General features: G+C 57.8%; 2 protein-coding genes across 2 annotated transcripts in view; one reads left to right on the top strand and one right to left on the bottom strand.

Moving 5' to 3' along the window:
- The first annotated feature begins 11,150 nt into the window (after positions 1 to 11,150).
- On the top strand, positions 11,151 to 46,318 carry CSPG4 (chondroitin sulfate proteoglycan 4). The gene is made up of 10 exons (XM_082735832.1): positions 11,151 to 11,351; positions 28,862 to 29,025; positions 30,482 to 34,021; positions 35,344 to 35,826; positions 36,193 to 36,369; positions 38,030 to 38,228; positions 38,317 to 38,451; positions 38,578 to 38,744; positions 42,778 to 42,961; positions 43,259 to 46,318. Exons 1-10 carry the CDS (start codon positions 11,264 to 11,266, stop codon positions 45,091 to 45,093), a joined length of 6,972 nt encoding a protein of 2,323 aa, XP_082591958.1. The 5' UTR covers positions 11,151 to 11,263; the 3' UTR covers positions 45,094 to 46,318.
- Positions 46,319 to 60,476: 14,158 nt separating this feature from the next.
- SNX33 (sorting nexin 33) overlaps positions 60,477 to 65,685 on the bottom strand; it is a 9,416-nt gene continuing 4,207 nt past the window's right edge. The window contains exon 2 of the mRNA XM_082735857.1: positions 60,477 to 62,103. Within this exon, the coding sequence (XP_082591983.1) occupies positions 61,850 to 62,103 (254 nt within the window). The 3' untranslated portion in view covers positions 60,477 to 61,849. The remainder of the gene's footprint in view (positions 62,104 to 65,685) is intronic.

Below are 65,685 nucleotides of genomic sequence, written 5' to 3'. Positions count from 1 at the left end.
GACTTCCAGCTTTAGAGATGGTGTCTGTCACAGGCCTGGCGTATAAATGAAAAAACCGAGGCCCCCGAAGGGGCAAGGACTTACCCAAAGTCTCCCATTATGTCAGTAGCAGAGATGGAACCAGGACACAAACCCAGGGCTATCTTGGCTCACCACCTCTGATCTAATGGAAACCAAACACCGCTCTGAGCTCATTCCAGCCGGCAGGCTCAGAGAGGATTCAGAGCAGACAGGCCAGACAGGCCGGGCACTCCAGAAGCCCATGTGGGACTGAATGGCTCAGAACAGAGAGCAGGGCCCCACCCAGTGGCTGCAGACCACCACCACCCCACCCCGCCCCAATGTGTCCCTCACCTCACCCAGGGTTCCCCAAGCCTCTCTGATTTCTGGAGTGAAAGGGCTGGGCAAGGCTGGGATTGGCCCAGCCTCCACTGGCCTCAGGCCACAGGCAGTGCCGCCTCCTCACCTCCATCCTCGTCAGCTTTTCCTGGAGGAAGCTCTGGGCCTGCTGGGCACAAGCCCTGATGGTCCCCTCCTGCTGCTAGGGGCCAGATGTGGGGCTGAAACCTCCACCTTCCTGATCTGGGGCGGCAGGCGGGGTGGAGTTTCCAAGTGTTCAGACCCAGGGAGCCTTCCTACAATACCGCCCCTCCAGCCGGCACTGCTCCCATCTGTCACCTGTGTGCCTGGCTCTCTGGGTGGGGCCAACTGACCCATGCTAGACCCCAGCCCATCGCAAGCCACAAATTCTGCTCCAAATGCTCCCTTCTTAGCAGCTTTAGCAGAAACCTAGCTCACCCCTGTAGGCAGCCCTTGTTCCTCTCCAAGCTGCTTGTCTCACACCCCTGTCCCTCAGAGTCCAAGGTGGAGAGGATTCCTGGTCTCCTTGGCATTCACCTGGGGGCAATGTCCCCTCCCTGTCAAAGGTACCACCCCTCAAGGGCTTCAGCATCCAGGGCCCACCCGCCCCCATCTGCTCAGGGCAGCCATCTGTCCTGACTGGTAAACCTGGCTGCCTTGGCTCAGGGCCTTCTTTCCCACCTGCCCCACCCCTGCCATCACCCGGGTGAATGAGGCTTCCCCAGGGACCACCCATTCCTTGGCCACCCAGTTCCCAGACCTCCTCCTCCCCAAGTGCCTCCCCCTCACTCCGCAGTCTGCTCTCCCCAGCACACACTGAGCTGCTCACCACCACCCGTAGCCCCGATCCTATGCCTCCCTTTGGAATGTCACCCTGGCCACCATCCTGTCACTCTGACACTCTGGTTGGACAAACTGCCTGCTAACGTGGAGACCCCATCATCACTCACACTCCTCTCCCTCCCTCGGTCCCCTCCGGCCTTCGCTGCCCTCCTCATCCAGCTGCTGTCCTGGAAAACCCCAGCCCTGAGTCCCCAGGTCTGCCTTGTCTGCCTGCACAAGGCAGCAGAAAGCTGTTGGGACAAGTATCACAGCCTCTGAACCCCGGACTTGTCTCCACGCCACCCACTGCCCACCTTGCTCTCGCCTGTTCCCAAGGTCAGCTTGCTCTCGCTGCTCCTGAGAGGCCATTGCCAACGTGGCTTATTCCCGTCTGCATGCCCAGCCCTCCTTTGAGCCCCCTGTACCCGCTCTTTCTCAGCAGAGGAAACAGGCCAGCAGAGTGGTTTCTGGCCCAAACCCACCCCACCACGCCATCGGGACCACGGGCTCCCACTGCTTCCAGCAGCTGAGGAGGACACCAAGACCTTCTTCCATTCCCTCTGCCTAAGCAAAGTTGGTTAACCTTCCATGGGGTCCCTCCCCACCCCACCCCACCTCCGTGGTCTCCACACCCTATGTCTTTTCCATATTTTAGAAATCATCTCCCTGACCTCCTCCCCAACACACACACACACACACACACACACACACACAGTCTCCTCAACAGCCTGTCTCCCTCTGCCCCATCCAGACAAACCTCCCCTGAGAAGCATTTTCCCTGTTGTCTCTGTTCTCTCCCTCCTTCCACACTTCAGCTCTGCAGGTCATCACGCCACCGAAAGGACCACCTCCCTGGGGAAGTTCTAGCCAATAGATGCTTTTCACCCCTGCCTGCCGGACTGGCCTCCCGTCTGCCCCAGCCCCAGTGACCAAAGGCTCCCTCCCTTCAGCACTTCCATCCGGCACCAAGCTGTTTTGGTCTCGCTCCCGTGTCCCCACTGCCCCTTCACAGGCTTTCCTCCTGGCCCTTCCTCCTCAACCTGACCTTTCAGTGTTGGCTTAAGTTTATTAATTGCGAAGGGAAAAACAGTCACTTTACAGGGAGAATCCTGGCAGGCATCACCTCAACCAAGTGAGGTAAACTGATTCGCCAGCAGTGGGGCGGAGACATGCAGTGCACCTCCGAGAAGGTCCCCAGAGGAGGCACAGCGTCACCTGGGCCGGTCCCGCCACAGACGCGGGACCCGAACTGGATCAGGAAGAAACCACATAAACTCAAATCAAGATTCACTTTACAAAAAACTCGTCTGCACTTGCCGAAAATGGCAATGTCACGAAAGCCAAAGAAACAGTGAAGGAAAGAACTTTCCCAGATTAATAGAAACTCGAAAGGAAAGCAACTCAACACAATACAGCAGCCAGGATTCCCCTTTGCTTTTAAGGGTGTTACTGGAGAAATCGGCAAAATGGGACAAAGGTCTGTAGCTGGTTAAAAACATGATACCAATGTTAATTTCCCGATTTTGATCATTGCTGTCTGGTTATGAAAGAGAAGAATCTTGTTCTGAAAAAAGAGCCACGGATGGGGCGCCAGGGTGGCTCAGTTGGTTAAGCGTCTGCCTTCTGCTCAGGTCATGATCCTGGGGTCCTGGGATCTGAGTCCTGCATCAGGGTCCCAGCTCAGCGGGGCCCCTGCTCCTCCCTCCCACTCACGCTCTATCTCACTGTCTCTCTCAAATAAAGAAATAACGTCTTTCCCACAAAAAAGAAAACAAAGAGTCACTGGAGTCACAATAAGGGGGTCACGTCTGCAGCTCACTCTGGACTAGCTCAGGAAAAAATATGCATATACACAGAAAATCTAAGACCTGGCAAAATAGTAAAATTTGGGAAATCTAGGTAAAGAGTATGTGGGAAATATTTGCAATGGCCTTGCTGCTTTTCTGTAAGTCTGAAATTATGTCAAAACAGAACGTTGAAAGAAAAACCGTTGGTGTCCCCAACTTCAGTCCTGGACCTTCCTGTTGTCCTGCCCCGCCCTCCTCGTTCCCGGGCTGCCCGCCCTCTCGACGCTTCAGTCCCACTGTCTCTACTGCAACGGTTTCCAAACAGATGTGCCTCTGGCCCAGGCTGTCCCCAGGGCGTTCAGCTCACATAGCCATCGGCCTACACAGTGTCATTGGCTTTCTCACAAACACCATACCCAAAGCTTCTCTCCTAAGATATAACCTGCCCCTCATTTATCTCAATGAACGACACCACGAGCCACCCGCCTGCCCAAACTGGAAAGCCGGGCTTGTCCTGGACCTCTCCCTTGTCTTCTGTCTCCACATCCAACAGTCACCGCGTCACTCTGGGGTGCCTGTGAGCTCCCGCAGGCAGCCCCCGGCCATTTAGTCTCATGTCCCCAGCACCCAGCATAGCACCTGACATATATGGTAAGTACTTAAGAAGTGTCTGTTGAGGGGCGCCCGGGCGGCTCAGTCAGTTCTGTGTCCAACTCGTGATTTCAGCTCAGATCATGATCTCAGGGTCCTGGGATTGAGCCCCACATCGAGCTCCACACTCAGTCAGGTGTCTGCTGGTCTCCCTCTCTCTCTGCTCCCCCCCCACTAGCTCTCTCTTTAAAATAAGTAAATCTTAAAAAAAATAAATAAAAGATGTGTTGAATGAATGAATGAGTTGATCCACTGACTGATCAAGGGAAGGTCTGTCCATGCAGGAGCAGAGTCCTACTTTCAGAGTCCCAGACCCACGCAGGCTCCCTGGACTGTCACTTACACTCCCACAGATTCACATCTGTTACCTGCCGCTGCAAAACAAATGATCCCCCAAACCAAGAGCTTAATGTAGCAATATACTCTTACTACTGAACATAGTTTCTGTGGGTCAGCTCAGGAGCGGTTCAGCGGGACGGTGCTAGCTCCGGGTTTCTCAAGAGACGGCAGTCAAGACGTCAGTGAGGGCTACGGTCATCCGAAGCTTGGAGTACACAGGCAGACCCACTTCCAAGACGAGCGAGGACCTGGGGCTGACTGTCAGCAAAAGGCCTCAGTTCCTCTCCTATAGGGCCTCCACAGGCCCCTCAGCATGGTGGCCACCTTGCCCTAGAGCACGCAGTCAGAAGCTGCCGTATCTTTTAAAGATTTTATTTATCAGAGAGAGTGGGAGAGAGAGAACACACAAGCAGGGGGAGCAACCGGCAGAGGGAGAAGCAGACTCCCCACTGAGCGGGGAGCCTGATGTAGGACTTGATCCCAGGACCCGGGGATTATGACCTGAGCCGAAGGCAGACGCTCAACCGGCAGCATCTCAACCGAGCCACCCAGGAGCCCCGGAAGCTGCCATATCTTTGATGACCTCACCTTGGAGGTCCCACTCTGTCACTGCCGCAGTTCTTAGTGGCTTTGCAGTTCTGCCCTGTTCCTTGCGAGAGGGCGCAACATGAGAGCCGAATGCCAGAAGGTGGGGACCGTGGAGGGCCATCTTGGAGGCTGGCTACCGTGGGCTTGTCACTACACCGGGACCACAAGCCCATGGGGCCCCAAGAGACTGAACTCCAAGCTGTGTGTTCTCGAGGAAGGTGGTTTATGCACTGAGCCGCACTCAGACTGGAGACTGTCCTGCCGGCTCCCCCTGGCCGTCTCTCAGTTGTCAGTCTTGCCGTTCCTTCAAGCGGCTCCTGGGAGGTGTGCAGAGGGCAGGATCCTGGCATCAACATCATAACCACCAGGCACTGCCCCTTCTCAGTTTGTAAGGCCCAGCGCCTCCGCTGGAGAACATCCCCAGACCCCACCCGGTAGTTCTACAACTTACAGGTGAGAGAAGAGGCACAGAGACAGGAAGTGGCTCGCCTGCAGCCACACAGAAGCAGCTTGGCAGACCCGGACCTCTGGCTCCTAACCCGACATTCTTTCCACTGCCCTGCCCAGCAGCCAGCCCAGACCCACGTCTCCTAACGCCCGTCGCAAACCTCATTTCCGTCCTAAGCAGGTACTTCTCATCCCTCTTTTAGGAGCCCTGCCCTAGCCCCCAAAGGCCAGACTCTGAGCAAGTATGTTCACGAATTTTCCATCCAAACCGGAACTCTTGGTTTCCCCCTCCCAGACACACTCTCTGCAGGCAGCCGATGTCTACTGATGGAGTGCAGCAGGGGTTAAAAGCATGAACCAATATTTAGAAATAGCACAGTCCCAGGGGAGTCAGCTGTGGCCAGCTGCTCATAGCCACTGAAGCCACAGGCTTTTGTGGACATGGTGTGGCCTGCCCCAGGGACCGGAGATGGAGGGGATGCTGCACCACCCCTCACCCCTGTCTCCCCCATTCGGCCTGGGTGTGGCTCCAAGCCCTCTCCCGCTCCCAATCAGGGCAAAGTCCCGCCACTAGCCTCCCATCCAAAGCTGGCTCCCGAGGACAGCAGGCACAAATTTTCAGCTCCTGAATTGTGTAATTGTTGGGAATGGCTGCCTCCGCCCCTCCTGGGCCTGGCTGCCCGGGCTTACAGGAGTCTCACAGATGCCTCCAGCCAGGAACAGAAGCAAGACCACTCCTAGCAGAGGCCCCTGGTCAGAAGCACAGGCCTGGGAGCCCCTGGCCATGAAACTACAGGGACACAGAACTGGAGCCAAAAACCTGTGTCCCCTTGCACAGCAGCGGCCTGGGGTCGGTCTTTGTCCTTCATGGCAGAAGGCCAGTTCCCTAAGGGCAGGACCTGGGCAGCTGGAGTACACCCCAACGCAGACACCAGCCCATCTGGGGCAGAAGCACCCACTGTTGGCCAGCTGCTGGCTTTGACCAAGGGTTCCCTGGGTGGAGTGCATGTGGTCGGAGTGCAAAACACAGAGGCACTTGGAAGGCCCAGTGCTGGCCAGGGGCAGGACAAGGCCGTAGCTGCTGTCAGAGCTCACACTGAGTCCAGGAAGCATGGAGGGTAAAAGTGACCAGGAGTCCCTGGCCAGCATCATAGCAGAACTCTGCTGGCAGGGAAGTGGCTTAAGCTGGGCTTGCTGCTCTCTTGTTCTTGCAGAGGCTGATCACTTAGAAAAACTGAGGCAGCCCATACTACAGGTCCCTGAAGCTTCAGAACATGCATCCTCCTTTGGCTGAGCTGTGGGCATCCTTCTTCGTTCTTCGAGTGTATTCTGAGTTTCCCTCTCCCCTGCCCCGAGTACTGTCCTGTGCTTTGCTGAGAAGGAGTTAGTCCAGGGGCAGGGGACACAGGGAGTCACACTTCCTGACCTGGCTAGGAATGCCCTGGGAGGCACTCAGAGAATTCAGAGATCATTATTCCAGGGAGTCTGTGGAAAGGCAGGAAGGACTGGGAGGGCTTCCTGGAGGAGGGTGAGAAACGGCTGGGGAGGCAGGGGCCATCCAGGATGGCCACCAAGGGCAGCTGGCCAGCCCAAGCCAGAAGACTTCATGGCAAAGGCTAGAAGGCAGAGAGAGAAGGCCTGAGCCAGGGAGATCCCAGGGAGGCCCTGGTCCTCTCTGCTCAGGACCCAGCCTTCAGGGACCCAGGGAGGCATGCTGAGGAGGCCGGGGAGGATCTCCAACAACCTTTGCTCTTGAGACAGTAGGAGGCGGTCAGGGATCAGCTCCAAAGCAACATGGGGCCTCAACTTTCTGCCAGTCTGCTGGCGTGACATCACTCCGCACCAACCCGGGGTTCTGGTCCCGGGCTATAGGCCGAACAAAGGCCAGCCTGCGTATGCTGCTACCATGTCCACTGGAGCCTCAGTGTTCCTGTCAGTGCAAAGGGAACGCTAGCTCCCAACACGCATACTTCCCAGGGTTGTCAAGAGCCGGGGTGACTGTTTTGTAAGCTGGGAAGCCCCAGCAAAGAAGCAAGCGTGGGTTATGACCGCTGCGCTGGTTGCCACTATTTTCCCGGGGCTGTGTTTCTCTCCCTAGCTAGCAACAAGGCTGGGGGAGGCTGCGCGCTAATCCTGACTTGAACCTCAGCTGTGGGCTGTGGGCTGTGGGCGGGAACTCCGTCTGGAGGCTCCACAAAGGACTCCTGGTAGTGGTGGGTAAATGTATGTGCGTGCGTGGGAGTGGGGATCGGGGAGAGAGAAGATGGAAAAGGGAAGGAGGAGAAGGGAGGGGAGGGCGACAGGGCGGGTAGAAATCTCCACCCAAGTTTTTGATTCATAAAGAAGCAGCAGCCTTCTCTTCTTTTTTCATTCTTAAAAGGAAAACTCTTTTCCTCCAACACAGTCTTCCCAGCAGCGCCCCCAACCCTAGGCCCACACTTGGCCAGTATTAGCCCCTAACAAGGACCAGGTGTTTTGCTGACTGGGGTTGGGGAGGAAAAACAGGGACAAGTTGTGGAATCAATGGCTTTATTGCCACCGGAGACCACGACCCGCAGAGCACAGCCCCGCCCCAGGCCTCCTAGGGTGAACCAGATGGGAGTTCTTCTGTTTGCCAAAATCCCCACAGAACAGCAGCACCAGCTTCTTAGTCAAACTCAGTGCACATTTATTGAGCACTTACTGTATGCAGCTGCCTCTGGCAGGGAAAATTCAGCCCTCAAGGGACTGACTTTTCATCAGAGGAGGTGATGAGTGTGGAGCTGTGTACCAACCATAAAGGGCAGGGGCATGTGAGGGCTGCAGAGAAGGAAAAGACAAGCATTTGTGGAGCTCCTACTGCACGCCAGCCCCTGGGCCGGCAACGTGAGGTACCTGAATGCATTTAATCTTCACTAACCCATTTCCACAAATGAGAAAACTGAGCCACAGTTGAGGTGAGGCAACTTGTTCAAAGTTGGACAGCTCCAGTAGGAGAGCTGGGATTTAAACTTAGGGCCTGGGTTCAAGATCAGCACTCACAACCACCACACAGACGAGCTGTATGCTAAGAGCACCAAGCTTGAGGTCAAAGACCTAGTCCTGGGACGCCTGGGTGGCTCAGTGGGTTAAGCCTCTGCCTTCGGCTCCAGGTCATGGTCTCAGGGTCCTGGGATCAAGTTTTGTATCAGGGTCTCTGCTCAGCGGGGAGCCTGCTCCCCACCCCCCACCCCCCGCCTACCTCTCTGCCTACTTGTGATCTCTGTCTATCAAATAAATAAATTAGATAAAAAAAAAAAGTCCTGGTACCACCTGATCACAGCTGCGTGGACTTGCTCAAGGCCCTTGATCTCTCTCAGCCTCAGTTTTTTCATCTGCAAAATGGGGCTCAATTTTGTGGCAAATTAGGAAGTGTGGTACACAGGGTAGGATAGTCGCTGGACAAGGAGAGGGCCTGAACTCTCTGGAACACAATACAGATGTTTCCTCAAAAAACTCAAAATAGAAGTACTATCTGATCCAGTATTTCCACTTCTAGGTATTCAGCTGTACAGAAACACTGACCCTCCAAGATGCAGTCTTTCCCCTGCCAGGAAGAAGAAAACAGAAACATGAGTTCGAAAGGATACAGGCATCCTGTGTTTACTCCCTCATTCTGGCTGCAAGATATGGAGGCAGTCCATTGACTAATGAGAGGAAAAAGAAGATGTGGCATGTACACACGATGGAATAGTACTCAGCCATCAAAAGGGATGAAATCGTGCCATTTGCAATAACATGGATGGAGCTAGATGGTATTATGCTAAATGAAATAAGTCAATAAGAGAAAGACAAATACTGTATGATTTCACTCGTGTGGAATTTAAGAAACAGAAACAAATTTAAGGAACAAACAAGCAAAGGGAAATAGAGAGAGGCCAAGAAACAGACTCTTTTTTTATTTTTAAAGATTTTATTTTATTTATTTGTCAGAGAGAGTGAGCACAAGCAGACAGAGTGGCAGGCAGAGGCAGAGGGAGAGGGAGAAGCAGGCTCACCGCCGAGCAAGGAGCCCGATATGGGACTCGATCCTAGGACGCTGGGATCATGACCCGAGCCGAAGGCAGCCGCTTAACCAACTGAGCCACCCAGATGCCCAAGAAACAGACTCTTAACTGTAGAAAACAGATGGTCCCCAGCAAGGAGGTGGGTAGGGAATAAGTTAAACAGGTGATGGAGATTAAGGAGTGCATGTGCCGTGATGAGCACTAGCTGATGTACGGAAGTGTTGAATACTAGACTCTACACCTGAAACTAACATTACACTGTAATTAATTATAAAAAATTTTAAGGTAAGCAGGGGCTGGGAAGAGAGTGCTGGTAGGTGGGGGTGGGGGTGGGCGGAAGCAAGCAGCTGTGGAAAAGGGATTTTTTTTTTATTTTTAAGACTTTATTTATTTGAGAGAGAAAGAGCATGAACTGGTTGGGGGTGGTGGGCAGAGAGAGAGGGTTCAGAAGCAGACTCCATGCTGAGCAGGGAGCCCAATGTGGAGCTCGATCCCAGGACCCCGGGATCATGACCAGAGCCAAAAGCAGATGCTTAACCGACTAAGCCACCCAAACACCCCTAAAATTTTAGTTTTATCTTTTTTTAAAAATACTCTGCAAGCCTGCTTCCCTAACCCCACCTGCCTGTGTCTCTGCTCACTTGTGATCTCTCTGTGTCAAATAAATAAATAAAATCTTTTTTAAAAAATATTTTATTGGGTGCCTGGGTGGCTCAGTGGGTTAAAGCCTCTGCCTTCGGCTCAGGTCATGATCTCAGGATCCTGGAATCGAGTCCCACATCGGGCTCTCTGCTTGGCAGGGAGCCTGCTTGCTCCTCTCTCTCTGCCTGCCTCTCTGCCTACTTGTGATTTCTGTCTGTCAAATTAATAAATAAAATCTTTTTTAAAAAATATATTATTTATTTATTTATTTATTTATTTGAGAGAGAACATGAAAGGGGAGAATCAAAGGGAGAAACAGATTCCACGCTGAGTGGGGAGCTGGATGCAGGACTCAACCCCAGACTCTGGGATCATGACCTGAGCCCAAGGCAGACGCTTAACAGACTGAAACACCCAGGTTTTCAGAAAGAGGGATTCTGATGAAAGAAGGGAGGGAAAAGCACGGTGGGGGTGCTCTTCCACCCACTTGCTGGGCAGAGAAGCTGAGGCCGGCGATGCTGGGGCTCTGCACAGAGCGGGCAGAGCCTCTACATGCTGGAAGTTCTGTGGTAGTATCGCTTTTTCTCCTCCTGTTTGGGGCAAGGCTGAAGTTGTTGCCTCAGAGGGAGTCAAGAGGAGCAGGATCCAGCCTGAAGCTGTCGGGTAGAATCTAATGCAGAATCTAATGCACGGCCAGATTTCCAGGAAGCAGCTCTAGGAATTTGGAACACCCAGATTCAGGAGTTAGGAGACTGGGAGTCTTAGTCCCAAAGGGCCAGGGACCTACACTCCACCTGGGGCCTGGTAAGAACGGCTTCTGGCTCTTGAGCCAACGTTCTCCTCCATGAAATGTAAAATGGGGTTGGGGGAGGAGGAGGGAGGGAGTGGTTCTTACCCACTTTGTGGGGTCATTTTGAGGCAAATGATACTGCCTTGTGGGAGAGTCTGGAACATCTCTCTTTCATAGACTAGGAAATGGAGGCTGTGTGGGGCAGAGAAGGCCAAGATCACAATGCCAGGGGACACAGAGCAGAACCTCAGGCTGGTGCCTCTCTGTCCAAATGGAGTCCCAAGGAGACCTTAAAGGAAAGCAGCCCAAAAGCAGTTTGTGTGTTGGTAGGCGCCTGTCCTCCTAGGCCTGGAGCACACACACACACACACACACACACACCCCAATCCTTGCAAGGGCAGGAGAAAAAGAAGTGGGGCTAACCCAGCTCAGACCCAGAGGAGGTCTCCTGGAGCCCTTGGGTCAGACCTCCAGGGGTCTTGGCTCCTCTGGGACTTTGTTCCTGATCTGCAGGGCAGGGGCTGGATCCAGCGGAGCTGTAAGGGTCTTCTCACCCTGGAACAGGGAGGAGCAGCCCAGCACTGGCCCTTTAAGAAAGTTGGGGGTGAGGGGGGCCAACGGGGGAGCCCCGTCCTGAAACCGGAGCGCGCGCTGGCGCCTGCCCCGCCCCCAGAGTTAAGTAAGGCTGTGGCAGCGGGTTGCTCCAGAGCCCCAGCCCGAGTCGGCTGAGCCAACCCTCCAAGCTTCTCTCCGCTAGCGCCTTTCTTCTAGCGTCCCAGCTCCTGGCAAATCCTGCCGCACAGACCGCCGCGATGCGCTCAGGCCAGCAGCCTGCGCCTCTGGCCCCTGCCCTGGCCCTGACTTTGACCTTGGCTGTGTTAGCCAGACTGTCATCCACAGGTGAGTAAGGGGTCTGAGACCACTGGCCTGGCTGGAGCTGTGGAGGGCTCCTGGGGCAGAAAAAAGGGACAGGAGGGCCCTGAAGTCAGCCCCGGACTGGGAGGGAAGGGGCTGTTCTTCTGCTCCTCCAGGCTGGGATCTCTGGGAGTTCCACTCTGGGGCCGAAGCAGGCTCCCCAGTGACAGCTCTCCATCTTGGGGCTTCCGTGGGCTCTGGCTATCTGTGGTTGGCCCCACTCGGACTGTCTAGGGTGTGGCTTCACACACGGTTGTCCGCTAAACCTAGCAGGGCCACGCAATGCTGTCTGGGCTCCCTGAGCCCACAGGCTTTTGGTGACTGCCCTGGTGCCCAGAGGACACTCTGTGACAGCAAGAAGCCAGTACCCCAGCCTCAGCTGCCAGGGCTAGGAACGGGGTGTGCTACAAGGCGAAAAATGGGGAGGGAGCCGCCCTGCCCCACCCTGTATGGGGCCCCACGTGTACCTACAGCCTGCAGCCTCCTCTGGCTTCCTCCAAGGGCTCTGGCCCCCTTCCTTGTCCCCAGGTAAATCTGTACGGCCTCCTCACCACCACCTTCCTCCTGCCTTCGTCTCTAGCTCCTGCTAGACCACCCATGCCTCAGCATCCCTTCAGATATCCCACACCCCCACAGGGGCCTGTCCCTCAGAGAGCCCCTGGGCAACCCCTGCCACACTTTCCTGTCCTGGCATTGGTGACTGACCCCAGCAGAGACTGAGTGACGGTTCACCTTCTGAGGGGCACCAGGATGCGTCTCCTCTCTGTCACGCGCCAGAAATCCCGCCATGATGGCATTCTTCCTTGAGTCAAGGCATGGTCTAGTTATGCCATAAGAACCGTGGCCTCAGGGCCCATCTGTCATCACTACCCATGTATGAATCAGTACTTCAGCCTACATCTTTCGGGACCATTCCCAAGAGCAACTCTCAGCAGAGGAAGAGCCTGATTCTCCCTTCCCAAGGGCCCAGGCCACACCCTCCTCCCCATCAGATGGGGAAGCCAGCTCTAACGGACAGCATCACGAGGTACCCAGAGGGAAATGAGTCAGGGGAGGACCCCCCACTGGGGTGAGTCAGAGTTGGGTCCCCAGGCTCTCCGCTCCCATTCCCAGGGACCCCCTCCTTCAGAGCCTCAGGGCCTGGGTGATGGGTTGGGCCTCCGGAGAGATGGGAAGGGGCCATCTGGGGTGACTGGAGTGGGCTGCTTACCCAGTCTGTGGCCTCCAGCCAAGAAATTCCAGCACCCCCATCCCCTTGGGCTTCAACTGAGAGCCATTCTCAAATACCTTCTCTGCATCAACAATGTACAAGCATTGTGCTGGGCAATGAGGAGGGCACGGAAATGGATGGGCTGAACTTGAACTCATGCAGGAGGCAGAAAAGCAAATTAAAACTCAAACAGCAATTCCCGTCACGTCTGCAAAATCCAGATGAAGAGTATGGTGAAGAGAAACTGCCAGGCAGGCTGCGGCAGGCCAGAGGTGATCCTGGAGCCAAGCTTTGGAGGATGGAGAGGGGTCAGTACTCTAGGCAGGAGCTCAGCCTGAGCAAAGGCACTGAGGTGGATGTGAGAAGAGCATGTTGAGACAGGAAAGGCAGCAGCCTGGTTAGAAGGCTTATTTTGAGCACCAGCCAGGAAGAGCCATTGGGCTGGGGCACAGAATCCTTAAATGGCAGAATATAGCCCACAGCCTATGCCCTGTTGGCACCGGGGAGCCAACGAAGATTTTTAAGGCAGGAAAGTAGTATGGCAGCAGTGGTGTTTTATGTTAAGCCAATCTCTGCCTTTAGGAAGAATTTGGAGATGGGAAGGGGACAGAGAGCGGGAATCTTCTCCCCCTCCCAGGCAGAGTTCCCCTCCAACAGTCCATCTCTGTCACAACGCCTGCTGGGCTCAGCACCCTCTCCCAGTTTCTGCATAGGGTCGGCCCCTACCTGAGGAAGGCGCCATTCCCATCCCTCCTAGACACCCCGAGCCGCAAAGGCCCTAGAGGTCTCAGGTACCAGAGTGAGGCACGTTAGGATGCTTTCCCTGCGTTCATCAACATTCCAGAACACCTAGATCATGAGGCCTGGGAGTCAAACACCCTTGGAGACTGCCTGGGCCAAGCTTCTAGTAGTACAGACTGGGAACCTGAGACCCCAAGGAGGAAGTGAAGTGCTCTAGGTCCCACAGAGAGTCCCAGCAACCCAGGAAGCCTTGCTTTGGGGGAGCGCCCCGCCTGTGTGGGAGCTTGGGCTAAGGGCCACTCTGCCAGGGTGGTATCCAGCTTCTTCTGAGCCCTATGGGAGGCGTTCAGCAGAGGGACGAGCAGTGGGGGAGACCGGTTTGAGCTGATGTGGACTTGGCATTCCCGCCAGGGGAACGGCATGAGTACAGCTGAGAGCTCAGAGTGGGCACAGAGCCTGCAGGAACAGTGGCTCCCACGCCTCTGACCTGGCCAGACAGAAGGTGAGGGGCTGAAGTAGGACTTCGGGTAGGGCAGGAGTACCCCACTGGGAGGGCTCCACATTTCCCAGGTGAGGACTCCGACCTGATGAGGAGTCCCACAGAACAGGACCCTGGAGCCATGGACTCAAGGAATTGAGTCGGGTAGATTCTTCTGCCTCTGGGGATCCTCTGGGGAGCAATGGTGCTGGAGATGTGTGTGTTTGTGCGCGTGCGCACTGCCCCGGGGCCTCTGGGGCAGGGCAGAGGCCAGGCCCTTGGCCTGGCCCACCCAGGCTCTGGAAAAGTTGTTCAAGAACCAAGTATAATTGAGCCAGCCCCCATCCGACGTCCGCCTGCCCTCTGTGGCAAGACAAGAGTCTCTCAGTGCTGTCCGCCCAGGGGTCTGTGGTGGGGGCTGCCAGGTGGGCCAGGCGGCTGGTGGGGACAGCCGAGGGGAGCGGGCTGTGCAGGGAGCTTTCAGAGGAAGTGTATAGGCTGCTTCTGGGAACTGGGCGTGCTGCCCGGGAGGGGGCAGGCAGGGGAGGGGGAGTTGGAAATAGGCCTGACTACACACTCACTAGAACACTCAGATGTGGGTGTGCACACAAGTATGAGAGCTCCGAACACGAACACGGTGGCCGTGCTCACAGACCTGGGCTGGGTGGGGCCCGGGGTGAGGAGGCGAGGGCCAGAGGGGGGGCAGGGGCTGCTGGGCTGGGCTGGGCTGTGGCTCCTTTTCAGCACCAGGACCAACTGAACAGGGGGGCCTTTGGACTTGAGCCTGCTACCTTCCTGGTCCCTCTGCCCCTTTATAACCTCTCCCCCAACTCCGGACCCCACCCTACTCCCCCATAGCCTCCAACTTTCCCCCTTGCCCTGACATATGCCTGGGTCCATAGAGCTTTCTAGAGTTAAGACTCTTTCTCCAGGTGCAAGCTTCAGGTGGGATTCAAAAGTACCCTGTCATCATTCTTTTTTTTTTTTTTTTTTAGATTTTATTCATTTTATTTGACAGAGATCACAAGTAGGCAGAGAGGCAGGCAGAGAGAAGGAAGCAGGATCCCCGCTGAGCAGAGAGCCTGTTGAGGGGCTCCATCCCAGGACCCTAAGATCATGACCCGAGCCGAAGGCAGCGGCTTAACCCACTGAGCCACCCAGGCGCCCCTACGCTGTTATCATTCTTACTGAAAGTAGATGAGTGCTGGGGACACATGGAGTTTTTTATGAACAGTTTTGTACTTGGTTTCTCTCTGGGGTAGAGGTGCCTGGCTCTCTCGCTTCTCAGAAGGGTGCATTATTCCAAACAGGGGGAGGGTAGAGCTATGTTTAATTGGACCCTCACCTCCAGAGAAATCCTGGGCAGGAGCAGCTACCCTGTTGTACGCAGCTTCACATCACCCCCGCAAGCCAGGGACTGTGCCCATTCTAGAGATGAGGAAACGCCAGGGCTCGATCCCAGGACCCTGGGATCATGACCTGAGCTGAAGGCAGAGGAGCCACCCAGGCACCCCAGCTGAGGCTCGAGAAATGCAGGGACTGGCCTCGGGACACACAGGCCGCAGTGTTGTCACTCCCCTCAACAGCAGCCCACGTGGGGGGCCTGTGGCAGTCACTCACCAGTGGGCCCAGGCCTCCGCAGCAGGGGAGAGGGACAGGTCTTCAGGGGTGAGACAGCTCCCCGAGGACCTTAGAACTCTGCTCCTGTGCCCCACACCTCACCTCTCCAGCCCCTCCCTCCTTTGTCAAGGAAAAAACAAATCCTCTTCAAGAAAGTCCCCCACTCCCTTCAGTAGCTGGGGTAGCAAATGAAGCCACATTCGTCCCAGACGGAGGGCAGTGGTACTCAGGGCTGCCATGGAGGTGGCCTGGGGGCAGAGCTCTGAACAGTGCCCGTCCTGTTGACCATCCCTTCCTCCCACTCAGCTCCTGCCCACACCCGGCCACACCTGGCCCTCAGAACAGCCGGCTCTGCCAGCCCCCTGGTGCCCAAGCCAGGCCTCCAGCCACGGCTTGCGCCTTCCCACGTCAGTGTGTGTCTCCTGTGGCTTCACTGTTGTGGTGGGTAGTGGAGTTGCCTCCCCTCCCAGACCTTACTGCAGAGGCTTCCCATGGTTCATAGGGAAATGGGCCCAGGGAGGGGCAGCTACTCTCAGTGTCCTACACCAAGTCCTTAGCAGGGTGCAGGCGAAGCCTCCTGGCTCTCTGTCCGTGTATCTGGCTTAGGTGTTGGCCTTGCCCACGGGACGAGCCGTTCCCTGCAGGCAGACCTCCCTTCTGCTTTCCTCGGAGGTCTCCACTGGCTTGCTCCATATAGGACTGAACCCACAGAGGGGCGCAGTGACTGTTTTGCCCACTATGCCTGGGATGCCCCAGGGCTCTTCATCCAGAGGGGACTGAGCGTGGCAGTGGGGAGGAGGGTGGAGGGGGAGGCCAGCCCGCCCCCAGCCACACAGAGCAGCTTCCGGAGCAGGTTTACATAGATCTGGGTTTTGTGTATGATATAGTTTTCATAACGTGTTCTGTGGCTTGAAAAAAAAGAAAAGAAAAGAAAAAAAGACAGGAAAGCCAAGCAGTTGCTTTGAGTTGAAACATGCTGAGAGCAGGGAAGACTCGGGTCAGATACAAGGAAGAACATCTTGGTTTTCAAAGAATCCAAATCTAGACTGATACGAAAGGCCCCTGAAAGGCGTCCTTTCCCAGGGGGAGCAAAGTCCGGGGGCCTGAGGGCGGGGAGCAGCACAGAATCCCAGCTTCCTCCCAGGCAAGCCTGGGGACCTGGCCCTGCTGCCCCAGCATCCCACTCCTGCCACTTCTAGAATGAAACGGGACATTCCTAAGCATCCAGAAGACACCATGATTCTGCTGGGCCCTCTCCCCCACTCTGATCTATCAGCCTCTACACTAAAGGTGATCCTGGGTCCCAAAGGATGACCGATGAGCTCGGCCACCGTATGATAACCATATCCCTGGTGCCTTTCCACCTCTCTTCAAGCTGTTCCCTGCCACTGTTCTTTTCTCATCCTCCAAGGCCCAGCTCCTGTTCCTCCACCCTGTGGGTCTTTCCCAACCCTTGACTGCTGAGGTCCACAGCCTGGTCTTCCCCCTTTCTGGGGCCCTGCCCTCCTTGTCTGTGGGGCCAACAGCCTTTCTGCCCCCTGCTCCAGGACCCCCACCAGTACGATGCCCAGGAGGTATGCATACACATGTGTGTGCACACGTGCACACACAGCCAAGAGTGCCCCACACTTCAGCCAGTGGTCTTGGGAAAAGCCCCCAACTCAGGATTCACAGCCTCCAGCTCCATGGCCGAAGCAGGACCTCTGGCCAGGCCAGCCTCCTCTCTGGGGAGAAGGAGGAGGCTGGAGAGAGGAGACCAACTTCCTTTCCCACCTAAGAGCAGCCCTCCCCCACCCACATTTCAGGACGGGCCAGCTATAAATACCAGTGGGCCCAGGATGCTCATTCCCACGACTCCAGCCCCTCCCTGCCTCTTCTCTGTGCACAGCAGCTGGGGCCGGTCCCCGTCTCCTGCAGCTGGAGGCTGGCCAGGCAGGCTACAGGCCCAGAAACACACACACACACACACACACACTTCCCACCATGGTCAGGGAAGAAACAAATCACCCTTTTTGGGTGCCTTGGAGCAGCTAAGAGCAAGCCCCCTCCCGCTCCTCAGACTTGGGCCCCACCTCTCCCTCCTCTGAGTCCTCAGCTCCGGGAACTTCTGCAGGGCTGGGGGAAGTGGGAGGGCTGGGAGGTCAGGCACACGGTGGTAAGGAACAGGGCATTAGGGAGCCCAGGATTTCATTCCAGCCCTACCCCTCGATGAGTGACCTTTCTGAGCCTCAGTCTTCTCTCTAAAATGGGTCTAAATGATTCTGACCTCTAGTGCGCATTGAAGATCAAAGCCCTTTGCCAGAGTAAAGGCTCAGCTAGGGGCTTGCTGCCTTTCTATTGTTCCCATTGTCTTCTGGACTGGGGCAGGCCCAGCAATAAGGGGAATCTTTGAGAAAGGTGCCAAGGTGGGGGACTGGATGAGGCGGTCCTGTGAGCCAGTCTGTGTGGGACTCAGAGACAGGGGAAGGTGGATCCCCAAGGGAGTGAGCAGCCAGTGGCTTCCTGCCAGCCCAGGACCTTTCAGTAGAGGGGAGGGGTCCTGCATCGGACCGCCTCACCCCGCTGAGTCCCACACACCTCTCCCACGATGAGAAGTGGGACAGCCCTCCCCAGCCTCACCCCAAAGCCTAATGGTCCCTTGGACACAGACCCTTGGTCCTGGGTACAACACAACCAGTCTGTGTTCAAAGAACCACCAAATGAAACTCAGAGCCTGTCAGGTGCGGACAAAGAGAATGAGCAGGCAGCGGTAACTTTGGTAGGATAGGGCACCTGGACACCCATCTTCGCCCTGGGGCCCCTCTAGAGGGGTGGTGGGAGATGACCGCCAGCGCTCCCATGGGGTCTGTTAAGGAGTGGTGACTCCTTAGGCAGGAGGACCTGTGTCACACGGAGCAGAATGCAGATGAAGGGAGCCAAGCGCCCTCTCTGCTCTGAGCAGCTCGGACCCATTGGGGATGTTGTTGATGCCCGAGTCCCTGTGTGCGAGATCAGAGCTGGTGTGGGATAGGCCACGTGAGTCCTGGAAACAGGCCGCAGAGCGGGTCGAGCAGCCGGGCCATGCCCGCTGGAGGGGCACTCTAGCTGAGAGGCTGGGTGGGGTCTGGGCCCCCATCTTCTGCCTTCACCCTCTAGAATTAACTCTTCTCAGCAGAGCACTGGGCGAGCTCGGCCCGCTCCCCGGATGGGCGCTAATAGCATCCAGGCGCCTGCCCCCGGCTAAGGCGCCCTCTCTCGGCATCTGGTGCCCAGCTGAGGCCCCGGTGAATTCTTCCAGAACTCTTCCAGGACCAGATACCCAGATGAGAGCCCATCCCTCCAAATGTTGACAGCCCTGAGGCAGGAGAGGTGGGGACCCTGAGTCAGCCTTGCTACCACAGCCCTTGGGATACCTGGCCCTGCTGTGTGGCCTCAGGCAGACTCTACCTCTCTGGGCATCTGGGTAGGATAGTCAGTCCCCAAGGTCAGCTGTAAAAGCCCCTTGACAATAGGACACTGGGCTCTGCCTCTGTGCACAGAGAGCCAGCTGCCTGTGTGGGGCCAAACAGTGAACTGGGCTGGGCCTGCAAGGGGGCGAAGGGGCAGCCCAGCCTGCCCGAGCTCCCTGGCACCTAGAATCCACTTTCCCTAGTGGGCATGAAGCCCCAGGGCTCTCCCAGGATGGGAGTAGCGGCCCTGCTCCGCCCCCGGTTCCCATTTTCAACCCCCTTGCTCTAGCTCCACCCAGCCAAAAATAAACCCGGACCACCCCATCTTGTACCAGCCGGACCCACCCAGGCCCTCCAGAGCCAATTGAGTCACCACTCCAAGCAGCTCCTTTTTTTAACTGTCTGAGTCACCGGCTGTGGCGAGGGCTCCGTGACACGAGCCCCAGGCTACAGCCAGGCCACAGCCAGGCCACAGCCTCCAACGGCACAACCCAGGGAGGGGTCCGGATCAAGGCTGGCAGCAAGTGTGAGCCCAGACCACAGCCTCCGCCTGCAACACCTCCAGGCCAGGGACACCCGCCCCAGAGCCCAGACCTGTCTCCAACACCCCTGCTACCACCTCACCTCATCTGCCCAGGACAGTTTTTCAGGAATCTTGGTGACAAAGCCCATCTAGGTGAGCCCAGCCCCCATAGCACTTCTTTGCCTCAGAACAGGTCTGGGCCTCCCACCCTGGGGTGGAGGGTCTCTAAGGCCCTGGGCCCTGCAGGGATGGGAGTGGGCCAGGCCACAGAGATACCTAATTCCTGCCCCTCCTCACCGGCTCCAGCTCAGACTATGGGCCCTCTGCCCAGAATGCCATGAAGACTTTCTAGGGCACAGAGGTCTCCCCCTCAGATCTCTCTGGGCTTCCTCTATCCCCAGCCCTCACAGGGCCAACCAAGCTCTGGTCTCTCTTCCCTCATCCCTCCGTCTCTTCCCCGTGGCTGTCTCTCTGTCTGGCCACCCCATGTCTCTGACCCTGCTCTGTCCCCTTTCCTTCACCCAGTCCCCGTGGCAACCCACAGTGCAGCCTCTACATCCGGCTCCACACACACACAGGGCCTTCCCGGGCCTTCCTGGGCCTTCCCAGCACACACAGCACACCCTCACCTCTACCCATTCCCATAAGGGGCTCTGGGCCCCAGGGACCCATCCTGAGGGAAATTTTCCATCCCCTCACCCAAGTCCCCTCCTTCCCTGGCCCCCGAAGCACAGGCTACATCCTGTCATCCTGTCATCCTTTGGTAGGGGATGTCAAGATCCCACAGGCACTTCCTTGGAGGCTGAGGCGGGGTGGGCAGGGGGCCTGGGAATGACCCCACCCCCAGCCCTGCCTGAGCAGGAGCCTGCACAGCCTCAGCCCCAGCCATCTCCTGTCTGTGGCCATGGCCTCCAGCTATAAATAGGGGCTCTGGTTCTATTTTCTTTAAAAACAAGCACCAGACTCTATCACCATGGGCCCAGAAAAGCACTCCCTGGCTGGAGCAGTCCCCCACCGCATCCCAGTCATGGTCCCCCTCCCCCTCCCCCCACCTGCTGAGGGCAAGCTTCCAGATTGGCTTCTGCCGCTGGCTCAGCTGGAGAACACAGCCACCCCTCTCGACCTCCCTGCTTTCCATCTCCCTTCCCCAAGTGGCGCCAGTCTTATTCCTGAGACACCACTGTTGACAGAGAGAGGTAACAGGAGCTCAACTCCCCAAGCCACAGCTCAGGATCTTTGCACCCCGAATGCAGAGAAGGAACTGTGGGCTGTGGGGAAGGCCGGGAGAAGGCTTCCTTCCTGAAGGAGCAGGAGGGAATTCTGCCCGCCGAAAGGAAAGTAGAGCTGGCCTGAGCAAAGTCTGGGAGCAGGGACCTGTCAGGTACGGACGGAAAACAGCGCAAGGTCTAATAATGAGGCTGACACGTGCATGGGGTGTTCCCGGGAGGTGAACAAGAAAGCCTGGCAGGGCTGTGACAGGGTGACCCAGCACCTTCAGTGCCACACCAGGGTTGGGGCTGGATTGTGGGGCAATGGGGAGCCATCAAAGGCTCTCAGACAAGGGGGGGGGAGTGACAAGGCGACTTCCAGTTTGGGTTAAGAATGGTTGCTATTAGCAAAACAAGGCAGGAAATTCATTAAGCCTAGCAGGGACTGGTGACCATCTGCCCAGTGGGATGGCACAGAGGAGCAGAGGGGGGAGATGAACTGGAAAGAGAATTTAGGGACAGGATGGCTGGAACATGGGGAGGAAAGAGGGAGAATGTCCAAAATGACTTTCAGATTTCTACAGGGCCATGGGTAGGCGGTGAGGCCTTCTCTGGAAGGCAAGCAGGTTTGGGGAGAGATGACACCAAGTCTGGCTTGAGATGGGTGGGCTAGGGTTTGGAGGTCCGTCTGGGTGTTTCTGGGGCAGATGTCTCGGGAGACATTGGCAGGCAGGCCCAGAGCCCCGGAGCCTTGGTGTGGAGACAGAAATGTGGGTGCCATGAGGAAGAGCCTGTGTCTGAGGCCAGGCGAGAGAAGAGGTTGGCCTGGAGAGAGCACAGTGGTGGGACACACGCCTGGCCTGTGGGGAGTAGTAGGCAGGAACCTATTCCCAGAGAAGTTGGGCCCGTCCATGGGGAGAGGTCTCAGGGTAGGGATCTCTGGGGGAATCTGGGTAGCACAGAGCCCCCTAGCAAGGACTCTGGGGTTTCTCAGTCTACCCTGCCAGGCCACGCACTCCTGCAGGCATCCAAACCATGCTGGAAGCTTGCTACTCAGCCTGTCTATGGCCAGCCCATAGAAAATCCCTCCCAGGGGCCAAGGGCCACCTCCATTTGATCCCTGTATTCCCTTACGTGCTGATGTTTCTGCTGTCGGCCCACTCCTGGATGGCAGGAGTCCTGCACAGGGGGTATGGGCCCTCTGTCCTGTCCACAGCGGCATGTGGCTGGGCGGGGGGGGGGGGGGGGACACTGTCCCAAGCCCCTGCTTCCCCCAGTCTCCTGGATAGGTGACTGCCATCTGTGAGATTATCCCACCTCTCTCCCCTGTATTTCAGTTGGAGGAACTAAGGCAGGGTTAGCGTGGCTTCTCCAAGGCGCACAGACTCCTGAGCGCAGGCTGGGCCAAACTGTCCAGGCCTGTGTCCAGATCAACAGTCATTGCTTCCGCCAATCCCCCACCCCAGCTGACACACTCACTGTCTCCAAGCCCAGGCTGCCAGGCTGGGGGAAGCCCCAGGACACCTCCCCAAGGGCCGTGCCTTTAGCGGTTTCTCATCCCAGAGCTGAAGGGGAGCTCGGGGACGAGCAACAGGCTTCCGCCTGTGTCCTGCCTCTGGCTTCAGCCCCAGAGAGGGGGTGGCCCCACAGCGTCCCCAGGGGAAGCTCCTCACCCAGGCCCCCTGCCCCACCACCCTCTTCCCTGGTCTCCAAGTCCCCAGTGGACACGACCAGCATTTATCACTGGCCATTCTTAGCCAGGCCTGAAGAAGGTCCCTCCCTGATCCAGCCAGCCCCAGAACCAGGCCCGTCCAGCCACACCAGGAGAGGCCGGCTGCCAAACCAGCCCCAGAAAAGCAGATGCTTTCCCCTCCCTTCCTCTCTCCCCTCCCCCCTGCCCCCCAGGGAGCCCCTGAGGACAGGAAGGGAAAAAGTGTGTCTCCTGGGCAGCTGGCCAGCTCTCACACCCTCCTCCTGTTGGAGCCCGGCACATGCCCCACTTCCACTCGCACACGCAACAACAACCCCCCCACGGCTTCTGTGGGCACACGGCCCTCCCTGATACCACACCAGCTGGCTCAGAGCCGCAGCCCAGGGGCTCCGATCCAGCCCCGCTTTGCTCCTCTCCCGGCCTCAATGCCAGAAGCATCCTCTTTGAGCCTCATTACCTCACCTGTAACAGGGGAGCTTTGTCCCAGAGACCCTGGTGGGGAGCAGGGGCTGCTCAGCAGCCCAGCAGCTGGGTGAGAAGGGTCTCTCGCTCCCTTCCCTGCCAGATCCCCTGCCTCTCAGCCTGGGCCCACTAAGCTTTCCCTACCTGCCTGGGGCCAGGAAAGCCAGGGAGACGGGATGTGGAGAAGGGCCTGGAAATCCACCCATCTCCCTGCACAAGAAGGAAAATTATAAGGCAAGGAAAAGCCTCTCAGTATTGCTCCACACGCAGCAGCCCCACCCCTCTGCGCCTCAGGCCTGGGGAGCAGCCTGCCTTGCACAAAGACTCCGTTGAGGCCCAGCTTCCTCCCCGCCCCTGCCCTGCAGCCTGGGTGGACTCTGAGCCACTTCTGAAGCAAACCTCTCATTTTCCCTCCTGCTTCCTCTGTACAGCAAGGGGCGTCAAGGTTGGGTCACATGGCCCAGGGTACCAGTCCTTTTAGGTAATCCCCTTTTAGAGGAGGTCCCGAAATTGGAAATGTTGCCCAATATGTGCCCCTCGGCTTGGGTGGCCTCCAAGCTCTGGGTTAGAGGACCCGTAGCCGAGGCCAGTGGCCAGGGTCAGGATTCAGCCAATAGCTAAGGAAACTTATACCGGCCTGGCCTCCTTGGTCTCACAAGATCCAGAAAAGGCAACCGAACTCCCGAGTGTCCTGAGAGTGAATCTTAGGGCTCAAGAGATCCTGGAGTGAAAAGAGATGGGGGCCCACCTTGACTCCAGCAGGGGGTCTCCCCAGTGCTGAGACGACAGGCAGGCGAGGCTGGCAGCCTGAAAGCTGGTAAGGAAAAAGCACATCCCTTGGAGGCACGAGGGGAGGGCATCTGGCCTGGGCGCTGGAGGGCCTGGGTGACCTTGGGGAGGGGGCAGGACACCTGCCTTTACACAGGGCCACACACTTAGGCACCCACAAGAGAGTCAGAGAGCCCTTCATCCTGGCCTTGGCCGTCCTAGAGCCCTCCCCCAGGGCCCCCTTCATACTTCCCAAGAGACGGGCTCTCCCAGCCTCACCCCTGCCTGCCTAGGATGTGGATTTGGAATAGGGTCCGCACCCTGGGTGCCCAACCCCAAGAAGCTACAGTGGAGAGGGCTGGCTTCCCCTGAGAGCAGGAGTCCTTCCCCTCCCTGGCTGGCTGGCCATGCCCCCTCCTCGCCCTCCTCACTCCTGCCCACAGCAGCAGGCTTGCCGCCAACATCCAGCCTCCTGGGTCTCCCTTGGGTTCTCCTTCTTCATCTCCTTCGTCAGGCTTCTGTCTGCCCCTGAGCCCAGTTTCTGCAGAGGAGAGGGGTGGTCTTCATTTCTCATTCCAGGTTTTAACACCTTTCTCAGGCTTTCTGTCTCCCGGAGGTGGTTCTTCTTTTCCATGGCTGCATTAGCATACTTGTGAATGAATGAATGAATGAATGAACAAACGACTATGGATTCCCCCTTCTCCCACCTCCCGCTCCATCTCAGTACCACTGGGTACACCTCCCCAGCATACATGTGTCCAGGTCTCCCCCCGCCCCCCTTTGCCCCTGGGCCCTGGGCGTGCCCCCTGGCCATCCTGCCCAGCCGCTCTGACTCCCAAACTCCCTCCCTTATAAAGTCAGGCGGCAGCAGACACCCAGGAATGCTGCTGCTCGTGACGCACGCTGACTGGGGGGCCGCCTGGCTGCCCCAGGGCAACCAGGAATGTGGCGGGAGCAGGGCCCACGGGGAAGGACTGCCGGGGAGCAGGGTGGGCTGGGGGTGCCTGTGTGGGAGGGGGCTCATTCAGGAGGCTGGGCCAAGAACTGCAGACTTTCTGCTTCTCTGTCAAACTGCTTCTCCTCTGGGGCCTCAGCTTGTCTGTCTAGAAACCCTACTGAAAGCTAAAGCTGCAGAGAACTTTGATATTGTGGAACCCATCACCCAAGGATCGGGGGGCCAGGGCTGCGGAGGCCAGGGGCCCCACACCTAGCTCTCTAGACCGTCCTGGGGTAAGAGTGGTGCTCCCAATGACAGCCAGGATGGGGCAGGGGCAAGAGGGGAGCCAAAGGTAAAGAAAGACAGGGAGAGGCAGAGATAAGGCTCCGACGTGGCCAAGTGGCCAAGACAGAGACAAAGGAGATAAGGGACAGACACTTGGATAGAGATGGTGTGGCTAACACCAGGCATTGTGAGGACTCAGAAGGATCAGGGTCTGCAGCCACCCCGACCCCCAGTGACTCGCAAAGGGACCCACACTAGAGACCCTGCCCCTGGTCAGCCCGGGAGAGCATGATGGGAGCCTGATGTGTGGAGGTACTCCCCACAGGGAGACCCCTTGTCCCAAGCCACTGACAGATAAGAGTAGAGCATCATGGGGGAAGTAAGTCTCACGCTTGGGGTCTCCCAGGGCAGGCTTCTGGTCCCCATTCACACACACACTAAGAGTGCCCCGGGAGACAGGAGATGCTGGCACAACCTAGAGACTGCCAGAGGGTGGTTTGCAGGGGACACTGGCCTAAGTGGAGGAAAAAGTCATAGGCTCTTTCTGGGCCCCCAACCTCGACTCAGGAAGAGGAATGGAGCCGCTCTGCCTTGGCCCAGACAGGACACCCTGTCCGTGGTCAGGAAGGGCGGGAAGCTGTGGGAGGCTCCACCTTCAGCAAACCTCTAGGACGGACGGGCGCCGAGCAGGAGGGGTGGGTGCCCTCCGGGAACACACAGCCCCTTTCAGGGAGCCAGACCCGGCCAAGTCACGGCGGGCAGCACCGAGGGGCAGGACAGGCCTGGGCACAATCGCAGTTCTGTCCCGGCAGCTCCCAGCCCACACGCGCACACATGCACAAACACACAGCCTTATGCAAACCCAAAACACACCCCCGAGCAGCCACCCACACGCTTGAACACACACGCAAATAGGCTTCTACGTAGTCCTACACACCCACCCATGAACCGTCTTTCAGGTAGAGAAACCCAGACACACGGCATTCTTGGGACCCCTCCCATTCCACCCAGACCCCTCAAGGCCCCTGCCCCCCCACGCTGAACTTGGCACCAGCCAGACAGCCCACACCATTACCCATTAACCCTCTGCCTACCCCTATCTGAGAGCAGACTCCCAGACCAGAAAGGGACCTTTGGGACTAATCCCCAGAGACAGAGGGAGGAGGGACCGGGAAGGAGCACCCATTTTACAAAATGGTGACCGGAGGCCAAACTGGGCCCCTTCTGGCCCAAAGGGCAGCCCGCAGATCTGCTACAGGCCTGAACTGGTGTTTGGATGAATCATGGGTGTTCTTGACCCAGAAGAGTCAAGGGCAAGTCTCCAAGCAGTGATGTTGCCTTCTCTCCTCCCCCCACTGCCCTAGGACCCCAGTCAGGCCACTGAGGCTAGCTTGGCTCCTGCTTCTTTTCCCTCTCCTCCTCTGTCTTCAGTGTCCCTGTCTGTGGGTCCCTGCTGCCACCCTCTTACCGGGCCTTGCTGCCCTTTGAAACTGCCCAGGCCCCTCCCTCCCTCCTCTCCACCACCCTCACCTCCTCCAGGAAGCCTTCTGGAACTGACTCCTAACTCACTCCTTTATGCTGCACTGCTTCCCCATTGGCAGCCTCTCCCACTGTCTCCCAGGACTGGGAGACTGGGTCCTTGCAACTGTGGCCCATCAGAGACGGTAAGGGACCACAGAAGGAGACCAGGAGGTGGGGGGAATGGCGCTGTCAGAGTTTCCAAAACCCTGGCCAGCAAGGCCTCCAAGGCCTCCATTGGGATGAGGGGGCTGCCCGAGCCAGGAGCTCCCAGCAGCACAAGGCAGCTTGTGTGAGCGCTTCCCTGCCCAGCCCCACAGGAAACAGCAGGGCCCAGCCCCTCAATAGGCTCATTCAGACCCCAGCTCTCTGGAAAGTACCTCTACTTCCTGCCACCCTCCCACTCCAGCCTGAAGAACCAGGCTACGCAGGCTGCCCCTCTCCTCTTCTGAGATGCGGCTGGAGGCAGGTGGTTCAGTGGGCAGAGCCTGCCATCCCCATCCCTTCCTGGGGGCTTCATACCCTGAACCCACCTTCCCCGCACCCACTTTTGATGAAAGGGAGTGTGAATGGGTGTGTGAGCTCACTCCCCCCACCACCAGAGGGGGAGGGCCCCCTTCCCATGCATGCTAAACAGGCAAATGTTGAGCAACAGGCTTTCTGGGGGAGAGGGAATGCTGATCTATAGCCTTTGCCTCTTCTGTGGTATAAATACTGCCCACAACATCACCTGGCTGGCAAAATTCCTGCAAATTTAACAATCAGCTCTTGCCAGCTGCCCGTAGTGATAGCTGCAGCCAGTGGGGCAGCCACGGGCCCCCACGTTCTGTGTGGGGGTGGGAGGCTGCCCTCAGTTCTGTGTGCTGCCTTTTTTTCTTAAGAATCAATGCCCTTGGGGCCCCTGGGGGGCTCCTTCCTTGGGCATCTGCCTTAAGCTCAGGTTGTGATCTCAGGATCCTGGCGTTGATCCCCCCATGGGGCTCCCTGCTCAGTGGGGAGTCTGCTTCTCCCTCTCCCTCTCCTCCCTGCTCGTTCTCTCTCTCTCTAATAAATAAATAAATAAAATCATCTTTTAAAAAAAGAGAAGAATCAATGTCCTTGCACAGGAGGAGCCCCCGCCCATGAGTTCTCACCGCGAGGGGCTGCCCCTCACCCACACCAAGGTCAGCTGGCTCTGCTGGGCCATACCCACCCAGAGGGTCTTGTAGCTCGCACTTGATTCCTCTAGCCCCTCAGACAAGGTATGGTATTGCCGGCAAGAACTGGCAAGAGGGGATAACCGGAGATATATCAGCTCAGCCCAAGAGGGAAGAGCATTATCTTTCTTGGACATCCTGCCAGACCCTTCCAGTGGCTGAAGCCACCTTGTCAGGTCAGGAACCAACACATATTGTGGCTGGTGCCAGATTATCCCTTTACTCAGTCACACGGGGCTTAAGGGAAGCCCCACAGAGGTGAATAGCTTTTTTAAATCGTTCTGTCTCCCCACCCCCTTCCCTAGTGCTGGACCTCTGGGGGGCAGAGTCAAAGTTATATTTGGCCCTAATCTCTGCAAAAAGAAAAAAACCAGAAATTGTTGCAGCTGGTTGGAGGTCAAGGGAGGTTAATTTGGGGGAACTAACTGGAGGCGGTGGCGGCTTTAAAAGTTGAAGTATCCCAGTGAGGGACCAAAGGGGCCCCCTACAGCACCCACCAGCCTTGAGAAACCACAGATACAACCTGCTCAGGCCATGTGGACCTGGGCGCTCTGTCCTGCTCAGCAAACCTTCAGCCCCCCAAGGCCCTATCTTTAGCCATAGACCCAGGCTCAGAGAGGTCAGCTGTAGTCATCAGTGGCTCACTAGCTGAGGTGGAAACAATAGGGCCGGATCTGACTGCTCACCAGGGATTATCATCAGGTCTGCAGCAGGAAGCAATATAGGGCCATGCAGGAAGTTTTGGCCCATTTGGGGTCCAGCACTGCACATGGTCTCCATCTGGCCTCAGAGTCTTTGCTCCTTGGTGGACTCAGGCCGACAAGCTACTACCCCCATGCTTGAAGACATCTGAGAGTGTGGCCCAAGAGAGAAGCAGGGATGGGTGGGCAGCCTGTCTGAGCACCACGGTGGGAGGACATGGCATGGAAAGTGTTGCCCAAGAACCAAAGCACAGGGCATTTAGGAGAAGGAATTTGAGCAGGGACCAGTGTGGGGTAGGGATGGTTCCCCTGGAAGTCCATTTCCAGAGTCTACAACCATCAGGCCCGGTGACCCAGTCAAGGATGGTTTTCCTTTAGGCTCGAGGACTAGACCCAGGATGGAGAATCCTTTAAGGCCCAGGAGAAGAGAGTCAGAGCTGGCAGAGGTCCCCGGCCCCAGGAACCTCTGAGGAGGAAACCTGAGTTGCTTGGAATGGGTCTGGGCTCCTTTGGAGCCAAGGTCTGGGCTGGACACAAGGAGAGGCTGTGTCTTTCGGCCCCAGGACCAAGCAGGTGATGGGCCACCACAAAGCCGCACCAGCCTGGACTACCTCCCCACAACCTACTCATCCTTTGCAGCCCCCACCCCTTCCAGGCAAGAGTCTGCAATTTGACCCCAGCTCTCTCTCTCACTCTCTCTCTCACGCAGCCTCCTTCTTCGGTGAGAACCACCTGGAGGTGCCCACGGCCACAGCTCTGACTGATGTAGACCTCTGGCTACAATTCTCCACTTTTCAGCCCGAAGCCCTGCTTCTCCTGGCAGCAGGCCAGGCTGACCACCTCCTCCTGCAGCTCCACTCCGGATACCTAGAGGTCAGTGCTGTCTCCCTGCTGGCCTCCTGCTCTAGCCCCAGATGGACCCCAGCCAGCTGGGTGGCCTTGTATGATTCACCTTAGCCGCAGGGTCTCTAGGTCCCCAGTGTGAGGTGAACAACAGCATTGCCATAAGTGTGACTCCCTCGTGAACTGGCTGTGCCTGCAGCCCTTTATCCACTCTTCCCACCACAACCCCTGGCTGGCCATTTCCCTCACGGCGCGCCTGCAGTCCGAGCCAGCTGGCGGTCTCTGGTCTCTCGCCGCCAGACCCTGGCTCACCACAAGCCCTTGGCCTGGCCCTGCCCCACCCCGGCCTCCCGTAGTCCTGCCCCGTCCCCATCTCAGCATGTCCCCTGGCACTCCCCTGGGCTGGGTGCCTTCTCCTGGGACTGGCAACTCTAGGAAGTCCCCTGCCTAGCACCAGTCACCTAGCTGTTGAGTTGTCTGTCCATGATGGACACACCCTATACTGCAAAGCTTCTCCCTTTTCCCATTTCGTCCAGTCACCACCAGCTTTATTAGAAAGGAGTCTTCTGGCTCTCTCTCTCGAGGCTCCCCCTTGACCATGAAGAGTTTGAGAACTTGAGATCTTAGTCCAAATTTGGGAAAGCCCTCTGCTTCCACACTCCAGGGGGGAGAGGACTAGGACTGGTCTTCAGTTCATCTGCTGCTGCCATTGCGTCCCACTGCCACAAGGTGTCACTGTTGAGTGAAGGCTGGGTACAGCACCGGGGCTGGTGTTTTCCCTCTCTGCCAAGTACAAGGGTGCCTCAGCCCTGTGGAGGGGCTCCGTACTCCGACTCCCAAGGCCACAGTTCTTAGTGCTCGGCTCTTCCAGTTTCCACACTCTGCCACCACCCACTCTACCATTCGGTCATGAGAACACCACACTAGATCCAGTTCCGGAGCCAATGACATCGAGACACATCTGTGTTCTCCTCTCCCCAAGGACCCCTCACCCCGGATCCAGGAGCTTTGCTTTATGTAACCTTCAACACAGAGAGCACCTGGAATTGGGCTCCCCGTCCCTGAGCAGTGAGCCTGGCTGCCCCAGGGGTCCCAGGGTGTTCTGGGGATTCTAAGGTGCCCGTTATTCCAGGGGCAAATCTTCTGGATACTAAAGTGATTTTCTGGCGGCTCACCCAACCTAGGAAGGTTGGGGAGAGTGAAAAAATGCAGACTGAATCTCTAGAAAAGCATCTTGCTATATGGCAGTTCTCTGGTTCCCAGCAGGGACCCCAGAGCCCATCTAGACGTGGCTCAGAGATCGCTTCGGTGAGAGTCTGGAGGATGAGTAAGGGGCGTGGCAGGAAGGAGACGGGTGGCCTGAGAATCCCCTGTCCCAGCACCTCCAGTCTGGGGACTCCGCTGTGGCAGGCCCACTGTGTTCTTACAGTAGAAGCAGATGCCCTCAGGATGTGGCCCCCACTCCCATTCCTCCATCTTTCCCCAGGTCACACTCGCCCTGGGCCAGGAGGAGCTAAGGCTGCAGACGCCAGCTGGGACCCTGCTGAGTGACTCTGCCGTCCACACTGTGCAGCTGACCGTTTCAGACAGCGAGGCCTTGCTGTCCGTCGATGGGTTCCTGAACGCCTCAGCCCCCATCCTGGGAGCTCCCCTGGAGGTCCCCTATGGGATCTTCCTGGGGGGCCCCGGGAGCCTTAGCCTGTCCTACCTGAGGGAGGCTAGCCAGCCTCTGAGGGGTTGCCTCCACGCTGCCACCCTCAATGGCCGCAACCTGCTCCGACCACTGACGCCAGGCGTGCATGAGGGCTGTGCTGAAGAGTTTTCTGCAGATGACAGCGTGGCCCTTGGCTTCTCTGGACCCCACTCCCTGGCTGCCTTCCCGGCCTGGAGCACTCGGGAGGAAGGCACCCTGGAGTTTATCCTCACCACTCGGAGCCAGCAGGCGCCCCTGGCCTTCCAGGCAGGGGGTCAGCATGGGGACTTCCTCTACGTGGACATCTTTGAGGGCCACCTGCGGGCTGTGGTGGAGAAGGGCCAGGGCACGGTACTGCTTCACAACAGCGTGCCCGTGGCCGATGGGCAACCCCATGAGGTCAGCGTCCATGTGGACGCTCACCAGCTGGAGATTTCTGTGGACCAGTACCCCACACGGACTTCCAACCGCGGGGTCCTCAGCTATCTGGACCCACGTGGCAATCTCCTCCTGGGGGGGCTGGACACTGAGGCCTCTCGCCATCTCCAGGAACACCGCCTGGGGCTGGCCCCGGGGACCATCAATGCCTCCCTGCTGGGCTGCATGGAGGACCTCAGCATCAATGGCCAGAGGCAGGGGCTCCGGGATGCCTTGCTGACGCGCAGCATGACAGCCGGCTGCAGGCTGGAGGAAGACGAGTACGAGGAGGACGCCTATGGCCTGTACGAAGCTTTCTCCACACTGGCACCCGAGGCGTGGCCCGCCGTGGAGCTGCCTGAGCCCTGTGTCCCTGAGCCAGGGCTGCCGCCTGTCTTTGCCAATTTCACCCAGCTGCTGACCATCAGCCCACTGGTGGTGGCCGAGGGGGGTGCGGCCTGGCTCGAGTGGCGGCATGTGCAGCCCATGCTGGACCTGAGCGAGGCCGAGCTGCGCAAATCCCAGGTGCTATTTAGTGTGAGCCGCGGGGCACGCCACGGCGAGCTCGAGCTGGACATCCCCGGGGCCCAGGCACGGAAAATGTTCACCCTCCTGGACGTGGTGAACCGCAAGGTCCGCTACATCCACGATGGCTCCGAGGACACCTCCGACCAGCTGATGCTGGAGGTGTCCGTGACCGCCAGGGTGCCCGTGCCCACCTGCCTTCGGAGGGGCCAAACCTACATCCTGCCCATCCAGATAAATCCTGTCAATGACCCACCCCGTATCATCTTCCCACATGGCAGCCTCATGGTGATCCTGGAGCACACACAGAAGCCACTGGGGCCCGAAGTTTTCCAGGCTTACGACCCAGACTCTGCCTGCGAGGGCCTCACCTTCCAGCTCCTTGGCACCCCCACCGGCCTCCCCGTGGAGCGCCGAGAACAGCCTGGGGAGCCAGCAACGGAGTTCTCCTGCCGGGAGCTGGAGGCCGGCAGCCTCGTCTATGTCCACCGAAGTGGCCCCGCCCAGGACCTGACGTTCCGGGTCAGTGACGGGCTGCAGGCCAGCCCCCCCGCCACCCTGAAGGTGGTGGCAGTCCGGCCAACGGTTCAGATACGCCACAACACAGGGCTGCGCCTGGCCCAGGGTTCGGCAGCCCCTATCTCTTCCACCAACCTGTCGGTGGAGACCAACGCCGTGGGGCAGGATGTGAGCGTCCTATTCCGAGTCACAGAGGCCCTGCAGTTTGGGGAGCTGCAGAAGCAGGGGGCAGGTGGGGCCGAGGGGGCCGAGTGGAGGGCCACACAGGCCTTCCACCAGCGGGATGTGGAGCACGGCCGCGTGAGATACCTGAGCACTGACCCGCAGCATCACACCGAGGACACTGTGGAGAACCTGGCCCTGGAGGTGCAGGTGGGCCAGGAGACCCTGAGCAATCTGTCTTTCCCAGTGACAATCCAGAGAGCCACAGTGTGGCTGCTGCGGCTGGAGCCCCTGCGCACTCAGAACACCCAGCAGGAGGTGCTCACCACGGCGCACCTGGAGGCCACCCTGGAGGAGGAGGCAGGCCCCAGCCCCACCACCTTCTACTATGAGGTGGTCCAGGCCCCCAGGAAGGGCAACCTGCGGCTACAGGGCACACGGCTGTCAGAAGGGCAGAGCTTCACCCAGGATGACCTGCAGGCTGGCCGGGTGACCTATGGGGCCACGGCACGCACCTCAGAGACAGTTGAAGACACCTTCCGCTTCCGTGTCACAGCTCCACCGCACTTCTCCCCACTCTACACCTTCCCTGTCCACATTGGCGGTGACCCAGATGCTCCCGTCCTGACCAACATCCTCCTCTCGGTGCCGGAGGGCGGCGAGGGCATTCTCTCCGCTGACCACCTCTTCGTCAAGAGTCTCAACAGCGCCAGCTACCTCTACGAGGTCATGGAGCGGCCCCGCCATGGAAGGCTGGTTTGGAGGGGGGCACAGGACGAGGCCACCATGGTGACATCCTTCACCAATGAGGACCTGCTGCAGGGCCGGCTGGTCTACCAGCATGACAACTCCGAGACCACAGAAGACGACATTCCCTTCGTGGCAATGCGCCAGGGTGACGGCAGCGGTGGCATGGCCTGGGAGGAGGTGCGGGGCGTCTTCCGCGTGGCCATCCAGCCCATAAATGACCACGCTCCCGTGCAGACCATCAGCCGTATCTTCCATGTGGCCCGGGGTGGCCAGCGGCTGCTGACAACAGATGACGTGGCCTTCAGTGACGCCGACTCCGGCTTTGCAGACACTCAGCTGGTGCTGACTCGCAAAGACCTTCTCTTTGGCAGCATCGTGGCTGTGGATGAGCCCACACGGCCCATCTACCGCTTCACCCAGGAGGACCTCAGGAAGAAGCGGGTCCTGTTTGTGCACTCGGGGGCTGACCGCGGCTGGATCCAGCTGCAGGTGTCTGACGGGCGGCACCAGGCCACTGCGCTGCTCGAAGTGCAGGCCTCAGAGCCCTACCTCCACGTGGCCAATGTCTCCAGCCTCGTGGTCCCTCAAGGAGGCCAGGGCACCATCGACTCTGCCGTGCTCCAGCTGGACACCAACCTCGACATCCGCAGTGGGGATGAGGTCCGCTACCATGTCACAGACGGCCCACACTGGGGACACCTGCTCCGGGCCGGCCAGCCCGCCACGGCCTTCTCCCAGCAGGACCTGCTGGATGGGGCCCTTCTCTACAGCCACAATGGCAGCCTCAGCCCTCGAGACACCTTGACCTTCTCCGTGGAGGCAGGGCCAGTGCACACAGATGCTGCCTTGCAAGTGACCATTGCTCTAGACGGGCCACTGGCCCCACTGCGTCTGATCCAGCACAAAAAGATCTACGTCTTCCAGGGGGAGGCAGCTGAGATCAGAAAGGATCAGCTGGAGGTAAAGGACCGGTTTAGGGGGCCCTTCTGGCAAACCTTCATGCCCAGTGTGCTTGGATGTTCAGGGACACGCCTGTGTCCCTGGGGCTGGGTGTCTGTCTGTGCTTTGGGTATGTACCTGTACATGTGCCCAGGGGCGTGCCTCAGAGATTCCGGGCGAGCGTGTGTGTCTGCCTGTGAGCTGTGTGTGCCTCCACGTGTTGAGTGCACACACGGACGTGCTGTGCTAACCACGCAGATTCCTGGGCCCCACCCAGACCGTGGCATCTCTGAGGTGGAGCCCGAGAACCTGCATTCTAATAAGTTCCCGGGGGGGATCTTCATGGGTACAGACTTTGAGGACTGGAGGCCTTGAAGACAAACCTATTTGATCTCCAGGCTCCCGTGCCCTCAGCTCTCTTCCCCAGACCCCACCCCAGGCCTCAGGACCTGGACGGAGCTGCTGACCATCCAGGAACCTCTCAGGGCAACCACAGGCCTTCCAGCAGGCCTACTGACCCACTGTGTGACCTCAGGCCTGGTCCTTGCCCTCTCTGCCACACTGCCGATTTCTGAGCCCTCTGTAGCTCCAGCTGTCTGGATTCCAGCGCAGACTGTGACTAAAGATGTCTGGCATCAGAAAGGCTTTGCCCTGAAGGAGGCAGCATTTGAGACAGGCTTTGAAGGCCCTGGGGTTTCAGTAGCAGGGGACAAGGGGACAGTAGTCTGGGTAGAGAGAGCAGAATTCTGGAATGCAGGCAGTATTCCAGGCAAAGGCACAGGATCAGGAATGTGAGTTGGGGGTTGGCGTGTGGTCTTTTGTAGCTGGACCATCAGGCGAGGGAGCACGCAGTGGCCCTTGGGTGGGACCTGGGTCTTCAACGCTCCGCGAAACCTGCCGTCTGTGAAAAGGATGGCGCGCCCTCTGGTGGTGGAGAGAAGCGATAGCGGGGCAGGGCCTCCATCCGTGTACGTGTGTGTGCATGTGTGTTACCAGGGTGTGTTGTGTAAGATGTAGCTCTGTGTCTGTGTCCACATGTCAGGGTGTGGTGATATTGTACATCTGTGTCACTAACTCTGGGGGCATGTGATTGTATACATCTCAGGGAGTGCGTGTCTCCGAGGCTGTGTGAGCATGGGATTGGGTGGGGGGTAGGCATTGTGAAAGGGTGCAGTCCCCCCTGCCCCAACCAGCTACATGTCTGGGTGTCGTGTGTGTGAACCTGAGTGTGTGTCTGTGTGTTAAGGAAGCAGCAGTCGGGGGCTCACAGGAGCATGGAGACTGAGCCTGTTCTGGCCACCTAGGGACCACAATAGCCTCCCCCCTGACCCTCTGTCCACCAGGCAGCCCAGGAGGCAGTGGCACCCACAGACATCGTGTTCTCAGTGAAGACTCCACCGCAGGCCGGCTACCTGGTGATGCTGTCCCCCAGCGCCTCAGCGGCCGGGTCGCCCAGCTTGGACCCAGTGCAGAGCTTTTCACAGGAGGCGGTGGACGCCGGCAGGGTCCTGTACCTGCACTCCCGCCCAGAGGCTTGGAGCGACGCCTTCTCCCTGGATGTGTCCTCAGGCCTGGGTGCACCCCTGGAGGGTGTCCATGTGGAGCTGGAGGTGCTGCCTGCTGCCATCCCACTGGAGACGCACAACTTCAGCGTTCCTGAGGGCGGCACCCGCACCCTGGGCCCTCCGCTGGTTCGCGTGCTGGGGCCTTACTTCCCCGCACTGCCTGGCCTCGAGCTGCAGGTGCTAGAGCCACCCCGGCATGGGGCCCTGCGCAGAGAGGACGGTCCTCAGGAGGGGAACCTCAGTGCCTTCTCCTGGAAAGAGGTACAGCTGTCGGGGAGGCCCTGGGCACGCAGCCTGGCCCTGCAGGCAGAGCAGGGGAAGCTGCAGGCACTCCCCGTCTGGGCACCAAGAGGCAGGGAGTCCCATGTACGGACCCCTCTGTGAGAGATACCTGACGTCAGTCCTCCCTCTCTGGCCATATGGAAGTGCCTGTCCTCTTTCCTTTACTCCTTCCATCCTTCTCTCTGGGAAGAATAGCTGTCCCTATTGCCACCTGCAGGAGCTGAAGCTCTGAGGAGCCAGTCTCCCCCGACACCTGAAGGCAGGGCAAGAAGGGTGCTGGGCTCGAGACTCACACAGCTCCCAGGCTGGCTGGCACCTGACCATCCGCTATGGGCCTGCCTGCAGGTGGAACAACAGCTGATCCGTTATGTGCACGACGGGAGTGAGACGCTGACAGACAGCTTCATCCTGGTGGCCAATGCCTCAGAGGTGGACCGCCAGAGCCATCCTGCAGCCTTCACCATCACCATCCTGCCCGTCAACGACCAGCCCCCCATCCTCACCACCAACACAGGCCTGAAGGTGAGAGTAGCCTGGGATCCCCTCCCACCTCCCTTCCCAAAGAGAGGCCCAGCACGTAGCACCCCCTCACTGAGCCTCAGCTTCCTTCTCTGAAATGGGGACCATGCCCCATGCCTCAGTAGGTTGTTGGGAAGAGAGAAGGAGTCATCGCACTGAAAACAGAACACAGGTATAAGCCTTCGTTATTGAACACTTTTAAGTGCTGTAAGCAGCCTTGGGAATGGCCATCCTTGGCCCTGATTTCCCTGGACTCACCCTCAGCAGGAGGCTTTTTTCTAAGGCTCAGGACCAGAACTCCCGAAGAACGTTCTTTCTAGCCCTTAAGGGTGGACTCCAGGGTCAGAGGGGTTAAGCTCCTCCCTTCCGCCCACGGCCGGTGAAGGCCACATCTTGGCTTCTTGAGCTCCTGCCCCTTACATCCCTGCAGAACCGTGGTGCTCTCACTCGGCAGAGGTCAGAGCTGAGGTGCAGGCAGGTCACAACATCTCTCCATGGTCACAGAAGCAGTTATTGGTGGAATGAAAGGGCATGGCTTGGCCAAGATCACCCAAGATAGTGGATGGCCTTGATGCCAGTTTCTAGGGTCAACAGGAGTCATGGAAGGATTCAGAAGAGAGCGAACTTGGGATGTCTGTGATGTGAGACACAAGACACCTTTGATGGTAGAGGATGTACCCATGGGGAGCGGTCCAGCGGTGAGGAGGCCTGCAGAGCAGTGGGGGTACAGGGTATGGGCTGCCCTGGAACCGCAGGCAGGTGGTGCTGTGTGGCCTCTTGGCCACCAGGTGACGGTGTCCACCATGTTTGTGTCAGGAGCCGGGCGCTAAAGACCCACCTCCATACTTTGGTCCCCCCAACTCCAGAGCTCATCTGGGGTTAACCTGGGGCTCAAAGAAGGTGCCCTGCAATCCCAGAGGACTCGTTTTCCAGATATGAGAGCCTTCCCCAGGCTGCCCAAGTTGCTTACCCAGCTGGGGTCACGTAACAGGATCCCAGAAATGGATCTGCCAGGCAGGAGGCTAAGGGAGGCTCCTCTTCGCTCTGAGCATGAGGAGTGGCTGCCGCCATCTGGTGGGGCCTCATAACTGCCCTGAAAATACCTGAGCCCTCATTGCAGTGCCGCTGCTGAGCCCCGAGCCACAGGACAGAAGCCAACCCTCAGCCTCTCTGGCCTCTGTGCCTCCCATGCCCTCCCTTTACCTGGAAGGGGAGCCCATTTATAAACCTCCTGAGGAAGTAAAATCACCATTCCCATAGTGTGTACAGCGCATGCCCAGACTCACTATGGAGGGTCTAAAGGAAGGCCCCGGCCCTGCCCGTGAGACAGGACCAGGGAAAGACTGGCTCGTCAGTCAGGGCTGGGGGGCTCTGAAGGGAGAGAACTTGATGAGAGGAAGAACTGGGGGCTTCCTGAGGTCGGGGACAGGAGCTGGCCTTGCAGGACAAGCAGGATCAGGGCAGAGAGAAGAGACTCTGGGCCCTGCGGAACAGCCAAGTAGGATTCCTACTTGGCAGAAAGGGGTGGAGGGCCCTTTGTCAGGCAGAGCCCAGCATCGCCCGGGGGCTGAGCTGCAGCCTGAGGATGATGGCCTCGGGGCCAGGGAGGAGTCTGGTGGGAGAGCATGGAGGGGACAGAAACTTCACAGGCTTGTGTCCCTAGATGTGGGAGGGGGCCACGGTGCCCTTCCCTCCGGAGGCTCTTAGGGGCACAGACAGCGACTCAGGACCGGAAGAGCTGGTCTACACCATTGAACAGCCCAGCAACGGGCGGGTGGTGCTGCGGGCCGCGCCAGGCACCGAGGTCCACAGCTTCACCCAGGCCCAGCTGGATGGCGGGCTCGTGCTGTTCTCGCACAGAGGTGGGTACTCGGGGAGGCTGGGGGGTGGTGCCCTGAGGATGGGGAGCCACGATGGGCCAGCGAGACCCAACTCCACCCCCACCCGCAGGAGCCCTGGATGGAGGCTTCCGCTTCAGCCTCTCCGACGGGGAGCACACCTCCTCTGGACACTTCTTCCAAGTGATGGCCCAGAAGCAGCTGCTCCTCTCCCTGGAGGGCAGCCGAACGCTGACCGTGTGCCCAGGTAGGTCTGCCACACATGGCATGCCTTGTAGGCCAGGTGACACGCCAGGGTCTCTGCCTCGCCAGCCGTCGCAGACCTTGCCCTGGCTCTGGTCCACAGCCAACAGGCCCCTTGTGCCTCTCACAGGGTCGGTCCAGCCGCTCAGCAGCCAGAGCCTGAGAGCCAGCTCCAGTGCGGGCACTGACCCCCAGCACCTGCTCTACCGGGTGGTGCAGGGGCCCCGACTGGGCAGGCTGTTCCATGCCCAGCACGGCAGCACCAGGGAGACCCTGGCGAACTTTACCCAAACCGAGGTAAGAGCCCAGTTCTCTACAGCCACCACGCAGACTCAGTTCAGCCCCAGGGGACCCAGTCTGCCTGTGCACCTGGGCACCACTCCCACATCATGGACAGCAGGCACTCTCTGGCCCCACCATTCCCCAGGCTAAGCCTGTCTTGCCCTCCAGGAGCCACCAGTCCAGTACACAGAAGATGGGAAAGATCTCAGCCCAGAGCAAGCCTAGGGTCCTGGGGCATGGCTTCCAGAAGGAAGCTGCGGTTGGACCTCAGGAGCTGAAGAGGGTGCTCTGAGTCAGGGACGTGAGCATATCCCCTGTGGCTAGTGAGGGGCCATGCTTGGTTTAGGCGTGGAGTTTGAGATGAAGGCAGCTGCTGGGCTCCTGAGAGGTGGAAGCCTGAGGCTGAGGTCTGGCGCCAGCAAGAAGCAGAGTGGGTCCCAGGGACGTGAGTGAACAGAAGGCAGCCAAGGAGGGTGAAGTGGGAGTGAAGCTGCCATCTCTCTTCAGGGCCTAGTTGTTCCAGAGCAAGCCAGAGGCCACCAGTTAACACTAGAACTGATAGCCATGGGAAGAGGTCTACTGCTAGGTTGCTGGGAGTGCACAGCTCTCTGCTAACTGGGGGGGGTGGGGGAGGTTGCGTGGGCAGGGATGGGGGACAGCAGCCATCACTTAAATTAACACCCCTTCCAAGTGTAGGAGGTACTTCCTGTGAATGCTGGCAGCCTTGGCTCTCTCCAAAGGCAGAGCAGGTGGGGAACTTTCAGGCATGGGGGGAAAGAGGCAGTTCTCACAAGGGATACACCGCAAAAGGTCTCTCCTGTCAGCATCCCCCTGGGCCCAGGTTTTCTGTTCTCATCAAGTCCTGGCTTCTGCCCAGGTCTCCTTCCCACGATAAGATATTCAGCAGGCTGGCGGCTGCAGCCGTTGAGCACCCTGGTTCCCAGGGAGCCGCTGTCATTGGATGCCCAGGAAATAGGAGGGAAGAGGACCAGGCTTCAGGGTCCCATCCCACCCACCGCGCTGGCCCCACCCGCCGGCAGTACATGCAATGACGGTGAATGGCCGCCAGGGGGCCAGGCTGGCTGTGCCACCCAGGGAAGCCAGGAAAGAGGCTTCCTGGCGGAGACTTTGTCCTGGCTTTGGGGCAGGGGCAGGGCAGGACTGCGTCTTGTCTTGACAGCACCACTGTCCTGCAATATTGAGTCGGGTGGGGCAAGGATTAGGTGTCCCGTTCTGCAGATAAGGAAACTGAGGCTTACAGAGATCATGTGACTATTCAGAGCATGCGTCTAGTGAGAGGCAAAACGAGGAATATGACTTCTGACTGTCAGTGCAAGATTTCTCTCACCAGAGGATACCACTTGCTCGCAGAGCTGAGAGGCCCCTCCCCATCTTGCCTGTGATTTGCCACCCCCAATGGCACACCTCCCATCCACAGAAACTCCTGCAGGCTTCTATCCTCCCAGGCCACTCCTGGGGGTCTCTGCTTCCTGCCACCCTTCAGCCTGGGCCAGAGGTCACAGCTGACAGTCCTTGAGGGCCACATTTAGACCACAGATGTGTTTTATTTGGCATGCACAAGGCATTTAATATTTTAAAATTAATGGTCAACATACAACTTTTGAGGGATTTTAAACAAACACACACACACTCAAAAGCCTGATTTCCAGTTTTGGGTTTTTTTTTTTTTTTTTTTTAGGTTTTATTGATTCATTTAAGAGAGAGTACGTGTGTTCAAGTAGAGGGGAGGGGCAGAGGGAGAAGCAGACTCCCCACTGAGCAGGGAACCTAACCCAGAGATCATGACCTGAGCTAAAGACATGCTTAACTGCCTGAGCCACCCAGGTGTCCTTGATTTCCAGTTTTGTTTCTTTTCTTTCCTTTTTTTTGTTTTAAGATTTTATTTGTTTATTTGACAAAGAGAGAGAGAGAGATCACAAGTAGGCAGAGAGACAGGCAGAGACAGAGGGGGAAGCAGGCTCCCTCCTGAGCAGAGAGGCCAATGCGGGGCTCCATCCTAGGACCCCAAGGTCATGACCTGAGCTAAGCCGAAGGCAGATGTTCAACTGACTGAGCCACCCAGGTGCCCTGATTTCCAGTTTCTTAAAAGGCTCTGTTCCCTCCTATAGCAATCAGCTGAGGAGCAACCACCCGTTTCACTGGGGCTCCACTCCCCCTTTAGAACTGAGGTGACCCCCCCCCCTTAGCGTGGGGCTGCCTCCCCTATTAGATGGGCACTGCTCTCCAGTTCATCACTACCCTGTCCAAGAGTCTCCCACATGCTGGGACATCAATTTCCATCTCATTATTGCACAAGCCCTGTTTTTCTAAGGAGGAAATAGATCTCCCTCCCCTAAAAGGGGAAAACAAGAGATAAGACCAGAGAACACATTTGGATTAGCAGGCAGAAGAAAGGAGCAAAATTCTTCATGGAAGTGAGGACTATCCCTGGGTGTTTACCAGGCAGACGGGCCTGGAGAACAGCAGGTGTGGTGGGACTGGGGTCAGAGTGGGGGCTTTGTGGTCGGAGGAGAAGCCACTGTACTATCTGAACAAGAAGGACAGTAACCCTACATAGGAAAAGTCTCGCTCTGGCTTCGGTGTTCAGAACAGTTGTAGAGCAGGGATCAACGGACAAAACTGGGACATGGGAAGCTATAGCGATAATCCAGGCCAGAAGTGATGGCGTGCGAGAGAGGGAGGAGTCAGGGACGCCTCCACGGCAAGAACAGAGCTGCCATCGTGAGAAGCAGGAGGACTAGGAGAGGCGCGCAGGTCAGAAGGCTGTCTGGTCCAGGCCAGCTCTGAGCTGGTCCTTAGACATCCTCAGGGAGCTGTCCAGAAGCAAGTGGATATGTGAGTCTGGAGTTCGGGAGAGAGCAGTCCAGGCTGGAGACAGAAGTAAGGGGGTCACCTGCAGAGCTGACCTGGGATGACACGTGGGATGTGCCTGTAGATAGAGGAGACTCTGGAGGCCATGCTATAGGCATCGGGGAGAAGAGGGGGACCATGGAGTCTGTGAAGGAGCAGCTAACGAGACAGGAGGAAAACAGGAAAGGGGGCCATGCTGGAAGCCAACGGATGTTAGAGGAAGGAATGCACCATGAGGTCTAGTGCCGCGTGCCAAGCAGGTAAGCAACATGAGGCCCGTGAACCGCCGTCGGGTCTCACAACGCAGACATTGTGGGTAACCTCGGTGAGGACGGGAGCAAAGGCCTGTGTAGCCTGCACTCAGGACAGCATAGAGCAGGTTCTAGACTGTTCTTTTGGAGTTTTGCTGTAAAGGAGAGCCAAATGTGGAGAGGGGTGACACATGTTGGTGGAAAAAGTGAAGTCATGGGTCTTTTCTTTAAGAGGGAAGAGAGGAGGTGGCTGGGGGGCTGGGTGCAGTCAGTTAAGCACCCAAGTAGATTTCAGCTCCAGTAGTGATCCTCAGGGTCATGAGATTGAGCCCTGCACTGGGCTCTGTGCATAGCGCAGGGCTTGCTGGAGTTTCTCCCTCTAGCCCCTCTCCCCCACGCACGCACGTGCTCTTGCTCTCTCTCAAAAATAAATAAATAAATCTTTAAAAGAAAAAAAGACAGAAGAGAGAATAACGTGGTTGAGTAATGATGGGAATGTTCTCTTTTGGGGGGGAAATTTTTGCCATAGGAGAAAGGAGGGAGCTGGTGAAACTGGTGTCCTCAGTGGGGAAGAGGGGCAGGGACCCAGGGCAGAAGTGGAAGGACCAGCTGCCGAGAGAGAAGCGTTCGAATACTGCTTTTCTTGCGGGCTCAGAGAGGGGAGGTGATTGACCTGAGGAAGCAGAGCCCAGATTTCACAAGGCATCAAGCTCTAGATCCAGTGTCCTCACTGCCACATCACTACCGATGGTGATCCACTGAGCTAGTGAGGGAGAGCACAGGTCACTGACATGGGGCCAGGGAGAGCCAGGAGAGTCGACAGTGAGGCTGGGCACCAGGGGCTCGTCAAGGAGACTACAAGGGGGGCTCCCAGGCTCCACAGGCTCAACCTGCCTCTCTTCTCCCAAAATGGGGTCCCTCCCCAGGTGTATGCTGGGAATGTTCTGTACGAACACGAGATGCCTCCTGAGCCCTTCTGGGAGGTCCACGACACCCTGGAGCTCCAGCTGTCATCACCCCCTGCCCTGGATGTGGCTGCCACCCTTGTTGTGTCTGTGTCCTTCGAGGCTGCCTGCCCCCAGCGCCCCAGCCGCCTCTGGAGGAACAAAGGTGAACTGTATGATGGGGAAGACGCTGGGCAAGTCCAGAAAGGAGGGGACACAAGGCCAGGGTCAGCAGCTCCCTCGTCAGTTCCCAGGATCTGGGAAGTTAAGGGAGGGTGAGCAGGTGGGGACATTTTGAGGTCAGAGAGGAGACATGATCCTTATCCTCCAGGGGCCCCTGAGCCCCACCCTGGGGTACCTGGTCTGAGGGAAAAGGCACAACCTTGCCGTGGGGGTCCTGGTCTGAGGCTCTGAGGTCTTTCTTCAGTGGACAGGACCTTCATAGCCTACATCCCACCCCTAGGTCTCTGGGTCCCCGAAGGCCAGCGGGCCGAGATCACCACGGCCACCCTTGATGCCTCCAACCTCCTGGCCAGCATCCCGTCACCCCAGCGCCCAGAGCATGATGTGCTCTTCCAGATCACACAGTTCCCCACCCGGGGCCAGCTGCTGGTGGCCGAGGAGCCCCTCCACGCCGGCCGGCCCCACTTCCTGCAGTCCGAGCTGGCCGCAGGGCAGTTGGCCTATGCCCACGGTGGCGGGGGCACCCAGCAGGATGGCTTCCGCTTCCGCGCCCACCTCCAGGGGCCAGCGGGGGCCTCCGTGTCAGGACCCCAGACCTCAGAGGCCTTTACCATCACAGTGCGGGATGTGAACGAGCGGCCACCGCGGCCCCAGGCATCCGTGCCGCTCCGGCTCACCCGGGGCTCCCGCGTGCCGGTCTCCCGGGCCCAGCTCAGTGTGGTGGACCCGGACTCGGCGCCTGGGGAGATTGAGTATGAGGTGCAGCGGGCTCCCCTCAATGGCTTCCTGAGTCTGGTGGGGGCCGGCCCAGGGCCGGTGACCCGCTTCACGCAGGCTGATGTGGACGCTGGGCGCCTGGCCTTCGTGGCCAATGGGAGCAGCGTGGCTGGCATTCTGCAGCTGAGCGCATCCGACGGGGCCAGCCCTCCCGTGCCCATGTCCCTGGCCGTGGACGTCCTGCCATCAGCCATCGAGGTGCAGCTGCGGGCGCCCCTGGAGGTGCCGCAGGCTGTGGGGCGCTCCTCCCTGAGCCGGCAGCAGCTGCACGTGGTGTCAGACCGGGACGAGCCAGACGCTGCCTACCGCCTCACCCGGCGGCCCCGTTTCGGGCAGCTCCTGGTGGCTGGGCAGCCCGCTGCCTCCTTCAGCCAGCTCCAGGTAGACCAGGGGGAGGTGGTCTTCGCCTTCACCAACTTCTCCTCCTCTCGAGACCACTTCGGCATCCTGGCGCTGGCCCGAGGGGCCAATGCGTCCGCCACGGTGAACATCACTGTCAGGGCTCTGCTGCGTGTGGGGGGTGGTGGGCCATGGCCCCAGGGGGCTACCCTGCGCTTGGACTCCACCGTCCTTGATGCTGGAGAGCTGGCCAACCGCACGGGCAGTGTGCCCCGTTTCCGGCTCCTGGCGGGACCCCGGCATGGCCGTGTGATACGTGTGCCCCGGGCCAGGACGGAGCCCAGCGATAGCCAGCTTGTGGAGCAATTCACCCAGCAGGACCTTGAGGATGGAAGGCTGGGGCTGGAAGTGGGCAAGCCAGAGGGCCAGTCCCCTGGCCCTGTGGGCGACAGTCTCATTCTGGAGCTGTGGGCACGGGGTGTCCCCCCCGCTGTGGCCACACTGGACTTTGACACTGAACCTTACGATGCGGCCCGACCCTACAGCGTGGCCCTGCTCAGTCTCCCCGAGCCTGCTCAGACCGAAGCAAGGAAACCAGAGAGCAGCACCCCCACGGGGGAGCCAGGCCCGTTCGCCTCCAGCCCCGTGCCCACTGTGGCCAGCGGGGGCTTGCTGGGCTTCCTGGAGGCCAACATGTTCAGCGTCATCATCCCTGTGTGTCTGGTCCTCCTGCTCCTGGCACTCATCCTTCCTCTGCTCTTCTACCTCCGCAAACGCAACAAGACAGGCAAGCACGACGTCCAAGTCCTGACTGCCAAGCCCCGCAATGGCCTAGCGGGTGACAACGAGACCTTCCGCAAGGTAGAGCCGGGCCAAGCCATCCCGCTCACAGCAGTGCCCAGCCAGGGGCCCCCACCGGGGGGCCAGCCTGACCCAGAGCTGCTGCAGTTCTGCCGGACACCCAACCCTGCTCTCAAGAACGGCCAGTACTGGGTGTGAGCCCGGGCCTGGGCCCAGATGCTGATCAGGCCAGGGACAGGTTTGCTCAGGCCCTGGCCCCATTGCTCCCATACCCTGGTGCTGTCTGAGTATCCCCAGAGATAGAGACACCTGGGGACATCTGGTGTGGAGGGTGCTGGGAGGAGGTCCCAGGGGCCCGGGACCAAGCGGAGTCAAGAGCTGGAATCCCCCCAGCTTTCTCCATGCCTGGAGAACTGCAAGGGGTGGGCTAAGGTCAGAGGCAGGCTTGGAGTCAGTCCCCCTGCCCTGGAGCTAGTTTGGGCTGTCAAAACCAGAGTGACCTCCTAGATATGTCAGGACTCTGGATCCTGGGTCTGTGATCTTGGGTAAGTCACAGCTGGCCAGACTGCTGAGAGGGCAAGGAGAGGAGAGGGCTGGGGTGACAGATGGGGATTCCTGGCTTTTCCACTCCAAGCCAGGCCTCCCTTTGGCTCTGCCCCAGAGCTGATGGGAAAACTTTTTCCCCTGGTTTTTTAGGGAGATGGTATTCCCTGGAGCAGAGGGCAGGAGGAGGGAGCCCCTCCACTCTCTAGGAGACATAAGCCAGTAGAATAATACATTCAGGGAACAAGATGGGGTGGGTTGCTCTGGGAATGGGTTTATTTAAGGGGGATTGCAAGGAAGCTATTTAACACAGTGTCGAGCTCGCCCAGACTGAGGGAGCTCCTGAGAGTGTGGGAGGGAGGAAGGTCTGAGGCCAGCTCATACCCGGAGCCCAACCTTGACAGGCTGAGGGCGAGGTAGGTAGTGTGTGTCTGTGGCCCCGGACCTGGCTGGGCTGGGGAGTATGCAGGCCTCAGGCCAGAGGCCACTACAATGCCTGTGCTCCCCCAAGGACTGGGGGTGAGCAGTTGAGGACACTCAACTCCATGGGGCCTGGATAAACAGTGTTGTGGAGGTTCTGGACAGATGAGTGTCGTTTGTCTGAACATGCACTGGGCCCTTGTCCAAACTGGCCTGTACTCCTCTGGGGCAGGCCGTCCCACCAGGCCTCAGCCAGCAGGCTGGACAGGGCCATGTGAGCCCTCAATGTCCACCTCCAGGGACCTTTCAGATCTCCTCTGCCCCCACCTGTGTAGGCAGGTGGGCCAGTCTTTGTGGAATGGGACCAAAGCCCTTTGGTTTAGTAGAGATAGGCTAGGCCACCTCCGAGGAGCTCAAAGAAACAATGAAATCAGGAGATGTATTAAACGTCCCAGCCACAGATGTCTTAGCCTGAGTTTTGGCCTCCACAACCTTGTCCTTCTCCACCTACCTCTCAAGTGGCTGGAGCAGCAAAGGTCAGGAGACTGAGGGGGTTACATAGGGATCCCAAGGCTGGGACCTGGTGCTGCGGGGGAGACGAGGGGACCGCCACTGGTGTCTTCCCTTGGCTCCCTGGAGATTTTCCCAAGGAACATTTCAGTTGGTCTCCGCCCCCCAACAAGAAGACCGAGGGTGCCCCTTCTCGAAGGCAGAGTAAGCAGCAAGGATTCTGAAAAGCGAGCTGCCCCAAGAGGCCATCCTCTGGTTAGAGACCCTCTATGAGCTGCTCGGGAGTCACGACCCCTGCCCCTCTCCCTTTTGAGAGTTATGGACAATGAGGACAGATTCTGGATCCCAGGTGATGCTGCCTGGCAGTAAGCAGACGTCCTCCAAAGAAACACAGTGTGGGAGGTGCAGGATCTGGGACATTGGAGCCCAGTGCCTCAGCACAGTCAGATGGGGTGGAGAGCCCCAGCCAGCCTTTGACAGCTGACCAGTGTCTGGGGACCAGAAGCACCCCTTCCTTGTGTCTCCATATCAGGAACATCTGAATCAGAAACTAGGGCAAGAAAGGAAACTCCCTCCTCCCCACTGTGCTGTCCCCAGAGCGCCCTGCCAAGACGCCTCTTATCATCCCCTTCCCATCCCGGCATTCCCCAGATCCTCCTCCACTCTCAAGATGTGGGCAGGTCACCTGGAATCCTGGACTATCAGTGCTGAAAGGGCACCCAGGGGACCAAGGGCAGGCTGAGAATCAGGGCTATCCAATCACACACAGCCAGACAGCACTAGAGTGGACCAGAGCCCAAGGCCCAGCCAACTCTTCTTGCCACACTGAAGAGCCTGTCCGAGGCCGTAGAGGGGACCCCCACAGAGACCCCTCTCCAGCAGGAGTTCCAAATCCCAACCTGGCTTCCTTCTACAGCCTAGTCTCTCTGGCACCCCTCAAGCCAACCTCATACAAGGGGCCCTGCCAAGGGAGTCTCCATGCCGCACCCCAGGCACTATGCCCTGCCTCTTCCTAGAGCTTGGGGCCAGATCCTCAGGGCTCTCATATCTGACGCCAGACTCCACCCAGGGCGACCAGTTTCCTTGGGAGTGTAACCCGAGACAAGGGTGACAGACCCGCCAGGCAGGATCTGGCCTCATCTCCTATTTCCCGCCCCTCCCAGGACTGACGACATGCTCTCTGTTCGCTCAGCCCAGCCTGTCCTGCCCCCTCAGCGAGCTGGCACAGGCTGACACTGCTCCAGCTCCTTTAAGCCTCTGCTGACCAGGGGGCCAGCACCCAGGGCATTGTGCACAGGGCTCCATGAGGACCTGGGAGAAGGTCTTTCACTGGAACACCAAATCTGGAACCCACTTTAAATGTGGGGCCTCCATTTAAGTAAATCCCTTGCAGATTTCAGACAGGCCCCCAAGGCTTAAAGGGATTGTTATCCACTTTGCAAAATAACTCACTATCCCCTTACTTTAAGAAGGCAGCTCCTCCCAGGCACTGAGATAGACGCCAACCTGGGCACAAGTGTTTAGGAATGTGTGGGAGCACTCTGACCCTCTTCTTTACCCACACACACACACACACAGTGCACTTATGCACATGGCTGTGTACCTTTAGACCTTCAGACGCACCCTGTTCTAACATAAATACCTGCCCACGTAATACGTATGCCCGCACATCCATACAGGTGCACACACAGACTTGGGAGAGAAGTACTCTGCACTTGTGGGCCCTCCTACAGGCCTCAGAGCTGCCCATGAGGAACCAAGGGCTGGGGCTACCTGACGATCCAGAGGCCCAGACTGACATCAGCAGTGCCAAGAAGCGGAACCACAGCAGGAGAGGGTATGGGGAACAGGGTAGGGATGGCCAGAGGGCCCAGTTTTGGGGGTCCCCAGCTTGGAAGTCCTGCCCACCACCTTAAATGTTTTAGCCGCTTAGATGCTAAAGAAGGGGCTCCCTCTGAGCCCCTCTCCTAGTGCTAGGAGCTGGCCCTTTAAGTGGAGCTGCTCAGGCTAGAACCATCATCCCCCAGTAGGAAGCAGAGACATGGACCTCCCTGCCCTGCCCCCACTCCACATTGTCTCCCGACTGGGATAGGAATGGCCAGGTGCTGGCATCTTTCTCTAGGCCCCAAAGATTCGGGATTTTTGTTTTAAAGATTTTATTTATTTATTTGACAGAGAGAGATCACCAGTAGGCAGAGAGGCAGGCAGAGAGAGAGAGGAGGAAGCAGGCTCCCGGCCAAGCAGAGAGCCCGAGGCAGGGCTGGATCCCAGGACTCTGGGATCATGACCTGAGCCGAAGGCAGAGGCTTTAACCCACTGAGCCACCCAGGCGCTCCTAGATTCATGACCTTAAAGAAATGGAGGTACCTGGGCAGCCCCCGGAGTGCTCTGGTTGGGTTTCCGTTCCTTGTCACACCACATGAGGAGGCCCTGGCAAATGGCGGGAGCCAGGATGGGAACCAGCTCTGCTGGAGCCCCCTCTCTCCACAGCCCGTCTCCTACCCGAGGTTGGCTCCGAGTTCACATCATCCCTGTCTGGTCTCCACCTGGATTAGTGGGCAAGGGCATTTGGGGCCAAAAATGTTGTGGGAGACCCCCTGAAGACAAAAGTAACCCTTGGTTAGATCAACCAGTGGCCAAGAAGGGACTTTTCAAGGAGCTCCCATGCCCCTCAACCTGGCACTGCCAGCTCTGTTAGCGTAAAGCCTCAAGCTAATGACAGGACTTCCTCTGGATGCCTTGTAAGCTCACAGAGGGCTCAGGCAACATCACCTCTGGGTCCTGGAGGCCCAAGCTGGATGGGCTGTCTAAGTCTTTGTCGCTCAAAGTGCGGTCCATGGACCTGGAGGACCAGAAACATTCGGGAGCTTATTAGAAATAAGAACTCTGGGGACACCTAGACTGCTCAGACAGGAGACAGTGAGACTCTTGGTCTCAGGGTTGGCAGTTTGAGCCCCACGTTGAGTGGAGAGATTACTTAAAGATAAAATCTTCAAAAAAGAAAAAGAAAAAATGAGGGCTCTCAGGCCTCACCCCAGATCAGCTGAAACAGACTCTGTGTTTAACAAATAGTAAAGACACATTGACTTAGGTCCTACCCCTCTACCTCCAAATGGAGAAACAGCTCAGAGAGGCAGGGACAAGGTCAAGACCATGGTAAGTCAATGGCAGAGTTAGAAAGAGGTCAGACCCCATGATCCAGTTCCAGAGTTTTGTCTTTCAACTCAAGTCCCTATATCCTCTGCAGATTTGGAGGGACAGGGTTCTGTTGTGGGGGTTCCTGCTCAGGAGCCTCCACTGAGGACAAGAGGGGAGCAGAGGAGGACGAGGCCAGTAGCCAGGTCTGATCAGTGGGGAGGGTCTGCCTAAGAAGCCCACTTCCACCCTTACCTCCCAAGACAGGCTCCTGGAATATACAGCAACCCCCTGCCACCCCACCTTCTACAATCCAGCTAGTCCTTCCCTCCCCACCCATCTGGGTTCCACCTGTAGAGGGAGGGAAAAAAGGAGGGGCCCAGCCAAAGCCCCCAGTCAGGGCATTGGGTCTCCTGCACAGTAGAGCCGCAGCAGCCAGCAGAGGAAGGGGAAAGAAGCTGGCCGTCAGGCCACAACACAGGCCTGGTCAAGAAGGAGGGCATGGGCCTCCCACAGCACTCTGTCCTGTCCTGCAGGGGTGGGAAGCGAGGGAGGCTGGACCACTCACTGTCCCTTCTGGCCCCAGAATAAATGCAGTGGCCCCCAGCCTATGTGCTGTCCTGGTGCTGTGCATGACTTTGAGAGCCCCAACTCCCTTTCCCTGCCAGGTTGCTGAGGCCCCCAGCCCTCTGTTCCTTGCAGTAAACATAGTTCAAGGCTGTGTGCCCTCTGGGGGCAATGGCCAGCCGGGTCCAGGACTAGGTTCATAGCAGATGTTCAGTAAATGTTTGTTGACAGAATAGAGCCCCTCCCTTCCCGCAATCCAAAAGGTCTCTAACCCCCAATCCCACTCTGACTCTGTATCCTGACTTCCCATCTGGTTCCCCTGGCTTCCGTCATCCCTAGGAGTGCTAGTGGGGCTCCCAACCACAGTTCTAGCCCCCCCAGATCCCTTCCAGGGCCCAGGCAGACCTGGCCCCATGTCCTAAGTTTCTAAGGAGCAGGTTTAAACTGTCCCTGCCAGACTCTTCAGCACCCACTTCTCTCTTCCTCCATACTTACCCGTGGCTCCCTCCTACCAAATGCCTGGGGTCTAGCTCTCAGAAGCACACGGGCAGAATACTTCAACCCAATCATGTGTGGGAGCATACCACTGATGCAATCAAACTGATTAAATGGGACAGGAGGAGGAGACAACCCAGGACTCCCTGATACTCGCCTTCCCTTGCCCTACAGCTCCTCCTCAGATCGTCCTGGAGCCACTGGCCACCGTGCCAGCTGTTCTAACCACTGTAGGGCCTACCCGATCCCAACCTTCAGAGGCAAGCAGTGGAGATGAGCCAAGGGCTTCCCCAACTTTACCTGGCCCAGAGGACCCTGCATTCAGTTGGAGGTCTCAAGAGTCCCAGCCTACCTCCTGGAGGCTTGAAACCCTTCCAGATGCCAAAGATGCACCTTCCAGCAGAGGAACTCCTGGCATCTAGAGAGGCATCAGGATAAGTGTGAGCCAGTGATGTCAGACACGCAGGCCAGGGCAGAGACCTCCAAGAGCCAGAGAGCAGCAGGGAGAACCCTGTTGGGTCTTGTTGGGGAAGGTGGAGCCTTTTCTACAGAGCTATTGGTTGAGCAAGCAGGCAGGTGGGTGAGGCTGGAGGAGGCCGAGAGCTCCTGGAAGTCTGTGAGTCAGGGCAGAAGGGCTCCTCCTGAGTCAGCCCTGCTAACAGGTTGCCCTGTGAGGCAAATAGAACAGGACCCATGGATCCGAGAAGGTTCCAGGCCCTGAGACTTCAGCCCCTCTGCCCCATGAGCTGCCCTGCCTAAGAAGCTCAGTCTGGGGATAGATGCGATGAACTAGAGGAGGGAGGGCAGCGACAGTGATTGTGTCTGCCCAATGAACTTGTACAAGTCCACGCACCTGTGAATGGGATGTTCGACCCTAGCAAGTACAGAGCTAGGCCTGGGAGCTACCTGTTTCTGCCTACAGCCCCGCCTCCTGTCTTCATTTCTGCCCATTTCCCAGTTCCTACAGCGATGAATGGTACATGATTGGCCTGGGGCCCCATCCCCTTGCCTGCATTAGAACCTCTCAACCAAGGCTGCTTTTCAAAGTGTTGTGGCAAAGCCCTTAGAACAGCACCAGGCACATAGTAAATGCTCAGTAAATGCTGACTATTATAATCAGTGCCGTTATAATGGTGGTTATTATTGGATCGGCTAGCATATGGGTCTGACATATTGTAGAAGCTTAAGAAATATTCAGATTGACTTTATTGTTATTACTATGATTTACGACAGCCATCTCGGTGCCTGGCACAGATTACATGCTAAAAAATGCTCAGTCCTGGAGCATCTGGAAATTGCCCATTTGGAAAAGAGGGACATTCAGGCGCTCTCCTTTGCTGGACTTTGGCGGGAAGAGTGAGGTATACAGACAGGTTCAAGTTCTGGCTAGAAGCTGGCAGCCACACTGACCTGCATTCCTTCCCCCCACCCTACTGATCCAGAAGAGCTCAGAGGAAGCTTGACCCCAGGGACCCAAGAGGGAGGAGTGGCACTTGAACCTGCCCGGCTGGTGGAGGAAGGCAGGGTGGAAGGCAGGGTGGGGGGGGAGGGTGGGCCCAGGGAAGGCCAAAACACAGAGGATTCCAAGAGAGGGGAGCCTGGACTATGCCTGAAAGACAGGGAGTACGAGGGCAGGGGCCAGATGACATGGAGCCAGAGGGACTAGAAGACTGGCCCTAGAGCCAACAGGGGCTCTGGGGATCAGGCTGAGAGAAGCTCCCGTGGAATTCCCAGTCTGATAGGGAGTAGCCGCCCGCCCGGTGTCAAGCTGTGATGGGCTGGAAGCTTGTCCTTCCCCACTGCACGCCTGCCAGGGCCAACCCTTTAAGATACAGAACTGTGGTGAGGAGCAGGGGACTGCTGAGCCCCTGTACCAGAAATCTGCATCCAGCACCCGCCCCCCCCCCAGGTTCAGTGAGCTGAGTGGGAGCCTTAGGAGTCAACCAGGTTGGAATACCACCATCCCTCCTACATAGTGGGCAGCCCCCCACCCAGCTCGTGCCAGCCCAAACAGGCTGGGCTTCAGTGCCAGGGAGGAAGGAGGTGGCTTGCTCTGCCCCCTGGGATGGCACAGCCTCCTACTCCCCAGAGGACAAGGAGTGGCTCTCTGGGCCACCCTGGCCTCATACCCAGCCCTCCGCAGAATGAGCAGGGAAACAGTGCATACATCCTTCCCACCCTTTCCCAAGCCAGGGGGAAACACTCCCCAGAACAATCCCTGGATCCTGGGGGGTGTGGGAGGGGATGTCAGGGAGGAAGCACGCTTTCAGCCACCAGCTGCTGCGGCAACACACGCACACACACACACCCATGCACATATGCATGCAAGCACAGGCACGCACACACGCACGCACGCAAGCATGCACACAAGCACGCGCGCATGCACACGCACACCCCCACGCACGTGCACACACACACACACACACATTCACAGGACTGCCCCACGTGGCAGTGCACACAGGCATATGCAGAGGCATTCCCTGACAGCAGACGACCTGTGCAAACCACAGTTCACACACCTCCCCTCCCGAAGATCTGAGACAGAGACCTGCAGACATCCCAAGTCCTGGGGCTGTGAGCACCACGGGGGTGAGGAGGGGTGCTGCAGCTGTGAGCAAGACGAACACCAGCTCCCCGCAGGGCTGCCTTCTAACCAACAGGCATAGTTAAAATCTAAATTTTGCCTAGAAGTATTTATTTGCAGATGAGAATGTGTGATGTCTGGAGTTCTCAGGAAACTAGGGATGTGGGGGAGTAAAGTACTGGCCTAGGGTTGATCATTGCTGAAGCTCACATATGGGCATGTGGGGAGAGATTACATTAGTTTCTCCATTTTTGTATATCTTTGAGACATACATGTATACAGTTGGCAGTTGATAATAAATAAAATGAAGAACAGTAAGGCAGGGCAAGGGGACAGAGGACTAGGACGAGGAAGACTCTAGCTTCTCCAAGGAGGTAACATTTTAAGCAATGACTTGAATTAACTGAAGTTCAAACCACACAAACATCTGAGAGGAAGAACATTCGAAACAGAGGGGGCCAGCAAATGCAAAGGCCCTGAGGTGCAAGCATGCTGGGCTTAGGAGAAACAGCCAAGAGTATAGTGGGTCTGGAATTCTGTGACCAAAGGGACAGAGGTCCAAGGCACCATCAGAAATGGGCCTTGTGGGCTGTGGCAGCAGCTTGGAAGCTGGAGTCAGAATGGCAGGAAGCCCTAGAGGTTGAAAGCGGGGTCAGATATGTTTGGATTTAGACTAGTTTTTTGGTTTTTTTTTAAGACGTTATTTATTTGAGAGAGAGTGCGTGCATGCATGAGTTGGGAGGAGGAGCAGAGGGAGAAGCAGGCTCCCCCCTGAGCAGGGAGCCCACGTGGGGCCGGATGCCAGGACCCTGAGGTCTCGACCTGAGCCGAAGGCAGACCCTTAACCACTTAACCAACTCAGCCCCCCAGACACCCCTAGAGTACAGTCTTTTTTTTTTTTTTTTAAGATTTATTTATTTATTTATTTGACAGATAGAGATCACAAGTAGGCAGAGAGGCAGGTAGAGAGAGGAGGGGGGAAGCAGGCTCCCTGCTGAGCAGAGAGCCCGATGCTGGGCTTGATCCCAGGACCCTGAGATCATGACCTGAGCCGAAGGCAGAGGCTTTAACCCACTGAGCCACCCAGGTGCCCCCTTAGAGTACAGTCTTAAGAGATCACTCCAACCCCTGTTGGACCATCAGGGAATGGTTGAGAAAGCAGAACAGCTCGGAGCCTACTCCAGCTGTCTACACAGGTGGTGGCTTGGGCTAGGCAGTGAGACGGTGACATAGGTCAGAGCTGGGATCTCTTCTGAGGAGCTCCCCAAGGCTTTGTTCGTGGATGGATTTGGAGTGTGACAGAAAGAGAGGTACTAAGCCTGCCTGCACATCTAGGCCTGGCTTCAGGGTGAGAGCTGTTGCCTCTTCTAGGCTGGGGAGCACAGGGAAAAGCACATGTGGCCGAATGGCCCCAGGCACAGAGTGCCAGCACAGGGACCCTCAAACAAGCATGGGTGCACCCATGGACAGGCTCTCAGCGACCACACGAACGGACGCACACACTCCAGGCTGCCAGGCACAGACACACGCCCCATCCCCCCCCCACCAAGCCCCCCACTGCCTGCACACCCTCCCCCACCCAGAAGCCCCAGGGCCAGGGTCTCCCGCCCTCTCCAGCTTGGCCTCAGCACTCCCAAGAACCCTGTCCTAGCATCTCCTTACCAAGCCTCACTCTCTCCCCCAGACTGGCTCCTCAAGCAAGGAGTTTCCTGACTCACTTCCTTCCCAGACACCTGAGTCTGGCCCCTGACCCCTGTTCTGCCTTTATCTGCCCAGCCCACTCTCCCATGGCCAGATTCTGCTCCCACACTCCAGCCTGAGACCCTACAGAAAATTATCAGTCAACAGATATTTGCTCAGCGCTCTCTGGGGGCCAAACCCGCTGCCCTTGCCCCTGCTAACTCAAGGCATGCAGCCTCCCCCAGCCACTACCTGCCACTCGCCACCCACCTCCCCACACCCCTCAATCCCCGGCACACGTGCGCTCACCCCACAGCAGGACAGCTGCCCCCAGCCTGCCCAGCCTGTCCACCTCAGAAGGGCACAGCTCTGTGCCCGGGGGGACCTCAGCCTTAATGGGATACACAGACCAGCAGCACGACCTCGTGTCCATGACCCCATGGCCTTGAGCCTCTGTTCGCAGGGACGCACTGGCACTCATTCTCACCTCCCGTGCAGTTGCAGATGAGAGGTAACTCAGGGGAGGCACTGAGCCTGATGCCCAGCACCAGGGCTACACAGCAGCGATGCAGTGTTGAGTCGCTGTGCCCTTAGGCCGCCCCCCACCTTGCCGGCCTGGGCAGCTCCAAAGACACAGTGCCCCGAAGCAGGGACATGCTCACACTTGTGAGTGCGTGCCCTCGTGTGACTGTGGCAACTGCCAACATCCACTAAGGAAAGCCCAGACTAAGGAGTCACCTTGCCTGAGGTCTCCTGTCTACCCAGGGAAGGTCTGACATGAGGCCACGTCTCTTAACCCTTGGGCCCCATGTTCCTGTGTGTGATGGTGTGTGTGACAGCCAAAAAATGGCCCAGGGGACACCTCCTTCCCCGGGGCTGACGAGTACCATGACAGGCAGCAAACCCCAAGGAGTGCTCCCTGTGAAGACATGGTGGCGACACAGGGCGCCTAGTCCCAGACCCAGCCCTGCCATCTACCTACTGTGTGGCCTCAGATGGCTCACTCAAGCGGTTTTCTCACAATGACCCAGCTTCTCTCTCCAGGGCTACTCTAAAGGCTCTGCTCGAAGGCCGGCTGTCCCAGCTACTCCCTCCTGAACACTGGCTATGGGAAGGCTCCGTCCAGCTGATGTGTCTTGCTCATGCAATCATGTAATCCTCCTAACAGCCATCTGGAAGGCCTGTTATAAATAGAGAAATGGAAGCATGAACCAACTAAAATACGCCCCTCAAACAAGTACGTGTAGTGTAGGATTCGCACTAGGACTCAGTCACTGCAGCCAATACTGGGGCCCTGCGCCCAGGGGGGTGGAGGGAAAGGACACAGGGGGCTTGTGGCTCTCTGGGGGCAGTAGGGCCACCCCGCCCATTACACTCCTGCCAAAATAGTAGCCAGGGGGACCAGGTCAGCCCAGAAGAGGCTCCAGGTGCCTCCATGAAGCCATCTCCAACCACAAGCACCAACGGTTTGCCTCCCAACGCAGGTGACCCAGGCCTGGGTACCTCTCACACCAGCTGGCCTGCTCTAGCACCCCCTCGCTATGCCCCCTTTCCCTGTCTGTAAAATGACATTGATCATCTCTCGAAGGCAGATAGTGGTTTGGAAATACTGGCCATCCAGCATCTGCCCCACAGTACTGCCTGCCCTGGGGAAGGGTAGAAGCCCCAGAGGTGGGGAGATCTAGGAGCAGCAGGCGACTTGGCCCCTTCCTAGGTAGAGCCCCCAGGTGGCAGCCAGACCCCATAGAACAAAGGCTTACATAGGCTCTCCAGAGCTTCTCGAGCTTGAGTATGTGCTGGGAGCTGTGGAATGTTGACCATGAGCCCCAAAGGGGACCACAGGCCCCAGAAGAGACTTTGGCCAGCCCCCTGAGGTTCCTTGAGGTCCGCAGGTATACAATCAAGGGAACCCCAAGTGCTCAAAAGAGACCAAAGGCCAGACCAACAGAGGCCTTGGGATGAGGATCAAAGGAGCAGGTGGTGGGAAGACACCGGGTGGGGAGAGGGGAGAAGATGACCAGAGGATCCAATGCTAACCTAGGACCGTGGTGGGTACCCCAGGCCCAGCGCCATGGTCCAAGACTCTGCAAGAACTCACAACATATTTGGGGGGCGGGGGGGGGAGTAGCAGGACACAAAAAGAAAAGAAAAAGACAAAATCAAAATTAACAAAGTTTATGTAAATATCTGTAAGACAAGGCACTGCCAAGTAATAAACTGAACCCAACTGAAACAGGTGTATATGAGTGACCTTTAATGTGGAAAGCAGGCAAATTTTCATGTGTGTGACAGGCTATGGGATTCAGCTTCTAAAATTCGAAGTGCCAGAGGCCTGCCCACCATCTTCAAATAGGCCATCCCCAAAATGTATATGCATCCTGTTAGAAAGGAGGGGCTCCCAAATCGATTTGAGATTCCTTATCTAGCATGTGAGGGAAGGAGAATGTGACAAAGAAATTCAGGCCAGTTGCAGAGAAACGAGGTGCTGTTCCTCACACAGGTTCATGTGTAAGGAGAAATCCTGGGCCAAGGCCATGGCCACCGTGCTGGGCTGTGGTCAGCCTCTTCATCCCTCCAGCTCCTTCCCATTTCAGCAGGTGGGTCTGCCAGCCTCCTGTTCTTTTACCTCTGGAGCAGAACTCTGCCAGCCCCTTTTCCTTCAGACCTAAGTGAGTCAATCAAGACTTTGAGGAAAGACGTCAGGAAGCTGGGTTCGAGTCTAGCTCCACCTTCATCTCACTGTGTGATCCCAGGCCGGGCCCATCTTCGCTGTAGCCAAGCCTCAGTCCCTTCATCTGTGCAATGGAACAACTCTGCCTACCAGGGCTGCTATGAGGACCAGGGAGGCCACAGCTCTGTGAGACTTGCTTTTTCAACAGCCTGGACTGCACCGGGATTTGACTAACCAAACCAAACCAAAGGAAAAAAAGGTTTGCGTTAAATTATCCTGAACCCTGGGACTGGGTTTCGCAAGCAGAGCCCCATCTGGGGGAGGTGAGTTTTCATTTCTCTCCGTGGTTTTGGCCCAAGCTCCTCGTCTCCTACCCCAGCCCACAGAGCCATACTGGAGCTGAACTGGAAGGGAGACAGGTTGTGGGGGGGGGGGGTTGGGGACCCGCCGGCTTGGCTCCGGGAGGCCTGAGTCAGCGGGCAGGCAGGCAGGGCGGGCCCAGTCCTCGCATGCTTGGGGAGGAGACAGTGCAGGAATGTTCCTTCTGCACAGGCCTGGGCCCTGCCCACCGCGTCCCGGCTCTGGTTCATGTGGATACTGCAGCCTCAGCTCTGACTGGAGCTTCATTGGGTGGGTTCAGCCAGGGCCTTACTGAGGCAGGAGGGGCTGGCCTTGGGGACTGGCCGCAGAGCTACCCAGAGCTGGGCTCAAGCCCTTGAACCTCCTCCAGCCCTGCTGGGTGACACCACCAGCCACCACCCTCCACTAGACCTTGAGTTCCCCACCTGGACAGGCCAGTGTCAGAAGACGGGTGATGCCACTGGCTCCCCCCAAGAGGGAGCACGGGGGCAGTCTAGAAGCAGCAACACAGGTGACACCTTCGCTATGAGCACATGTGACTTGAAGCCGTGTGTTTGAGTGTGTGTGGCTCTGTGCGGGTAGGACAGTGGGACATTCTGAGTGAAGACACGATGGGACCGGTGCTCTGAAGAGACGACGCATGTGCAGCCGTGGCTGTGAACGTGTGACGGTGGGCAGTGCCATGGCTGGGAATGCCCCTGTAAGAGCATTTGTGTGCAGATGTGCACACAGGTGTGGCCTATGTCCCTGTGGGCAGGGAGTGTGGCCGCATGTGGCTGTGCCTGCTTGGGGCTGGGTGGCTCCAGCTGGGACTACGTGGACGTGGGGATGACAGCATGGCCGTGCCACAGGTGCGGGAAAGGTGCTGAGCTGGCCATGGAGCCCCCATCTACCTGCCTCCCCTCCAATGGTGGCACAGCTGTGGCAGAGCCATGGCACAGTAGTTCACGTCCTCCCCCCCGCCCCCCACCGCGCCGCCAGCTTGTTGGGGAAGCAACAGATGCAGGATCTGAGCGCTGCCTCCGTCCCCAACCCCCACATGTGGCCACAAAGCCAACTCCTTTCATGTCCTGGACCAAGACTGGGGATCAGAGATTCGGATCACCCCACCCCCAGGTCCTGATAGCTGCCCAGGGCAGAAAGAGGGGCCTTGTTTCCCACCCCCTTGGAGCAAAGTGAGGGAGGGAACTGGAGGCAGCTGGGCCCAGCTCAGTCTGAAACATCTGCCTGGCTAGTGACTGAGACTCCCAGCGGGCCCTGCCACCACCAGGATGCTCTCACACCTCCCCCAACTGGTCCCCCAGGTGCCCCCTGAAAGGGGCTCCGGTCAGCCCAGACTAATCTCAAACTACTCCCCCAATACCCCAACCCACAGAGAGACAGAAAGAAACCTGAGGGAATGTCTGTGACATCCTCCCTCCCACTTATACAGAAGCCTGCCCCAGCCTAGATAGCTCAGGATGCCGGCAGTAGACCTGGCTTGTCCCAGGACTTCACTTCTGGACTCTTCTACCAGGGGCACACCCCTCCTGAGTCAAGCGTCAGACTGCCTTCCTCACCCTGACAATGGAAGGCGTGCAAGGTGCCCCCCACCCCAAGGAAGGGACACAAGAGGGTAAAACTCTTCCCAGGGTAAGAAGCATGAACAGGGGACTTTCCAGACACCGTGGGTTAAGAAAGGCGTTTCCACCACCCCGACCCAGACTGACCTCAGAAAGGAGCCTCCCCCACTGTGCCCAGAGTTCTGTCTACAGAAGGCTGCCTGGAGGTCAAAGCGGGAAGGCCCTTGGGTGGGTTGGAAAATGGAGGGAGGGGAAAATTCCACAGAAAGTCCCAAATCTGACCTAATTTTGACCCAGGGCCAAGGGCCCATTCCAAAAGTTTCTCTGAGGGTGCTCTGCCCTGAACAGGGAGGCTTTGCTGCCCCTTTCCTACTGCACCCACCATTCCTCACCCCTCTCACTGCTGTGAGCTCCCTGGGCCCCTGGCCTGGTCATAGCCTCCCCTGGGGCCCAGCCCTGCCAGCCCTATCCCCTTGCTCTGAAAGAGACCCGGGGTTTTCTAGCACCCCTCCTTCCCATGTGGAAACTGATTCTTGCTCATCCTAACTGGGACATCGCTGAGGGACTGGCCAGGGCAAGGGGAGGGCAGTTCTCCTCAGCTCCCAACATGGAAGCCACCACAGGACTGGGTGCCCTGGAATGCTTGGGGAAGGACACAGATCCCGAGTGCCCCTCCCACCTCCCACCTCTCCTGGACCAGGGCCTCCCTGGGGCACCCCCTTTCCATTAGACTGTCCTGAGCCTGGCCTCCTCTCGCAAGGTGCTCCTGCCGTCACTGATCACTGGGCAGTGCAGAAAAACCCTCAGCAGGACTCCACCCATTTGAGAGATGAGGAGCATGAGGACTGAGAAGGATGGTGTCCAGCTGGGGTCCACGGCCACCTCTAGCTCCCCAGCTAGCACCTGCTATCGGCACAGCCCTCCCTACAAGCTTTAGAGGTTTTGTGCCCACTAAGACCTCACAGTCTAATAGCTCCCAGGGACACTTGGGGTTTCATCCTTCTCCCACCCTCAATCCCTTTGGGATCCAAACAAACAAACAAACAAGCCATGCTTTTGTTGTCTTAATTGCAAAAGGTTTATCAAGAAAACAAGAAAGAAAAAAAGATTCAAGCAGCAGGAGCCAGAAGTGGCCATGACCTCCTGGGGAGGCCAGCAGTGGCACCTGTCAGTTCCCCCAATCCTGATGGCCCACACCCTGGCCTGGGAGAAGGGAATAGCCCCCTTGAGGATGTAAACATGGGTGGGAGACAGCACAACCTGGCTGGGGAGGGAGCCGGGGCTGAAATCACAGTGAGGCTGGCCATAGGCGCGTGGGCCCAGGACTTCTGGGGCAGTGGGCAAGCCGGCCCCTGTCTTTTTCCCCTTGGCCTTCCCTCTATGCAACAGGAAGGATTCCGGGATTCATTGGGGCCTGCGCCTGCTCAGAATGTGCAGAGCTGCTGCTGGTGAACTCAAATATCTGGTAACTTCTGGGTGTCCTTTCCACGAAGGTGCCACCAAGGTCCTGGGGTCACTGGCTTGTCTCAGCACCTTGAGCCCAGGGAAAAGATGCTGCATGGTCCCCTAACCAAGAGCTAATGGAGGCTCAGGAGGTGGAGGGGAGTCAGGAGGGAGTTGGCCTGCAGCTCCTCCTAAGGGAACAAAGTGAGGCAGGGACAGCGACATGGGAGGAAGAGCCCTTCCCTCTGTCACAAAGGCCAAAATCCCCACCAAGGGGGCACCAAACTTACTGGGGAAAAGTAAGGGAGAGAAGAGGGGGTGTTTTCATGTCTTCACACCTTTGCCCATGCTATTCTTCTCTCTGACTGTCCCCTCCACCCTCGGCCCCATCTACTGTCTGCCAGGTCCTGTCATTCTCCAAAACACTACTCAAACGTCACTTATTCTACGGAGCCTTCCCTGACCAGCAGAAGGAGTGGTTCTTTCTTTAAGCTTTCAGGAAGCCCTTATTTACCATCAGTCACTCTGTGTTGCCCTTGTCTGTTTCTGTGTCTGACCCCAGCTCGCCTGGGGACTCCCTGAGGGCAGGCATGTCGCAGCCCTGGTACCCAGCCAGCATCTGACACGGGGCCGCAGCAGGGCCACCCCATGCCTGCTGAACGAGTGTGGGGGTGGTGGCCAGGTGAGTGAGCACTGCAGGTTCTAGGGGAGGCTAAGGCCAGGGCCCAGCCTCAAGCACTGACCCAGGGCCCAGCCTCAAGCGCTGACTCACAGCCCAGGGCTCGGCCTGGAAGGTTCCTGACCCCGATCTCACCCCTGCTGTGCCCCTTACCTCTAAGAGCTGGGGAACTTCCACAGGGGGACCCAGGACTCGTCCAAAGCCCCCACAGCCCTCCCAGCCACTACTGGAGCAGGTGGGTCTAGTGAGCAGAGTACGTGGCGGCGACCAGGCTGAGGCACAGGGCAGGGGCTGGGGACACATGGTCAGAGGCTGTCGTACATGCGCAGAGTCTTCTCCAGCTGCTGGCCCACCCGCTGGTAGAAGAGGATCTGCTGGCGCAGGTAGTTCTGCATCATGTGCTTGAAGTCGAGTTCGCGGCGCTGGTGGAAGTGGTTCATTTCGGCCTGCAGGGCGAAGCCCACCACACGGCAGCGCCTGCGAATGCCATCTGCCTCGTCCTGTGCCATGCGGCCCTCGTCACTCATGCGTTGGCTCTCCTTCACCTTGGCGAAGGCGCCTGGCACGGGCACAGTGGAGGAGGACAAGGGAAGTTAGGGCTCTGGTCTGCCTGCTTTGCTCCCTATACCTTCCAGGAACCCCCTCAGGGACAGCCACCTGGGTGTCTCCCCCAGGACCTCCCCCAAACCCTCACCATCAGGACACCTTCCCTCCAGACCTGGGGCACTGCCAGCGGCTTATGGCACCCAGCCCATCACAGCCCTGCTGGCTGTATCAAGTTCCAGGACAGGGCCGTCCTTACCCAACACCAGCATCGTCTCTCACACTGGCTCCTAATTGGCTCAGACATCACCTCCTCCAGAAAGCTTTCCCAGCAGCCCCCCAGGACATGAGGTACCTCCCCGTGTTCCTGGAGCTTCCATCAGCCCTGGCTCTTACTACCCTGTGCTTGCTCTGCCTGCCTCCCTCTGCTCTGTGAGCTCAGTGTCTCCCGCACCCAGGACCAGGCCTGGCCCCCAGGAGAGCTGGGTACACGTCTGATGAGCGGATTCGACCGGTCCCTCCATGAGCAGCAACTAAGGGGCTCCCACCTCAGGCCCAGTGTCTAAGAGGTTCTCCACACCACCTGACGAACAGCCAAGAGGGGCGCCCCTCTACCCGCAGACGAAGGTTGCTGGCTGTCTGCCCAGCCAGGAGGCGCTCCGGGAGTTAGGCCCTGCACCCATTCCATGCTGACCCCGCGTTCATCAAACTCACCCTGCTCTTTCCTACCACTACCTCTCTGCCCGCAAGATCTTTCTATATAATTTAAGGCCCCTGATCAGACTCGGGCAGCATTTCCCTGCCAGAGCCTCCCGCAGTGCCCCTAGGTTGGATGCCTCCCACACCTCCCGACCCTTCTCCAGGGTGCTCCCGACCCTTCTCCAGGGTGCTCCCGACCCCCACTGATTCTAAAAACAGCACATCAAAGTCACATGGAATTTTCCTTTGTGTGTGTCTCCCCACCAGCCTAGAGGGACCAGAGGAGGCCCTGCACTAACCAGGTGACAGATGGGGGGTGGGGGACAAACCTGGGCAGGGGACCCAATTTAGAAGAATCTGAATAAATCAGCAAGCAGTTGGTGAATGAATTTCAGCTCTGCATTAACAGGCACTTGACTGACTGTGCACTGAAGGCTGCGGGGCCAGTTGCAGGGGGAAGGAGGACGTCTTCCTGGGCCTGACGTGCACTCCTCGCAGGGCTGTAGGGACTGCACTGTGCAAAGCAGGGTACAGGTACAGGAAGGCCTGGCACACAGGATAACACAGCCCCGAGCACTTGAGAAGCATCCAATCACACCAACAGCCCGCTGGGTGCCTCTGACTCTTGCTCAAGATGTCTAATGCATTCGAGATCCTTCTTTCAGTCATTTACTCTGTGGCAGGCCCAGGGCTCCACATGCTGGAAACAACTACAGAGGCACCCATAGGAGCTGGCAAATGCATGGCTAACAGGGACACCTGAGGCGGGCAGACACAAGTTTGGAGGATCTCCAGGGTCGCTCACACCGCACTAGAAAGAATTCGACCGTCACCAGCTCCCAACCAACTTGCTCCTTCTGCCACCCTCCCTGAGCCACCTCCCGCCTCCTGTTCCACCCCAACTGCCCAAGTCTGGGCAGCACAAGAGGGACCATCCCAAGGCCCAGCACAAGGGCTCAATAAGAGACTTCGGAGCTAAAGAGGTCCTAGAGGCCAGCAGCACAGAGGAAACTGAGGCCCTGCCAGGGAGGACTTCCCTAGGGCCTCCCAGCCTCCTTCGTGCCCCATATGTGGGGGTGCAGAGGTGCCCCCGACAGCTGGGGATGTGGACATCTACTGCAGAGACCCCATGCTAGGTCACCCAGGTCACCCCATCTGTGTGAGGCCCCCAGATAACAGACAAGGAACCTACTTGAAAAGGACATACTAACTAGCTTGGATTCCAGCTGCAGCTGCTTTAAAAAATCTGGATACAGTGAGGGTGGACCCAGATTCCAGAGGGCTTTTCTGACCTTGGAGGAGAGAAAGTTTCCTTTTGTTGATGGGGAGACAGAGGCCCAAGTAATAGAAATAAATCTATTGCAATTGCTAGGTATCCACACCCAGGCAGGGGGCCAGCAACAGGGGACAAAAGCTGTGGAGGGGAGGGGACAGGCGGAGGTCCCACCCTGCTCTCTGTCACCTCTCCACCCTGTGACTCAGATCTGGGGCTGAGACCGAACAACCCTAACATACCCCTGAGACAGGCTGGGAGTCGGGGCTCAGGCCCATCGGGCAGCTCTGCTATATTCCATGTAGGACTCAACCCCAGAGCTCAGGACCCAGGGAAGCCTCCTGCCCTGGCAGGTGTCCTGTAAGCTGGATCCCAGGAACTAGGAAAGGAAGGTCGGGTCCCAGACACACTCCTGAAGCTCCCACCTAAATCTAACCTGTCCCCGCCTCTCCGAGGAAATCACCCCCAACCCACGTCAGGGACAGGAGGTCTGAGCCCAGCTGTGTCACTTCCAGAAAGCCACTGGGTCAGAGGTCTCCCAGCTGTCCAGTGGAACAGGCTGGACTAGGTCTGATGCCACTGACTATTGCTCTTGGCAGTACAGTGATTTTGAGTTTCTAGATCTAAAAAATGGGATCATAACTGTCCCCACCCTAGAGTGTAGTTAGGGTTTAACAGAACTCATCTGTACAAAGTACTTAGGCCAGCACCCAGCAGAGTTTAAGAGCTCAAGATGCTCCATGCAACCATATGCATCAGCTGCTGGTGGCTGGTAGCAAGAGGCTTCTCTTTGTTTATGGAAGTCTAGGAGGGGAGGGAGAAGGAGGGTTAGATGATAGCCTAGAACACAGAGGTCAGACCTGCCCATCCCCCCAGACAAGCACTTGGTCCTGCTGTGGACATGCTTCCACCGCCAGCCTAGGAGTCCCATGGCTGCTGTCGCACGTTGTGAGTTCCTGGGCCTGCTTCCCACCCGCCAAGCACGCCAACTGAGTTAGCAGGGTGCTAAGCACCCATCCTCCCTCATCCTTCCCCTCTGCCTCATCTACCCGTGCACCCATCCCTTGGGGTGCTCCTTCACCCCATCTGTCTGGCACAAGGGAACCAGCCTGGGCGGTGTACTCAGACACCCTTGGGCCCCAATTTCTGCTCTGCGTATCATCCCCACCTCACTGGACCTCATCGGGAAAATACAGGGGACCACAGTAACTTCCCTGCCCTGCTGGCTCACAGGGAGAGGCCCTGGATAGGCACTATTTCCCCTTGTCCCAGAGTAACTATGACTGGGGCCCCTTTTACGCCAAGACTGTCCAAGTTTCAATGGTTAATTATATGGTTCCTCTTCTCTTAGGTGACCCCTACACTGCTGGGCCACCGGGCAGACAGAGTGGTGGCCTTCATCTCAGTGCCAAGTAGACTCCACGATCTGTTTTACTAAGGGGGACACTGAGAGAGGAAAAACACCCTCACGGTCATCTCAGAGGCAATATTTGTCCAGATCCTGGCCTCCTGACCCCACCTAAGCCTCCTGTCTCCTTCCTTCCATGGCCTCTGCCATTCGCTTGCTATCTTTCAGATGTCCTGATGGACTAGACAGAATTCCGGAGATCTGAGGCCCAACTTTCC

Source organism: Mustela nivalis, assembly GCF_964662115.1.
Source record: "Mustela nivalis genome assembly, chromosome: 6".
Classification (NCBI taxonomy): domain Eukaryota; kingdom Metazoa; phylum Chordata; class Mammalia; order Carnivora; family Mustelidae; genus Mustela; species Mustela nivalis.
Note: the sequence above shows the minus strand (reverse complement) of the source record. Positions and strands in the feature narration are given on the sequence as shown.

Excerpts from the sequence above, each read along its gene's own strand:
- CSPG4 (XM_082735832.1), top strand. The coding sequence starts at position 11,264 with ATGCGCTCAGGCCAGCAGCCTGCGCCTCTGGCCCCTGCCCTGGCCCTG. Across the intron at positions 36,370-38,029 it reads CCACCAACACAGGCCTGAAG|ATGTGGGAGGGGGCCACGGT; the intron begins GTGAGAGTAGCC and ends TTGTGTCCCTAG. Across the intron at positions 38,452-38,577 it reads AACGCTGACCGTGTGCCCAG|GGTCGGTCCAGCCGCTCAGC; the intron begins GTAGGTCTGCCA and ends TGCCTCTCACAG.